Genomic DNA, 72,089 nt, shown 5'->3' on the forward strand with positions numbered 1-72,089 from the left:
TATAAAAACACACAAAAACATATAAAATCATGATAAGACTAATAAATTCAAAATTACTTAAAAACTTAATAAATCAATTAAAAACTCAAGAATTAAGCAACAATTAGCACATAAAAACTGGTAAAATAACTCTATGTTGTAGAGTTATCAGTGGTCTTTGGTAATCCCATCACGAAGTCCATTGCTATATCTTCTCATCTCCATTCGGGAATCTCTAACGGTTGTAATGTTGCAGTGGGTCTCTAATGTTCGGCCTTAACTTGTTGACATGTAAGGCATTTTGCTACAAATTTCGCTATGTCCTTCTTCATTCTTGGCCACCACTACATTGTCTTGAAATCGTTGTACATCTTGGTCGACCTCGGGTGAAGTGAATATAGAGTGGTGTGTGCTTCTTGCATAATACTATCTCTTAATTCACCTTTGTTTGGCATACACACTCAGTTTCTATATCGTAGAATGCCTTCCTTTGTCATTGAAAAGTCATAATTTTCTGAGCTTTGTAGTGATGCCCTCTTCTTAAGAAAAAACTCATCCTCTTGTTGTTTCTCCTTAATTTCCTCCATAAGTGTTGACTTGATTGTGAGGTCAGCTAGTCATCCAGTTATTAACTCAATTCCATACTTCTTTATATCATTTTGTAAGAGTTGTGCTATCCCCCTATGTGTCGATATGCTTCCGTAACTCCATCTACTAAGTGCATCTTCCACGACATTAGCTTTTCCTAGATTATACAAAATCTCACAATCATAGTCCTTCACTAGCTCCAACCACCTCCGTTGCCTCATATTGAGTTCCTTTTTGCGTAAAGAAGTACTTGAAACTCTTGTGGTCCGTATAGATTTAACATTTTTTTCTCCATACAGATAGTGCCTCCAAATATTTAGAGAGAAAACCATCGTTGTTAATTCCAAGTCATGGGTCGGGTACCACTTCTCGTATTCCTTTAGTTGTCTCGAGGCACATGCGACTACTTTCCCGTCTTGCATCAAAATGCATCTAAGTCCTTGCTTTGACATGTCGCATTATACTACAAATTTACCTTTACCATTAGGGACACATAGAACTGGGGTTGATATGAGCTTGTCTTTTAATGTTTTACAACTTTCTTCACACTTCTCTGTCCATGTGAACTTCTACTCCTTCCTTGTTAAATTTGTTAAGGGTGTAGCTATTTCGGAGAACCCTTCAACAAATCGTCTACACTACCCTACTAAGCCCAGAAAACTCCTCACTTCAGTGGCGCTCTTGGGCTTGGGCCAGTCCTTCACTGCTTCAATCTTGGCTGGATCTACTTCTATGCCATGTTTAGACACAATGTGTCCTAGAAATGCCACCTTCTCTAGCTAGAATTCGCATTTCTTAAACTTAGCGTATAGTTGATGATTTTTGAGTCGTTCCAACGTCAATCGTAAGTGATCTTCGTGCTCAGATTTCATCTTTGAGTAGATCAATATGTCTTCTATGAATACCACTACAAATTTATCAAAGTAGTCCTTAAATACTCGGTTCATAAGATCCATGAACGTGGCTGGTGCGTTCGTTAATCCAAAAGACATCACTAAGAACTCGTAGTGTTCATATCTGGTCCAAAAAGTCATCTTTGGGATATCTTCTTCTCATATGCTTAGCTGATGATATCCTGAACGCAAATCTATCTTTGAGGAAACCGTAGATCCTTGTAGTTGGTAAAAAAAAAAAGATCGTCTATTCGGGGCAAAGGATATTTCTTCTTGATCGTCACTTTGTTTAGCTCTCGATATACAATGCACATCCTCATGCTCCCGTCGTTCTTCTTGACAAAAAGCACCGGTGCAGCCCAAGGCGAATAGCTCGATCAGATGAAACCCTTGTCTAATATCTCCTGTAGTTGTATCTTTAACTCCTTTAACTCAGTAGGCGTCATTCTATAGGGAGATTTCGAGATTGGTGTCGTCTTTGGTGCCAACTCTACTTCGAACTCGATCTCCTTACTCAAAGGTAATCCTGGTAGATCTTTTGGAAACACCTCAAGAAATTTTCATACTATATGTACATCCTTTAGTTCAAGCTACATCTCTCGTGACTTGTCTACCATGCTGGCTAGAAATTCTTGGCAACCGCTACTAATTAACCGTTGAGCTTTGAGAGCTAAGACTATTGGTGTGCGAGTTCGGGAATAAAATTTAGATTTGTCATGCTTAGACCAATGAGATGGTATTTCTTTAGTGACCAAATAATTAACAATATCAGCATACCAAGGCAAAGAAGAGACATGCATCAATTGTTCATCAAGAAATGTTTCACTAATAGGAGTGGAGTCATGTATAGTTTCAACAACAAGTCTAGATAAATGATCAGCAACAACATTTTCAGATCCCTTTTTATCACGTATTTCTAAGTCAAATTCTTGTAAAAGTAGGATCCAACGAATCAAACGAGACTTAGCATCTTTTTTCGATAAGAGATATTTTAATGCAGCATGATCAAAATAGACAGTAATTTTAGACCCTAACAAATAACATCTAAATTTCTCCAATGAAAAAACAACAGCACGGAATTCTTTCTCGGTTGTGGAATAATTTAATTGAGCATCATTTAAAGTTTTGCTAGCATAGTAAATTACATGAGGTATTTTTTCAAGTCTTTGTCCTAAGATAACACCTATAGCATAATCAGAAGCATCACACATTATTTCAAAATGTATTTTCCAATTAGGGGGTCGAATAATGGGTGCAGTAGTTAATAAATTTTTCAATTTTTCAAAGGCAACATGGCAATTATTATCAAAGATAAAAGCATTTTCTTTTCCAAGTAAATAGCATAAAGGCTGAGAAATTTTGCTAAAGTCTTTTATAAATCTTTTATAGAAACCGACATGACCTAGGAATGATCTAATTTCTTTCACAGTTTTAGGTGGGGGAAGTTTTGAAATAAGATCAACTTTAGTTTTATCAACTTCTATTCCCTTAGATGAGATTACATGACCTAAAACAATTCCTTTTTTAACCCTAAAATGACATTTTTCCCTTAGTTTTCTCTTTGCAACGAATTAAAACAAATGAAAGATGGTGCAAACATTCATCGAAAGATGAACCAAACACAGAAAAGTCATCCATAAACACTTCAAGAAATCTTTCAACCATGTCAGAAAAAATTGAAATCATACACCTTTGAAAAGTCGCAGGTGCATTGCATAATCCAAAGGGCATGCAACAATAGGCAAAAGTTCCGAAAGGGCATGTAAATGTAGTCTTTTCTTGATCTTCTGGGGGAATGGAGATTTAGTTATATCCCGAATACCCATCAAGAAATCAATAATATGCATAGCCAACTAAATGTTCAAGCATTTGATCAATAAAGGGTAATGGAAAATAGTCTTTTCTAGTAACATTATTTAGCTTTCTATAGTCTATGCACACTCTCCACCCCGTTTGTACTCAGTAGGGATTAATTCATTTTTCTCGTTTTCAACAACTGTGATCCCAGACTTCTTAGGCACAACTTGAACTTGACTTAACTCATTGACTATCATAAATAGGGTAAATGATACCTACGTCTAATAATTTTATGACTTCTTCTCTAACTACTTCTTTCATATTTGGATTTAACCTTCTTTGACATTCCCGAGAGGTTTTAGCATTCTCTTCTAGATGGATTCTATGCATACATATGGATGGGCTAATACCTTTAATGTCTCCAATGGTCCAACCTATGGCTTCTTTATGTTTTATAAGGACATTTAACAATTTATCTTCTTGTTCTTTATCTAAGGCAGATGATATGATAACAGGTAAGGTTTCAGACTCTCCTAGAAAAGCATATTTTGAATTTTCTAGCAAAGGTTTAAGGTCTAACTTTGGAGACTCAAAAATTGATTAAACATGATCGAAGGGTGAAAAAGGTTCAACATTGGTTTCATTCGAAGGTATAGACTCTAGCAAAGAATTCACATCATCATTAGAATCATCAACATGCAAGTTCATACCAAAGTATTTTTCACAAAAATCAAGTCATTTCCATCATCTTCACATATACTATCTATCATGTTAATTTCATGCACTTCCTCACACTCAACAGATTTAGCAACATTAAAAACATTCAATTCAACAGTCATATTTCCAAAAGATAATTTCAAAATACCATTATGACAATTAATGATTGCATTAGATGTTGCTAAGAATGGTCTACTGTAGAGTCCAAGAACTTTACTTAGCTAATTGTTCAGTAGTATTATAGTATGTTTAGTATTATCTTTGTTACTGTGGATTTTTGGTTCAGACCGGGAATTATTTGGACACTCATAGTAGTACTTATAGATTTTCTAAGTTTAACCTATAGTTTAAGAATATTTAGTATAACCTAAGGTTTGATTAATGTGAATGATATTAAGGATTATATTTATTATATTATAAGGTTTAGACATCAACCAATAGGATTTTAAGCACATGTTATGAATGGTGATTAAGGATTAAGTATTTTTGAGGATTAAATTTAATAAGGAGTAAAGTTTGAATGTTATAGGGTCAGTCAGCAGCTTTGAATACGTTGAAGGCTTAGTCAAGGCTGTTTACTCCATTCAAACTTAGCTAAAAATGTGTAATTTCGTGTTTAAATATTCAGCGTATGCCGATATATCGCAGCTATAGGGGGCGATATATCGCAACACGTAGATACGGAAAACACGAGACGATGCACGGTCGCCTCGGGCATACTGGCCCAGGCGACATATCGCCTACAGGGGGCGATATATCGCCTCCTCCAGCATGAATTCAAACTCTTTTGAATTCTTTTCCTTTCAGCCATTCAAACTTCTTCAAAAGTCCAGCATCTTTTGAACGAGTCTTCAGCCTCTGCTGAACGATTATTCAAATGATTTTCACCTAAAAAGCCATTATTTTTATTCAAGTAAAATCAAGATACTTTCATTCCCAAACTCTATAAATAGGACCTAGTACCCAGCCATTTCTTCACCTTTTACTCTAAGTTCAGAAGCTGCTAGTGTTAAGTGAGTGTGAGAGTTTAAACTCCTGGTTTGGGAAAATCATAAGCTTAAACATCATAAGCTTATCAAACACTTTGGGAAGTGAGGTTCGTTAGTATTTCGGTTGTGGTTAGATTGATCTTGCAAGTCTTTGAGGTAACCAAAACTCTAGTTCATTTCTGTATTATGTTATTTTCTTTCTCATAGTCTTCTACTCAATCTCTAACCTTAATCTCTATTTTGGTTAGGGAATCTAAGTTCTTGAGCACATAAGTTTCGGTAAGCATGTCTCTCAAATGGTTTAGTCTTCTCATTTCCTTTTCATCTCTTTCCTTCTTTCAACTCACTCTTGTTCATTATGGTTTTAGGAGTGTTCCAAAAGTCCCAACTCAATCCATTATATCCCGGTAACTTTGGTAAGGAAAATAGGCTAGAATCTATATGTTTATGTTTATGTTATCTTATGTGTTATGTTATGATATGTTATGAATATGTTATAAATGTGTTTGTTTGTAGGCTTGGGCTTATGCCCTATTTGACTAACAAGACCCCAAAAAAATTGTGGGCATATGCCTATTTAGCCGGTAGGACCCCACTAATCTCATGGGCATAAGCTTGTTTAGTCTATGGGACCCCATGTAATAATGGCCATTATAATAAGTGTATTATGTGTTATGATATGTCTTTACGTTATTATGAAATTGATTTGTATGACTATGTGTTAGATTTTTCCTTGCTGGGCATTAGGCTCATTCTTTTCTGTTTATGTGTAGGAAATAAGCTTTAGAGGCGGAAAGATTCGTGACGCTTAGAGGATGGGTATCGATGGTGAATGGAGTCAAGGGGCCGAGCGTTATTCGATTCGAGGATGTAGTTTCTGTTTTATGTCTTTTTACATGTATTTTCCGCACCATTTATGTAATGTCTTTTATTTTAAATCATGTTTTGTTTTTAAAGACAATGGGATCCCATATCCTTCTTAGTATTCTATTTATTTGTAAAGTAACTCTTATTTTACAAGTTACTCAATAAAATTATGGTATTTTCATAAAAATGTAAGTTTTATGTATAGTTTCGTTAATGGTCCAAATAGTCTAGATTAGTGGGTCATTACACCTGCCTAAAATGATAGGAATTTGAGCATGCACATTTTCCACAGGTTGTGTATCAAGAACAATGAAGTCAACAGGAAAATAAAATTTATCAACTTTTATCAAACACATCCTCTATAATGCCTCTGGGAATTTTCACAGAACGATCGGCTAATTGAAGAGTTATAGAAGTAGGTTTTAGTTCACCAAGACCAAGTTGCTTATAAATAGAATAAGGCAATAAATTCACACTAGCACCAAAATCAAGTAAAGCCTTGTTAATAAAATGATCACCAATAATGCATGAAATTGTGGGACACCCAGGATCTTTATATTTGACAAGACTCTTATATTGAATAATGGAGCTAGCTTGTTCAGTTAAAAATGTCTTTTTAGGAACATTAGTGTTTCTTTTAACAATACAAAGATCCTTTAAAACTTTAGAGTAGGCAGGGTTTTGTTTAATGTCATCTAAAAAAGGGATATTGATACTAACTTGTTTAAAAACTTCTAAGATGTCATTATATTGGCCGCCTTTTTTAATTTGAAGTAATATTTGTGGGAATGGGGCTTTTGGAATGAAATGATGGATTGGAGTTTCCTTGTTTGAAGAGTCATTGGCATTAGAACTAGAAGGCTGGCTCTTTTCTTTTTCAACCTCGTGTATGTAATCAGGTTTGACAATGTTTTTTCCGGACCTAAGAGTTAAAATTGATTTGACTTCTCCTTTATGACTAGACTTTCCTATCTCATATTGACCTTTTGGATTTGGGATAGGTTGACTAGGGAATGTTCCTTTTTCTCTATCAGCTAAAGTAGTAGCGAGTTGTCCTACTTGTGTCTCGAGTTTGGTAATTGATTGAGACTGATTTTGTAGGATTTGTTGAGTGGATTGCATAAATTGTTGTAAAGTATCTTCTAAGGAAGGTTTCCTTTGTTGAGGATATGGTAGATTTTGTGGGGGCATGAGTTTTGTTTTGCGTGTTATATTGGTGCCCTTGATCCATTGGAGGTTGGTTTTTTCTCCAAGAAAAGTTTGGATGGTTTCTCCAATTTGGATTATAAGTGGATGAAAATGGGCTATCATTTGGTTTCCCATAAGCATGAAGAGCATTGGCCTCCTCAGAAAAAACTTCTAGGTAGGAAGGACATGATTGTGCATTATGGCAAGGACTAGAACATATCGAACAAACATCTTTCCTTGGTTGTATTGGAGAATTTATAGTTTGGCTTATGGCTAAAGCTCCTACTTTTTTCGCTAATTTGTTTAAGGATGTTCTTAAGTCTAATTCATCTTTTACTTCATACCTTCCTTCTCTTTTTGGTGAATTAGTTGACCTATACCTAGGATCAAAATAATTCCATTGTTGTGAATTGATAGACAAATCTTTAAGGGCGTCCCAAGCCTCTTGTCCTTAAAATTTTAAAAAAATTCCGGTATGCATAGATTAAATCATTTGACGATTAGAGGGAGTCAAACTATCATAAAAATATTTTACAAGTCTCCATTTTTCAAAACCATGATGAGGACATTTTAATAATAAATCTTTAAATCTTTCCCAACATTCATAAAACTCTTCATTATCTTTTTTAAAAAACTCGGAGATTTCTCTACTTAGACTATCAATTTTAGACATAGGAAAAAATTTCAGCAAGAATTTATTATAAAGTTGATCCCATGTAGTTATAGACCCCGTGGGAAGGGATTTAACCAAGCTTTTGATTTGTCTTTTAATGAAAAAGGGAGCAATCTTAGTTTGACCGCTCATTAGAAATTTTTTGAAATTTAAATGTTGAGCAAATTTCTAAGAAATCTTTGACATGCATGTAAGGATCCTCTCTATCAAACTCATAAAAAGATGGAAACAATTCAATGATTGATGGTTTAAGCTCAAAATGGGTAGCAAAAGTGGTAGGAAAAACAATACATGAAGGAACATTAGATGAAATAGGTGCAAAATATTCAAGCAAATTTTTTTCAGGCACAACATTTTCATCAACATGATTTCTATTAGTATTAGCAATTGGTTCCATGATGCTCAATTTTTTACTAACACTTTCAATTTCAAACAAAGATAAGCGTCTTTTTACTAATTAATCGATTTTTAGAGTTACGTTCCCAATGATGCATACAATTTTCACAAACAAGGCAACAAAGATAATCTCAAACAAACAATTTTCTGATGTGGAAGATCAGTTAAAACCGCAGCCACAGAGCATACTTAGAATTTTTTTAGAGATTTCACAACAATATAATTTTTATGGTTTACTTGTCCCCAAGCGTATTTGATCCCACTTACTTGCACAATACTAACAACTCCCCGAGGTTAATTAGTAGAGGCGAATTGAGAATTTTGTTCAAATTTCCTTTAAGCAAAAATTGCTTATGGTGAAAGGACAAGATTTATGTTTCTTTTTTTCAAGTATTTTTTCACAATTACACAATAATATGATAAAAGACAAAGAAAAATAAGGTAAAATTAAATAAGACTATCAAAAATTAGGCAAGAGTAGGGAGGCATAGCATGCCATCAACCATAACAAAAATAAGGTAAAAATTAGGAGGCACAAGTGCCATCAACTAAAACATAAGATAAAAGACTAGGAGGCAAAATTGTCATCAACTAGCTAGGAGGCAAAATTTCCATCAACTAGAAACTTGCAAAAAAAAAATAAAAACAACAAGATAAATAAAGAAAATTACAATAAATGTTAGGAGGCACAAGTGTCGTCAACTAACAAAGATATACAAGGAACAAAAAGTTACAACAAAATTAGGAGGCACAAGTGACATCAACTATAAAAATTAAAAAGATAGATTGATAGGAGGCACAAGTGCCGTCAACTAAAAAAAACAATAAATATAACTATATAAGTAAGTTTTTTTATGGGTGGTAGAACCGTCCCAAATTTTATTTTTTATCTTTTTTTTGTTTTATATATATATATATATTTTCTAAGTGAAAAAATTAAATAACTAGTAGAAGAATTCACTAACCTTGAGATAAATTTCGTTTCATTTCTTGCGACTCCCCGGCAACGGTGCCAAAAACTTGGTGGACCCAAAACGAGTATGTTTTAAATATTTATAACTTGCAAGCGCACGAATCGTATATGAAGTATAGTGTTCGTCTAAGCACGAGATCAAACCCAAAGGAGTTGTCTAACATAAAAAAGAAAACTATTTTAAACCAAAATTAATAAATTCTAACCTAGCTCCAAAGATTGATGAGATTTAATGTCATAAACATAAAATAAAAGATTTAAAATAAAGCTATTTAAGAGAATAAAAATAAACCAATAATGATTTGAAAATAAATGTTAAAATGAAAGATTATTAAGAGACTAGAATCCATAAAATATAAGTTTAATAATACTTATTAGTATATTGATTCCCAAGTTTTAGTGATAGTTAAAATAAGTCAAACTATCATTTTCCAAATAGATTTATTCTTTTAAGAACAAATTATTTCTAAAAGGACAGGATTTTTCTTCACTTTTAAAAAAAATATAATTTCAAAGTATTTAATGTGAATCAACTTAATGAAACAAAAAAAAAATCAAATAACATTATTTATAAGGCCAAACATAATATTTTTGTTCTAAGCATTGAATGTGTATAATTTAATGACATATCTTACACAAAAATTATTATGTTTTGCAAAATGAAGAACAAAATGCAATATTATCTAACAATTGAAATATGAGATATTAAACATGAAAGACATATATGAAGAAGAAAAATCCATAAACCTTGTTGCATTACAAGGGAAATCAACATACAATATAAATATTATCTAGTTACAAGTTGTTTCATCATGATCTTAAAAATCTTATGAAAAAGATTAGAAGTACATAACTAGAATAGAAATTACTAAATAAATAAAATACATACTTGAAAATGATCTTGAAAAACACCAAAATGGAATAGAGAAAATGGTAGAAAAGATGATGGTTACCCCAAAAATTAAGCACCCTAAATGGTCTTGAAATTCCATATTTATAGCCAAAATAAGAGCATTAAAATAATCAACTTAAATTAATTAAACAAAGTAGATACGGCATGTAGAAGTAAATTATATGGTGTAATGATGATTCTGTGGTGAAAATGTGTAGAAAAGTTGGGTAAAAATGTGGTCTTTTTGGACAAAAAGGACAAGGGGACAAATTAGGCTCAAGGGGAAGGGGAATGTGGCTGGTTGGGTGGTTGGGCCAGGTGGTTCAGGCGGCTGGTGCAGGGAGGTTAGGCTGGGCTCAGTTGGGCCTGGGCTGGCACGAGGCAGCTGGCTTGGATTGGGCCGGTTTGTGCAGGCGGGCCAAAAGGCTGGAGGCAGGATGCTCGGGTGGCTGGCTGGGTGAGCCCGTGGGGAGCAGCTGGGCGTGGGCCTTCAGGTGGTGGGCCTGGGGGCGTGTTGGGCGCATATGAGAATCAGCTTCACATTTTTCTTTACTTCATGTTGTTTATGGCTCACTTTCAATCAGCATGATTATGCTTCGGAGGAAGATCAATATGATGAAAAACTGAAGAAAGAGACTTTGTCATTTTTTATGGTGGCCACGTGAGATAAACAATTATATTTTTTATATTTCGATAAATAAGATTAATATGGATTTTTGGATAGCATAATATTTACTCTACATTTGGGCCTGACATTGTAGTTATGGAGATGGAGAACCAACAGATAATGCAGCTAGATTTTACAAATGGTTTACTGAGGTTGGTTGCTTGTTTCAAGTCACTATGATTCCATATTCTAAGTTTAATATTTTGGCATTTGCATATTTTCTCTCTCTCTCTCTCTCTCTCTCTCTCTCTCTCTCTCTCTCTCTCTCTCTCTCTCAGTTGGATATATTTCAGTCCAGGGAAAGGGCAGGGGTGCTTTTGCTTTCTAAGCTATATTGTAAGTTTAAATTTTGCTTTCTTGTCCAGGGAACAGACGGGTGCTTGGCTTCAACAACTCAGATAATTTACGAGGTCAATAAAAATTTTCATGTTGAATTTTTTTTCTGTTTTCATTGATGAAAATTTTATTCATTGGGTTTCTTTACCTTTTTGCCAATTTATAACTTTCTCTTAGTCTATCAACTTTTGTTTTTTAATTTTATGTCTAATTTGGTACAAGTTTATTTACTGCATTATTGCTAATTCGCTGAATGTTACTCATGAATTATTCTGCAAATATACTATAGACTTGGAGTGGAATCTTATCAAATAAAAAATATTGCTTACTGTTTTACAAGTTACCTAAAGGTATGTCAAATCCAAGTGAAAATTAGTTAATGGAAACCATATTTTAACTGAATAATGAGATTTGTTTGGTAAGTCTTAGTTTTTATTTGCTATGTTTATAATAGCTATTATCACTTTCATATCAAGTTAGTATATATATGTCTGAAGGACAAAATAATGAATGATTAGCAAATTCCTTGTGGCATACTTTTTGCATATCAGCATGTCCAAGCTTTCCTTGTGGCATACTTTTTGTTGCGGAGAAGTTGATGCAATGACAACTTTATAGTGAACCTTTTTGGCAGTGATTAGTTTTGATTAATATAGCAAACTTAATTCAAATTCTTAGATTTGTTCGTTTATTTGTCATATACTGTATATGATTGTTATTTATTTTCTTAGTAACAATTGAATTTGCTGGTATTTATTCAAATTTGCTCTCTGGTTTTACACAGGAGCAAAGCGTCTCATTCCTGTCGGCCTTGGTGATGATGATCAATGTATCGAGGATGACTTTTTTGCTTGGTATGTGCGTTATTCCTACGATGATAGTTTCTTCTGTTTTTCCTTAGTTGTACTAAATCTAGGAAGATTGAGCTTTGCATCATGATTTGTATGTTTGCTATTATGTAGGAAAGAATCATTGTGGCCTGAATTGGATCTACTTCGAGACAATGATATTGTATTTGAGGTATATATTCATGTCTTTTATAATTTAAAATTTAAATTATATACATGCCTTTTATAATTAAATATGATTAATTTCTATGTTGTTGGATGATATACTACATACCAATGGGTTGGATCATTTGTACGCATTTCAGCATCCAGGTAAAGTTAGTGTAGGTCATGAGAATAAGCGTGCCCAAGCACTTAAAGATCAATTCATTCAAATGGGCGACAAGCAGATCCTTATTTGTCCCTGGAATAACAAGTAAATTTATATTGAGTTTTGAAATGTTAAGTTCATATAGTCATCTTCTAAATATTTGATTTTTTGTTTTCTAGTGAACATTGAATGTTATTGCTATTTCAATCTCACTCAAATTCAGTGGCGTTCTTGGATCTCATAAACCTTGAATTCCGCACTGAGATTAAAAATATAGTTAGGCAGCAAGTTTATATAAGTTTCATTCCTTAAAGTATATTATCTTTTTAATAATACTTGTTTGCTAATTAAAATACTTTTATTATGTATAGTGCTTTCACGATATATGACAAGGAAAAAGAAAAAAGAGTTGTAAGTCTAAATTATTATAGCCAAAAGTAAGTAACATTCAACTTTATAGAACATAACATTTAAATTATAAGTATACTAACAAGTATATGTAATATACTTTTATATTTGTCTTTGTTAACAGTTTCGACAACAACCAAAAAGTACAGAGTGAGGTATCTACTGCATGAAGTATGCTAGGGATTTCATTTCACAACAAATAACCAGAGCATATCTATCGAATAATGTAATAATTAAATGTGTTTACCTTTTAACTTTAATAAAGTTATATTTTAATTACATATATATTTGACATGTAACTTATAATTTCAATTATTTGCAGTTCAATTTAGATTTACCATATACTGACGCTGAACTAAATGAAGTTCAAGAAAACTGGGCAAAATATATTCTGCCGCATCTTGTTGAATGATGGCATGCATGTTTAGTACCTATGTGAGGGGATTTAGTCATTTTTGGAACTTTGTGTTTCTTTTATTAAAAATTGTTAGAACTAATCAAATACATAATCAATCTAACAAAATTTAGGTTGAGTTAATTTAACTCTTTGAGGTGCATATTGTGCTAAATATTCATTTTATGACAAACTAGTTTTTTTGGAACTTTGCTATATATCTATTTTACGACAAACTTTTTTGGAACTATGTATTTATGTTATTTAGAAAGTGTTAGAACTAATCAAATATAAAGTTAATGTTACCAATGTTAATTTAATTTTTGATGTGCATTCTTTTACTGCAATTGTTGCATTGATTTTGAAACCAGGGGGCATTGACAACATATTTGCAGTGTCATCTGGTGTGGAAACTTTGCCACAATTAAAAACTGTCACTATAGACAGCCAATCACGACACCTAATAACTGTCGGTGTTGCCAGCAACAGTGACACCTAACTTTCGGCGTTGCCAGCAACGGCGACACCTAATAACTATCTGCGTAGCTACTCCTACGCCAGCATAGGCAAATACGACAGTTAGTCGACTGTTGTCGTTGCTCAATAGCGACAGTTAAAAACTGTCGGGAAATCCCATTTTTGTAGTTGTGAAGGCCAACCTGTAGGTCACCTGACCAATCCTCTCCAGGATCTCAAATGGACCCATAAATCTAGGGCTCAGCTTGCCCTTCTTCCCAAACCTTTTCACCCCTTTCCATGGCGAGACTATAAGGAAAACATAGTCTCCCACTTGGACCTCCTCATCCCAACGTTTGTGATCTGCATAACTTTTCTGTCTACTGTGAGAAGTAAACATCCGAGCTCTAATCTTCTCAATGGCCTCATTGGTCTTCTGAACTGCCTCAGGACCCAAGTATCTCCTTTCTCCTGTCTCATCCCAAAGAATGGGAGATCTGCATTTCCTACCATACATCATCTCATAGGGTGCCACCCCAATGATCGACTAATAACTGTTGTTGTAGGAAAATTCTATCAAAGGTAGATACTTACTCCAGGACCCACCAAAGTCTAGCACACATGCTTGCAGCATGTCTTCTAATATCTGAATTGTCCTATCAGATTGTCCATCTGTCTAAGGATGATAAGCAATACTGAACTTCAACTGTGTTCCCATGACCCTTTGTAAACTTCCTCAAAACTTGGAAGTGAAAGTGGGATCCTGATCTGACACGATCGACTTCGGTGCTCCATAGAGGCGCATGATCTCTCTCACGTAGAGATCTGTGTACTGGTCAACTGTAAAAGTAGTTGTAACGCCCTACGTCACTATGGCTGCTTCCTAGAATGATGACTGGCCCTACAAACCAACACGAGTCTTGGCTGCTTCCTAGAATGACGACTGGCCCTACAAACCAACACGAGTCTTTCCAACGTGCTTTGTCCTCACTCGCACGCTTCTTGGGAAAACTTCCCAGGATGTTACCCATCATGAGACTACTCTAGGTCAAACATGCTTAACTTTGGAGTTCTCAAGTGATGGGCTACCGAAAAGAAGATGCATCTTTTTGGCAAAGGTAGTACCCATCAATCCATTTAAGCCATCTTCAATTGTGTAGTCCCATACCTACACAGTCTTAGAATCATCACACTTGACCTTCCCCAGGCGGTGTGGGATTGCACAGCTTTTTACCCGGTCTTTCCCCCTGCAGATCACAAGATTCTGGGTGGTGTCCACCACACTGGCTAAGAATCCTATGCAACCTCCTTGCAATAGATCTCTAGCCCTCAAAACAGATATCATAGGTATACGGGGTCCATGCACAGTGCCAACAAATACAAAAGGATCTTCACCTTCAGGCTCAAAGGTTACTATCATTCTTTTGCAATCCATGGTTGCTCCATACTGCACTAACCAATCCATACCCAGAATCATATCAAAGTCAGTCATAATTACCTCTATCAAATCCACTGACAATTCTTTGCCCTCTACTATCACTGGCAGTGATCTGACCCATTTCCTCGTTACCACCAACTCCCTAGTGGGTAATAAGGTCCTGAACCCCACAACATAATAATCACATGGTCTACATAGTCTATTAATAATTCGACTAGCAACAAAAGAATGTGTAGCACCAGAATCAATCAAAACAGTATAAGGGGTTCCAGCACTAAAAAGCTGACTTGTAACTACTGAGGGTGAAGCCTCAGCTTCTGCTTGAGTCAATGCAAACACTCGAGCTGGGGCTGAGTTGTTCGTCTTTCTGGGTTCTTCCTTTCATGCTTTTGGTCAATCTTTCTTGAGATGTCCCACTACCCCACATAAGAAGCAAGCCTTTGCCCTACACTCCCCCAAATGATGCGTCTTGCACCTAGGGCACTCTGGATAAATCCTCCAGGCCTTACTACCACCCTAGCGGCCCATTGGAATACCACGTGGTCGCCTATCAAGACCTGGATCTGGGAAGGTATTAGGAACCTTCCTCTACTGATCACTGGGGCCTCCGTCCCTACCTGAATCCACAAATGGAGGACCTGTCCTCCTTAACTCTCTTATGGCTGCATTGTCCTGCCAGATCTTATTCTCTGCGCTCTCAACTATGAGCGCCTTCTCCACCACCTGTGCATAAGTAGTAACTCCAGCCACAGTGGTGATACGAACATCCCGGGCTAATCTAGGTTGTAGCCCCTGGAGAAACCTCTCCCTCTTGGTCCCATCAGTGGGCACCAGCTCCATGAAATTTTTTGCCAATCTATCAAACTTCAGAGCATATTTAGTCACTGACAAACTCCCCTAAAGTAATCTGTTGAACTCTTCAGCCTTTGCAGCCCTGATGGCATTATTGTAATACTTTTCGTTGAACAGAGTCTGAAACTCTTCCCAACTCAGGGCATTGACATTTCTGGTTTGGGATATCACTTCCCACCAAATTCGGGCATCCTCTCGAAACATTGCTCAGCCTTAGCTGGATCTGCACTACCCTAAAAAACTAGAGGTTGTTGTTTTCTGAACCTTTCATAATGAGGTTCCCATTTTCTTCCAGCCTCTAGCAACTGCTCAACTGTTGGCACTGCTGCAAGTGGTGCCTCAGGTAAAACGTTCCCTGCAGGAACCTATTGTTGTCTCAGGAGGCGGATTTCTTCTTCCTGCCTCAATACTCTGGCCTGTAAATCAACCAGCAACCGATGCCAGTCTTCAGGAACTGACTGTGGAATCTGACTCTAGTAATTCTCTTGACCTTGTCTGTTATTCTAGCCCTGATCTTCCTAACCAGCTCATGAATCTGTCTGCCTTGGAATCATATTATCAACTTATACTGTGTTGAAATAATCAATGCGACCAGTTAGGCAGTAATAACTAAACCTCTTGCCGCCTCACGGTCCAAGATCAAACAAATATTCATTCATGTTCCATAATCATACAGATAAACAAATTGATACATGATGATAACATTTAACATTTATCAGTTAATAATTCAACAATGAACAATACTAATAAGCATGTAACGACCCAGCTTTCCTAATAAGGTTTAAGACCTTGATTAGGAGGCTGGAAGGGCCATAATTGATTTATTACACCATTATACAATTATATGCATGTTTATGTAGATCATATTATTATATGATGATAAATGCATGCATATGGGTATATATTTTGGTAATTTAGGCTTGTTGAGGGCGTAATTGTATATTTGTATGCATATTGGTGAATTATTGTTGAGGCCACATTATAATGTGAATTTGTTCGAGCTGCTCGGCATGAGACGATCTTTGAGTATAAGTTAGCGGTTTGGTCATAACGGGATTAAATTCAGGGCTTGGTGTGAGTCCCGGGGTAATTTGGTGATTAGGGCATTGCCGGGAGTTAAAGGGTAACAGGATATGAATTATTGGTATTCAAGAATATTGAGAATAATGAGAATTGGAGGGTGTTAATTATGGTTAACGAGATAGGTGTAAAAGGACAATTTTGCTCTTTGTGGCTATTAAGGATTTTAATTAGACTTGATGGCATTTAGGTCTTTTTACCCTAAAGGATATATATCCATACTTAAACTAGAAAACTATAGAAGACTGTAGAAAAACAGAACACCCTCTTCCTTCTTCAACCGTTCATCATTTATTCTCTTTTTCTTCTTCAATTTTGAAGCTTCTTTTGAGGAATTAAGCTAGGGAATCAAGTGTTGAGGATCTAGGGTATTGCTCCACCATTGAAGAGGAGTTCATACTGAGCTTGAGGTAAGATTCTAACCATTAGAACTCTGGTATTCTGCTCTGTTTTATTATTGAGTTCAGTTGAGATTTTGGGTTTGAAAGTTGAGTATTCATTGGGGTTTTTGGCAAAGCTTGGTTAGGTTATGGTGCCTAGGACTTGTATATATGGTATTTGAGTTAAATTGGGGGTTTAAATGGTGTTTGGAAGCTTTTGAATCAGGTTAGAAATAGAGGATTCGAAGGAGGAAGAACCAAGGCCATGTCTACCTGGTCCTAGCGCTATAGTGCCCAAAGGGTAGCGCTACGGTGCTAGCCAGGGCAAAATGCCCTTGGTTTTAGCGCTGGGGTGCTATGGGGGTAACGTTGTACCCTGTTTTCTCATATGCATATTTTTGGTGTTTTTAAGGGTTTTTGGCTCGGGGTTTCAATCCTTAAGGCTCGGGATCAAATCTACTCACCGTTTAGGTACAATTCGGGGTCTCGGGAGTGAGGTTTAGGTTAAGATCCTTTTATTGATGTTTTCATTAATTGGATTCCATATTTGGTTATGACTAGGTGACCGCTAAGGGATCAAAGGATCGATCGTTCTCAAGGGTCGTTCGTAACGTATTTCTCGCTCGAACAAGAGGTAAGAAAACTGCACCCGATTATGTGGTTAGGTTGGGACTAAGTGTTCCCTATGTTTGTATGCATTGTTATATGATTGTGATAAACCATATGAATATAATGGGACTAAGAGCTCCCTATACTTGTATATGATGGCATGAGAAGGTATTATGCCATGGGGACATATGATAAACGACCTAAGAGTGTCAGAATCAATATTTGTGCACAGGGCGCAGCTCAGCCCACTACACCAAATACCCATTTCCATAACACATGAATATAATACTAATAAAAAAGTATTATGCTAGAGTATTATATTGGGCATGAAAAAAGGGCGGTAATATATTACACCATCCCGCCACTTAGCCTTTTTTTTCATTTCTGAGACCTGAAAATTTGTGAGACCCGAGAGACCCATTTCCTCTCCTTCAACATTTCCTAAATTCCAGTAGAGAGACCCGAGAGACCTGAAAATTCCTTTCATTCAATTCCTTCAACATTTCTGAGACCCGAGACCCATTTCCTCTCCTTCAACATATCTCAGGGGGCTATCGACTTACTCCTGACCATCTACAAAATGGAATTTGCAACAATGGTTGGTTACCTGACTAATTCCTTTGAGGTGAGTATCTTTAGTTTATGGCGTATTTATAGTTTTTGCTGTCATTGTGTTACATCATACCTTATGGGTATATGATTTAAACTTTTCTTCTATATCTTCTAGTCTGATAGGAATTTGTGTACTTCATGAGAAATGCATGATCTTATGATTTTGTTGATATATGTAAAGCCTGTATTTTTAACAGTTTTTGTATGAGTTCAGCCACTGCATCACCACCACAAAAAGCAGCCATGGCGCTGACCTCTCTCCGCCGAACTATCAGCAACACCATCTCCACACTCGATTGCTCTCTCGCCACCAATTTTGTAATTTCGGCACCGTCTTCCTCATCACCTCCACCCCAGGGCTTCATTTCGGTAGATTTCCCTACTTTGGTAGAGCATTCATGGCCTCTGCTCCGTCAATCTCGCCAGTTCAGATCGTTGTCTCTCTTGCTCTTGTCTGCCCGATTAGCATACGGCAATAGCAACAACCAGAATGACAAAATTGGGCCCGACACGATACTGTTCGAGGGATGTGACTACAACCACTGGCTCATCATCATGGATTTCTCCAAGGACCACAAACCTTCCCCTGAAGAAATGGTTCGTGCCTATGAGGAAACCTGTGCTAGGGGCTTAAACATCAGGTCTAATCTCACCCTTTCTCTGTCTATATACATATATATATATATATATTTATATGTTATATGTTCCCTTTTTTTTTCATTTTTCTTCTATTATTGTATTTTATAAGATTAGAAATGAGTAAAATTTTCATGAATTCTATGTCTTTGGGTAATGCCTTTTATTGGTTTCTTTCTGTTCATTATGTACCAGGGTAAATGATTATCAAATGGGCTTTTCTTTTTTCTTTTCTTATTCATTTATATATTTATGTTTTGAATTATTTGGATGTATGTGTTTTAACTTTTTCTTCCTGGGGTTGGGGTGGCCTGAATGGGATTGCATTTTTTTTAAATGTTTTCATCTTTGTTTCTTTACTACATCACTACATGTCATGAATATTTTCGTTTTAAACATGTTTTTGTTTTGTACTGAAAGAGCTAGTTAGCAGAATGATTCATATAAATTTTTGGTTTTCAGCGGCCTGGCACCGATTTTTGGAAAAAGATTTTATGTTGCCCTGTTGATGGAGAGAAAATTTGAATAGTTGGATAATAAATTGATTATGATACTGGGTTTGTCTTTTGTTTCTTCATTTTTTTTATATAAAAATAATAATAATTTGCTTTCATTTACGTTAGTTTGAAGGGCCTATGCAAATTCTTTTATGTCTCAAGACATGTAACATGTTATTAGTTTTGTACTCCAGATTAGATTTGTATTCAAAATAATTTAGCCTTGTAATAATTGCTTTCTTGGATACAGTATGGAAGAGGCAAAAAATAAAATTTATGCTTGTAGCACAACAACTTACACAAGCTTTCAAGCTGTAATGACCGAAGAAGAGTCAGAGAAGTTTAATGGTAGTTTAATGTGACACAAAATTTTACTATCGAAAGTTTATGGAAGTTCAATAGTCATGATCTTAACTTTTTGCCTTGAACAGGTCTACCTGGAGTTATCTTTGTACTCCCTGATTCTTACATCGATCCACAAAACAAGGAGTATGGAGGTATTTAACATGAAATTTTGTTTGTTTGTTACAATATCTATTTATTGTGTACTCAGTTGCATTTATATCCAATGATTTTTAGAGAACTAGATTATATCATAGACTATAGTTGGACCTATGTAGCACTTATTTATTTATTCAAGTGCTGTAGGATTAAAAAAATAATAAAATGAAAATAGAAAAACCTGAGACTTTCTCTTCAATTATCAGGGGATAAATACATTGATGGAACAATCATTCCAAGGCCACCACCAATTCAGTATGGTAGGCAGACTGGAAGATATGGTGATCATATGCCAATCAATGCTCCTGGTGGGAGGAATCCATACGACCAGGGAAGTGGAGGTTCAACCCCTTCATATCAGGGAAACTACAACCAGGGAAGTGGGGATTCAGGAAATTTTTATCCTCAACAACAGAGGGAATTCCAATAGGGAGATCAGAGGAACTATGTACCTCCTAGGCCACAGGGTGGTACGAGGGAAGACTATAATAACTATGGCCCAACGCAAGGTGCACCTTCTGGACAAGGAGTTGGTGGATATCAAGTTTACATTTTATTTATTTATTATATTTCATAAAAATTCATAGGTAAATTTTGAAAGGATGAATCACTTTTTAGAAGTCATGGGATCTCATGAAGGTTTAATCTTGAGAAAACGTGTCCAGGTACTGATCATTGTCAACAGCCTTTGTATTACTTCTTGTTTATTTGCACTTTTTTTTAATCAATGACAAGTATCTCTAAATTGGTGGGTACTAGATAATTAGTTTGCGTTTGAGTTGAAGTTACCTTTGTTTGGCTTGTAAATTGTTGATTGAAAGTTTCTGTTTTGGATTTATTTTCTGTAGATGGTGTTGCGCCTCGAGCTAAGATGAACTAGCAAAGGTCACGGTGTTTCAAGACTGCTAAGGATGCAGCTGAGGAGGTGAGTTTTGTTGTCTTTGAGCTCTGAAAATTGCCTCTATTATCTGTTATGATTGGGGTAGTGTTTTAAGATCCAACACTCGTTAAGAACACAATCAAGGATGTATTACAAAAACAATGAGAGTAGTGTAAACTAGCAAGATGTAAATGGCAATATATGCACAAGTATATATGTGGTTCAGCTCTTTGAAGAGCTTACTTCCACGGAGGAACTGCCAATGTGGCTTTCTTGTTTTATTGATCAATACTTAAACAATTACACCCCGTACAATATTTAAAGACACAAACCTCTGTACCAAAACAACTTTAGTAGAAGAACATAACACTCTAAAGGGAGCACTAATTATGTTGAACTCACAAAACTCTCATCATGAAACCAAGCTGAACTAAGACTCCTTAAATAGCGAGCATCTGAAAGGAGAGAAAGACTTCAACTAACATAACGGTTTCTTGAGTTCTTTCAAAAAGATTTTTCCATGTGCACTTACTTCAAGGGAGCATATGTTTCGGTTGCCTTTTCTTTTTAATTTCCTGTAATGAAGTAACTCTTTTTGATTATTTTTCAGGCTGCTTAGAAAGTGAAGCTTGAGGATGATTTAAGGGAAAATTCAGGTAAACTTGATTCAAATGTCATCACACCCGGGTCTGAATTCATGGCATTACTGTCTTCAGCACTTCACTTTTACATATACTTGAGAATGAATGGGGATCCAAAGTGGCAGGGAATCAAGGTAACTGTCATGATCTTACCCATTTATTTAATTCTCTTGTTCTTTAGTGCATATCGATTCTCACTTATTAACATGAGGATTCTGCTGGTCATTCTTTCGGAGGCCAGCGTACCTGGCGAGGGGGAGCATAAGATAATGTCATACATTCGTTTGCAAAGAAACCTGCCTGGATTTGATCCAAATACAAGGCATTGTCTATATGGATTGGTAATTTGATGATTCCTTTCATTTAGACTAGAACCGATTTACTCAATACAGGATATTGAAAGATGTCCACATTTGAATTTGATTTAGGATGCAGATCTTATCATGCTTGCACTAGCATCCCACGAAGTCCATTTTTCTGTCTTGAGAGAGGTTTGTGATGAGCAAGTTATTTTTTTTTGTTCTTTTATATATATAAGAAGATTCCTGTAGTTTTCTCATCATCATCATCCTTTATTGTTATTTATTTATTTAATTTTTGTATATGTAGGGTGTCATGAAGAATAAATATGTAAAATCCAAGGAGAGGAATGGGAAAAACGTGAAGGGCTTTTCAAAAGAGAATCTAAATGACCATATCTTGAACCAGAGATTTCAGGTAAATTTTCTGCCCCTGCCAATATTTCTAATTTGATACTCCCAAATTTCACATCTTAATTTTTTTTAGATAATTTGATTACCACTTTGAAACTTCTAGTGTTAGTCTAAAGCATTATTGTAATCTGATACTTCATATTTGGGTTTACATGCTTAGATTTGTGTGTTTTGGCCATAAGAATATCGTATTATTTCTAATATATATTTCCATCTTCTGTACAGTTTCTCCATATTTGGATCCTTAGGGAGTATTTAGCATATGCTATGGGAATCCCAGATGTTAAAGGAGATTTGGAGCGCCTAATTGATGATTTTGTTTTGATGTGTTTGTTTGTGGGGAATGACTTTCTACCTCACATTCCCTCGTTGGAAATATCTGAGGGTTATCACTATATAAACTTGTGAGTAAAATATGGCAAATTTTTTACTTGTTATGTTTTTATTTCGGTTTAAACTATTCTGCTTTGTAAGTGTTGATTTGAAATAGATTTAATAAATAAATGATAACATACTGTAGCTCTTATTTGTTTAGACATTTATTGAGTAATTTTTTATTCCTTCCATATTCTTCTTAGAAATTTATCTTCATTGCAGTGGAAAATTGCCATGGGAACAAGTTTTGAGGTATGCAAGATTGCGCAAAAATATATCTCTCTTTATGCTTCCCAGCTTAAATCTGAGCCTAGTCGAGTAACTGTTGATGACAATAAAGACCTTGAGGATTTAGATCATGAACTAGATATTGAGGTCATACTGCAATGGAGGTATTTCTTTTGATTTATGAAATTAATCTTGTTAATTTGTGAGTTGTGACCAGGTAGGTCATGTTTTATTACTTTCTTTTTTACCCATTCTGGGTATTAGAAGTTGTGGGTATTTTGCCTAGTCTTCGATGTTGTGAATGTTTTTTACTCACTCTTGTATTTGCTTGCTAATGGAATTAGCTTCATAGTGGGATTAGATGAGTTGACTTTTGTTTGTGATAAGAGTAATATATCAAGATTATTTATTTCCAGATGGTGGATAAACTTGTGCATCTTTGATTTTCAATTTTATTTTTTTGTACTCTTTTTATATCATGGTCATTGGGAGCCCCTTCAAAATGTACCTAAGGGAAGATGCTTTTAGTTTAAATTTATAAAGTATATCTTACAATTATTACTTTAGGCTGGCAACAGAAGCCATCTAGACTAGCTTTAGGCACAAACTTCTGTATCAGAAATAATGGTTCTCAGCCATTGGAATTGTAGGTCATATGTGGTTTAGAATTAATTACACCAAGAGCTTAGAGGCCATCTTACATTTTACAGCATGGTCCCCTATTTTTGAGTGAGAATCTTATATGCAGCCTTGAAAGTATAGAATGCTTTATCCAAGTGATAGTATGTGAGTATGTGCTAATCATCTATATCTATCTATATTCTAGACGATTAACTTACACAGAAAGTAATTAAATTTAATTTGCTGTTATTTAGATATTTTGTTATTATTATTTTTAAATAATTTACCAATTAATACCGCTCTCTTTTAGTTAATACTAAAGCACTACCATGTTGCCCAGTTCTTAGGTTTCTAGTATATATAATATACATGGATAACTGTGTATAACTCTGTTTTCTTTTGATTGAATTTTAGTCATTTCATTTCAGCTCCGTTTTTTTACCTTGCTTTAAAGTTATTTTTGTTCTTCTAGAGAGTATATCACTTTTCTTTTTTCAGACTGATGATTGGAAGGTTATGGTTTATTGAGAAAAGAACAATGACAAGAAGCAGTGAGATTGAGTCATGTTATGGTCTGTGCATCATGATCTAAACTATAAGTTATTAAGTCATGTCTTTGTTTCTGCATATTTTTTATTGTTTGTAACAATGTCCTAAGTAAAGATATACATTCATGCATAAACTATGGTTTCTATATCTGAATTACTTTTAATTTCTTATATTGAAAAATGATTGCAGATTGAATCAAAAGAGTGTACTGAGTATTTTGTGTCTTGGAAAGGAGCTATATATAGATACGACAAGTCATGTTTTTGTTGTCTTTCCTTCAACTGCTAATCAGGTATGTACTTTGGCACTCTTTGTAACATACCACTTTGTTTTATTTATTCTTTTACTTGATTTTTTATTTTTGTTCTATTATTTCAATTAGTTACTTATTATTCTATATTAAAAATATCCCCTTTCCATTTATTATTTGTTTTGTGTACATTATTCTATATTAAAAATATCCCCTTTCCATTTTCTTTATTGTGATTTTAAAATAAATTGTAGAAGTTATGGAACGATTGGTGCCAATTACCATTTAGCTTTCATTCATATTTGGGCTTGCAGCAATATTGAAATAACAACCACATGGAACTAATGATTTGATCTGACCCAATGATTTTGATCCCTTATTGGGGTGCTTTTGGTGCATTTTTCATCAACTAAAAATTGTTATGGATTCACTTATATGAGTATTTTGGCTAACAGTAAGCAATATTGAAGAAACTGGGCTAAAACCTTTAACTGATTAAAATGCTAAAGAAATTTTTCAGGTGCATTTTTTTTATTATTATTTTTCTATATGATTATGTTGGATAATAAGCAAGTGTAGATAATTCTCTTATCTTGTTGGTACATATTGACAGAGTTTCAAGTTCTGCAATCAATTCTTCTAAACATGAATTTTGACCATTGAGCATACAAACACATTTCACAACCTATTTTAAGTGGCATATTTTGGTTCTTTAGCAGTTGGTTTATATGGTAGTACATCATGTACCCCACTTTTTCTCTGTGTGTTTCTCAAAATCTCATCTATGGTTTTTAGTTTTCAGTTTCATATTAATAAATATATATATATATTTGTTGAAATACATGTGTTTATTGTTTGTACTATATACATTTACATATAAATATATATTATACTATTGTTCGAAAGGAAGGGAAGATGGCAGATTTTTATGATTTTCCCTCTTAAATGTATTAAATTTAGGTATATGCAATTCATAGATTGAATATTACTTTAAATTAACGTCGTGGCTTATGCATGCATGATGAATAATTAGAATAGGTCTTATCCCCTTATTCTTGTGTGCAGGGTATTGACTCAAAGCATCAGACCTCTCTCTTATACATTCTTGAGAAAAGCAAACTATGACTGAATAGTTGTACCTATGGTAGTTGTACATAATCATTATCTTATTCTTTTCTAATCATTTGCTTGTTCCTTTTTTAACACACGCATACTGATTTTATTTCTAACTTTTACTTGCACGATACTAATTTCTTCACTGTGAACTTTTGAATCTTGATTCATCAAATTGTCAATGATTTGAACAAAGTTCATCTTGATACATTCCGTAGTCTCATTAAGAGGCATGCTTGCTATTAATCATCTTGTGTCTATAAATACTAAGAAATAATCATGGATTGATGCGGGCCATTTTTCATGTTTTAGAGAATTAGGAAATTCCACCTAGTCATGGGAAAAATGTGACAGATCCCTTCATTATACGAGGTTGTTAGGGTAAGATGCACTACTATAAAACTGATTTGCAATGTTATTTAAGTTATTTTGATTCGGATATGGCTTTGTACCACTGTTTTTTTTTTGTATCAATTGTTCTATAACCTTTGATTATGTTTATATGATCAGCTTCAGTGGTAAAACTGCTAAAAAGTATCATGTAGTATATATAAATTTTGTTGTCTAATTTATTTAATTTTCCTGCTTTGTTAGGCTCTGATCTGATATGTGTGCTAATTATTGCTATTCATATATGGACTAAACAAGTCTCTTTTAGAAATGTGGTGTAAATCCTACACCCTTAAAGAACAGCAAAACAAGAAAGAGTAATCAGCAAAGCAAGAAAGAGTAATCAGCAAACATAGAATAAAAAATGATAAGACTTTAAAACAAAAAATACACCAAACACATTACTTGGTTCAACTCAATTAAAAGCCTGTATCAAAGGTAGAGTAGCCCCAAATAATGGCTGATTAGACTTTATTATTTCTTGAGTATCAAGTACAAAATTACACAAAGGGAGACTTGCTCCATGTACAAACACTCTTAAAAAAAATGCTTTAAAAAACAGAACAAAAAAATGCTGAAAAAATTCTCTACTGATTCTCTTAACCCCGAATGAGAGTATTGAAGACAATATATATAGGCTTCTATGGTAGCTAATGTACCAACTGTATTACCAAAATTTTGAACTTCTTGGAATAAAAGAATTGTCACATTAGCTGTCACTGGCATATCAAGTCATACAATGTAGAGAAGTGAGCTAGTTTGATTTGATTTCAAGTTTAATGGGTTCGATTTAATCTTCCCAGCATTATAATAAATCATGTTGTTGTGGATTTCATTTATAATCAATCATGTTGTTGTATATGATTTTGCGTTTATACCTCAGATATTAGTGTAAAAGAACATATATTCACTTTATGCAGCAGTCTTAGAGCTGATGTGGTTGGGCAACTCATTGTCTAACATATTTTTCAATTTGATTGATTGACAAGCAGTTGAAACAGAGAGACATCGCGCCAAGCTTGCAAAAGTTGGTGTTGAATTGGAACCTTGGGAAAAACAACTTATTGAGCACAAGGGAAAACTTGAAGTTGCATCTACCGAGAATAAGCTTTTGAGTGAAAAGGTGAGGTTAATAATTTATATTAGGACTTTCAACATCAGTATATTGACACTCTAATAGATAACCATTTGCCTTATAATTTATACTACCAGGAAGCTGCTCGTGCAGCTTTTGAAGATGCGGAAAAGCAGATGGAAGACATATTGGGAGCTATTGAAACAAAATCTGAGAGTATCACAAAAATTCAAAGTGATCTTGAAAGGAGCAAACTCGAAGCATTGGAAGCTCATAAAGTGGAACAAGTTTGTGTTTTAATGATGTACAGGGAGGGGCTCGACAGGGACAGTGGTTGGGCGCGGGGCTAGCTGGTGGGGTTCTCAACTTCACGGCGGCAGCAGGTATATCTTTCTGTGGTGTTGAACTTTAGTTTTGTGATGTTATGGTCTTAGATTTTCTTGATAGCTCTCTTATTTTATTGTTCATCTGAAAATTCCCTAGCTCTTTCTTGATAGCTCTCTTATTTTATTAAACTAAAACAGATAAGTATTTATCTTAGTTTTCCATTTTCTTCTTTTGAAGTTTTCAACGTATCAATTAAGAAAAGACTGTAAGTTTGTTGTTGTGGTGGCAAGAACTTTTACTCTGTTCTGGGATAGCTCTCTCAACTTAGTATGCTTGGGCTTTTGTTGGCTTATCAGTCACAGAAGTGATCACTGCAAGCATAACAGTTGTTATAGGTCCTTTCTTTCATTCTCTCTCTCTCTCTGACCATTTCTAAATGTTGATGTTTGTCTGTGTTGCTCTTATAGATACTGAATTTTTTGCTTCTGTTGCGATCTTTAATGGTGACAGGAGATTACTTTTTAGACAATAGAATTAATAGAGCTGAGATCCTTTTCCCTGGTGTGGCTGCTTCTTGGTTGCAGTTTGCCTTGCTTCTACTGTCCACTCATCTAATGCAACTGATAATAAAGAAAAGCTTGAAGGTTTTTAATCTAAAGAGGGGTATGTTTCATTCATTAAATGTTAAGGTTATCAAAGAATTATCTTGTTTCCAGGTGACATTCTTCTTTCTTTTTATTAGAAAGAGTTCTTTTTTCTAACTTTATTTTTAGTTTTATTGCAGAAATTGGGCTAAACCTTATATTAAAGATGCTAAAGAAGTTTCCAGGTGCATTTTTATTTTATTGTTTTTCTTTATGATTTTGTTGTATAAGAAGTCAAAGTGTGATTATGTTTTTATTCTTTAATTTTTTTGGGGATATATTGACAGAATTTAGAGTTCTGGAATCAATTCTTCTTCACATACTTTTTGATCATTGAGAATGATATATTTTTTATCTTGATACATTTCACAAGCCTTGTTTTAAGTTGCATGTTTTGTTGCTTTAGTTGTTGTTTTGCATGGTAGTACAGCTTGCTATACCCTGATGTTTCGTCAAGTTTTGGAGTTATTACAAATTTAATTTAAACTTTATATGCTTACAAGTGGAAACTAACTTAAGTCTTATGTTCTTAATAACAAAAGGACTTTTTTTTTTTACAATGTGCAGGTATATTGAGATGATTTATTTGGAGCAATTCTTGACAACATTTGTAGTTGAGGCCTTTAGAATGGAAGAATGTATTTCACTAATTTTTATATGCATTTCTTGTTTTGTATTTAGTGATAAAGGAATCTGAATTAGGCATAAATTATGTTGTAATATGATTTCTTAAGCCTAGACTAGTAGACTAAATATTGTAATTACATTTGAGTAATTAATAAAAATCTATTTATGTTACCTTATTTGGCTTCAACTTTCATATTTGTTTTCCTAGTTTTGTGTAAGTAAAAAAAGATTATGTTTCTCTAAGCTAATATAACACATGTGTTATACTAAAGTGTAGTATAACACAAAAAATGTGTTATACTAAAGTGTAGTATAACACAAATTTATAAGTATTGAAATGTGTTATATAATCGACTATAAATAACATAATTAAACATTTATCTATTTATTAAAATAACACAGAAATTGTGTTATCGTTGACAGTATAATAACACATCTGCATAACAATGATAAAGTGTTATGTAAAGTACCCTGACCTACGATAACATAGTCGGTCTTAACACATCAAAAAGTGTTATGGTATGTTTTGATAACACATTTTCGGTGTTATTAAAAGCATTTTTTCTTGTAGTGGCCACTGGTAGCTGAGGACAGCTTATTAATCACTAAGCTCGGTTAAGCTGGCCGAAGTCAATGGATATAACACTGGGGGCGACATAAGTGAGCCGAAGACAGTGGGTTAAACAGAGAGTGCGGCTTAAGGGCGCCGACTCTGAATATTGTGTAATGGTTGTGATAGATTGTTGATTATGAATGTGATTATTGTTGTTAATTTGATGAATATGAAATGTTGATTATCTGGATGACAAATTGTGATTTTTCGATTGTTATCACTGAATAGGCAAATGTTATGAATTGATGAATGCTTGGTTACGTTTTATGGAATATCTAGTTATTTATATTGATCATGCTATGATATCATGTTTTCTTGCTAGACCTCAACTCAAGGGTGCTACGTGGTGCAGGTAAAGGCAAGGGTATGTTGGATCAACCATGAGTTGGAGAGCTCTAGGGGTGAGGTGTACATTGTCAGCTGCTCGGCCGCCACGGTCGAGGGTTTGTACAGGGACAGAAACCTAAAATGTGTATTTTGTCATTAGAATGGCCTAGGTTATTTATAACTTCTAGAATTTTTGTAAATATGTCATCTAAACCCTGTTTTGAGATTTCATGTATTAAACTTTCATTTTTAACGAAAATAACCTGTTTATGACCAAAATCTTTTACTCCTAATTCGTTGATGACGTTAGATTCACATTTTATTTAAATGACTTGATTAGCAAGTCTTGCATTATTATAAACACACAGTGTAATGGTCTTGGTTACCCAGGATGTTATAAAGCATGTTCAAGAAATATAAGTACTAATAAGCACGTTCTTGCTTATGATGCAGTAATCAAGGCCCAGCCTTATCAATGTATCTCATGTAAGAAGGTAAGACATTTATATTCTATTTAAGCAATTAAACACATAACCACATAAATAATTACCAAACCATGAGTCAAGCTTGTCTTCAGTGGTGAGTGTACATGCCCAGCCAGTCTACAGGAACCCTAAACCTTGGCATATTTTGATACCAAGTTGTAACACCCTAGTTACTCCAAGACCGTTACTATGAATTTTAAACAGTGCTTAACTCGCTAAACAAGTCATTTGGTTATAAACGTGCATCTAGGTGTTATTAATAGGCTAAGGTCAAAAATCTTGATCAAAAGGAAATGATAAATTTTATTTAAAACATAAAACTGTACATGGGCCCATAAAAGTGTTTACAAAGTCATTTACAATCCAAAATGGTCATTACATTGTAAAAATTACAACCCGCTGACCTAAGCGGAAAAATATAGGGTTAACCCTTAGTTCCCCTGAGAACACCTTGGTCGTGGTGGTCAAGCGGCCACATATGTACACATCGCCACCTAAGCTTTCCACTCAAGGCTGGGTGAGATTTTCTTTCCTTTTACCTGCACCACATAGCAGCCGTGAGTCAAGGCTCAGCAAGAAAATTTATTACTGCATGTATGTAATATTAATAAATGATTATGGTAATCATTCTGGGGCTTGCAGCCCAATCAGATAAGTGACTATTGAGTCACACATTGTGCAGGTGACTAATAAGTCAACCTCTAAGGATTTGTTCCCTATATAGATGACTAATAAGTCCATCTCTAGGGCTCTGTTCCTTAAATAGATGGCTAATAAGTCAATTTCTGGGGATCCGCTCCCTAAGCCATGTGATGTATCAGTCACCTTAGCCTTTTGGCTCTGGCTCTGGCTCTAAGTAACTCGCCTTTAGACTAGACAAGCGCTTTTGTTTTCATCGAACTTAAGGTCGGTCAAGCATTTCATGCTTATGTTGATAATGCTTATGTCGATTAGATCTAATCTTTTCGGTTTACGTTAAACACGCTAATATAGTTCTTGACTCATAAGCCATTACCATACGACCAGTGCTCAATACTACTATCAAACTTGACTAATAAGTCACTGCTTCACAATCATTACTGACACCATTGCCGTTTCCTGACTCATAGGTCAATACCATACACAGATAAGCAAAACTGCTAAGCATTTAATATGCATTCCATATATATACAAATGGAGCACTGAACATGCCTCATCAATAATCATGCATGTCACTTACTGGGTGAAATTTTCTTATCTCTGGTTCGAGCGTGAAATAATAAAAGAACGACCTTTGAGAACGATGAGTCCTTAAGTCCCTTAGCAGTCACCTAATCATAACCAAAACTGAAATCCTATCAATAAAATAAGTAATAAAAGGTTACCAGACCAAGACCTAGCCTCCGAGATGTCAAATCCTACTAAACCATGTAGTAGGAACGATCCCAAGGCCTAAGGTTTGAGTTCCCGTGATTAAAACAAAACTTTGGCCCAACCTGCCCTTAAGCGCCACGACCCCACACAACTGAGTCGCGACCCGCCTCCCAAATAGAGACGCCAGCCACATTCAGCCTGCATCTCACACCGCAGCTCGCCTCCCAGGCGCCGCGGCCCCAATGCTCAACAGCCTCTCCTATCTTCTTCACTAAGCTTGGGTCGCGCCCCCACCTAAAACTCAGCCAAAAACCTTCGTTTTCCCCTTTTAAATCACTCCAAAAACCTATCCAAACCTATCCAAACATATCCAAATCCCAAAATTAAAGTTCCCAAACATCCCAATGATCTAAAATCATCAAAACTCGAGGCTCAAACAACTCAAAAACTCATCAACACATAAAATCCAATTCAAAGCTTAGAAACTCAAAACTCAAAACTTAAAGCTTGGATTACCTTTGATTGAGTCACTTCTCACTAAATCCTTCGGTTAATAAGCTTCTAATCTTCCCTAAAATTGTTATAACTTGATCCTTGCTTGAATCCGAGTACTAAAACTCAAGTTTCCTTCGAAAATGCAACGAACAGTAAAAAGGGATAACGGGAAAAAGAGAAAAAGTGTTTGAATGTATTTTCCTTCTGACAGGTTACTTCAAGCTTAAGTAACCTCAAGTAAATCCTAATGCTCGGGGTCCCAAAAACGCCCCTAGGGGGTCAAATAGTCAAAATTCTCAGAATTTCCTCATGATCTCACTAACTCTCAATATATCATCAAATAATCATTCTCATTACCCAATATCCCAATAATTGACCTTGTTATGACCAAACCGCTAACTTGCATTCTAAGATTGTCTCATGCCGAATAGCTCGATCATATCCACACAATAATGTGACCTCATCCATAAATCACAAACATGCACATAAATATACCATTATGCTCACAAAGGCCAAAATTACAAAAATGCCCTTCTAATAAGAAGTGGACCCACATGCATGCAATTATCATCATATAATAATACAACTCACATAATCATGAATATAATCATTTAATTGATGAATAAATCAGTTATGGCCCTCCTAGCCTCCTAATCCAGGTTTTAAACCACATTAGGGATTTTGAGACATTACAGCTTTAAACATAGCCACAGGAGAAATCCAGTATATTCCACTCCTTCCTTTTGAGTGAACTTTTTGGCAACAACTCTTGCTTCGTACTTGGCTAGTTTCTCACTTGAAATACCTTTTTTAATTTTGAAAATTCATTTGCATGAGACAACCTTATTCTCTTCTGGCCTTTCCACTTAATCTCATGTTTTGTTATTCCTTAGGTAATCCATTTCCTCTTGCATGGCTCCTTTCTATTTATCTATCTTTTCTCATTAATGTTTCTTTAACAGTATCTGGGTCTTGAGCATTTTCTGTCACAATAGTTTTGTTCAATGCAAATGCAACCATATCCACTTCATCTCCAAATCTAGTCACCAGTTTGATCTCTTGGCTCTGTCTTTAATCAATTAGTAATCAGATAGAGGATGCTTGTGATATGACCTTGTAGTATTCTCAGTTCCAGCACTGGAACTCAAACCACTGGTTTCATCTTTCAAAACACTAGTTTCATCTTGTTCATTCTCAGTTGCAACAATTTTGGGAAGTTGAACTTCAAATTCAGTCATCTCACCATCACTGTCATTACTGTCATTTATACATGCATGATGAACGAAATCTCCCTTCACTTTATTTAAGTGTGGAAAGTTAGTCTTATCAAATACCACATTCCTACTTATAATGAACTTAAAGTGATTTCCTTCTAGTAAGCACAACCTATATCCCTTAGTTCCTTCATGATATCCTAAGTACAAGCATTAAACTTACCTAGACTAATTTATCACCACACTTGTGTGCACAAGCAACACAACCGCGAAAGCTCTAAGGTGTGACAAACTTGGTTTCTTGTTGGTCCATAATTCTTCAGGGTCTATTAGAACTTCTATTTACTAAATAGCATGTCGTGTTAAGAGCTTCTCCCCAAAATCTTTTTTTACAAACCAGCCACTAATAAAGTATGCATCTAACTTTGTTTAATAAAGTCATATTCAATTTCTCAGCTACACCATTTTATTGAGGGGTGTGTATACCTATTCTATGTCTTTCTAAACCTATTTCTTTGCATGACAAGTTAAATCTATGGTTTATAAACTCTAGGCCATAATTTTTTCTTAGAATTTTAAGTCTTAGTATAGTTTGATTTTCAACAAGTAATTCCACTCTTTAAATTTGTTTATGAACTCAGATTTTTCGTTTAACAGATACACCCAAATCTTACGGCTATAGTCATCTAAAATAGAAAAAAATATCTCTTTCCAACATGAGTTGAGACACGACTTGCACCGCATAGATCTGCATGGACACAATCGAGAATTTGTTTTGATTTGTGCTTGCTGAGTTTAAACTTCAATCTATGTTGTTTTCCTCTTATGCATGTCTCACAAAATTTTAGACTCCCCAGTTTAAGCTTTTCTAATAAAATTTGTTTTATAGCTCTTCCAATCCTTGTTCACTATTATGGCCCATTCTCACATGCCACAATTCAGTAAGTTCATCAACTTGCTTTGCCAAAGTAGCTTCTCCTTTCAATATTGTTTTTCCTGCCAAAAAATACAAACTATTTCTCTTAGTTGCTTTCATAATAATAAGGGAGATTTTACTAACTCTGAGAACTACATGTTTGGATTTTTACTCAAGCCCATCATCATCAAATGTTCCAAGTGAGATCAAATTTTTCCACAAATCTGGAACATGTCTAACATTCTCGAGTATTCTTACTATTCCATTGAATGGCTCTATTGCTATCGAGCCAATTCCTTCAACTAAGCATGAATGCTTGTTTCCCATTAAAAATATGCATTTATGAGCTTTATATTCAAAGAATCACTCTCTAATCAGACACATGTGGTAAGTGTTGGGAATTGTGCCCTTAAAACAATTGTAGTTGACAATACTTTTAATGAAATAAATGATTGAATTGAATTATTATATGTATGTAGCTAATGTACTATATTATTGTTAATAATATTAAGTAAATATCATAAAATTCTCAAGTTTATCTATGTGGTCTCAATCTCATATTGGTATGAGAGGATCGAGATTGAGATAATTAACTTAAATAGTGTGCAGTAAAATAAAGTTATGGAATCTTTAGATTAATTACTGCTAGTACGGTCCACTAGTATTATGAATATATGCGACCTAGATCCGGTTACTAGTGTAGTAGGACACTTTAGTGGAGGTACTTTACATGCTGAGAGTATGTAGAACTGGACCCAATGTGATTTAATAATACTTGTTTAAATACTATTTCATAGTATTATAAAACACATATGATGGACCCAAAACGGGTATGTTTTAAATATTTATACTCGCAAGCGCATGAATCGTATTTATAGAATAGTGTTCGTGTAAGCACGAGGTCGAACCCAAAGGAGTTGTCTAAAATAAAAAGAAAACTATTTTAAATCAAAATTAATAAATTCTAACCTAGCTCCAAAGATTGATGAAATTTAATGTCATGAACTTAAGATAAAAGACTTAAAATAAAGCTATTTTAAAGAATAAAAGTAAATCAATTATGATTTGAAAATAAGTTATAAAAGAAAGATTATTAAGATACTAGAATCCACAAAATGTAAGTTTAATAATATTTATTAGTATATTGATTCCCAAGTTTTAGTGATAGTTAAAATAAATCAAACTATCATTTTTCAAATAGATTTTTAATTTTAAGCACAAATTACTTCAAAAAAAAAAAGGATTTTTCTTCACTTTGAAAAATATATAATTTCAAAGCATTTAATGTGAATCAACCTAATGAAACAACAAAAAATCAAATAACATTATTTATAAGGCAAAACATAATATTTTTGCTCTAAGTATTGGATGTGTAAAATTTAATGACACATCTTACACAAAGAATATTATGTTTTGCAAAATGAAGAACAAAGTGCATATTATCTAACAATCCAAAATATGGGATATTGAAGATGAAAGACATATATGAAGAAGAAAAATCCATAAACTTTGTTGCATTACAAGGGAAATCAACATACAACATAAATATTATCTAGTTACAAGTTGCTTCATCATGATCTTAATAATCTTATGAAAAAGATTAGAAGCACATAACTAGAGTAGAAATTACAAAATAAATGACATACATACTTGAAAATGCTCTTGAAAAACCCAAAATGGAAGAGAGAATGGTAGAGAGAAAATGGTAACCCAAAAATTAAGCACCCCCAAATGGTCTTGAAATACCATATTTATAGCCAAAATGAGATTGTTAAAATAATCAATTTAAATTAATTAAATTGATTAGATTAATTAAATAAAATAAATATGGTATGTAGAGGTAAATTATAGGGTGTAATGATGATGTTGTGGTGAAAATGTGTAGAAAAATGGGTAAAAAGTTGGCATTTTGGACATAGGGGACAAAGGGTACACTTAGGCAATTTATGGGCTCAAGAAGTGGTGGCTTGGTGGGTGTGGCAGTTGGCTGGCCAGGTGATGTTGGCATTGGGCCTGGCTGGGCTGAACTGGGATGAGGTCCATGGGGGCTGGCTGGCAGGCGAAGAGCTGGGCAGGAGTTGCATGGGTCTGCTGACTTGTTGGTGTGGGAGCTGAAGGAAGGAAGGAGCTGGGACAGGTGGCGGTAGCTGGGAAGAGGCAGGCTGGAGGTGCACGGCTGGCACGAGGACACGGCTGAGGAGGTGATTGTGCCTGGGCCTGGGCAGGAGGGCCGTGGGCCTGGTGGCTGGGTAAGGAAAAATGCCAACTTCCCTATTCTTTCCCTTGAAAATGTCATTCATTTTTTCTTCATTTTACTTGCTTTTTAAGAGAGAAAAAATACAACAAATTCTCTACAAAAAATAAACATAAATTAAGTTAAAACTAAATATTTTCAATAATAAAATATACAACAAAAGTTCCATGAAAATATAAATTAAAACTTAATTTACTTTAACATTTAAGCTCAAAATTGCATCTTTTTACTCCTAACTTAACATTATTAATTTTAAATAATTAAACTACATCATATTATAATAAAATATCTACAAAAACATATAAAATCCTAAAAATTACAATAAGACTAATAAATTAAAAATTACTTAAAATCTTAATAAGTTACTTAAAATCTTAAAGACTACGCAACAATTAGCATAAAAAATGTGGTAAAATAACTCTATTTTGTAGAGTTATCAACATCAACTGATGATCATATATAAACTGATCTTAATCCTGAAGTTACTATGAACTCCTATATATGTCATTTGATTCTTTGATTCATGCGTGACAGTTTGTTAGAATGATCAGGCTAAGAACTATTGTTTTGGGGACTCAATGATGTATATGGCTAGGGACATAGCTTAACAGATATGGAGTCTATACTTTCTTATAGATTGAATGATGATTCCCTATTGGGTTGGCTTTTGGAACTGAAAAGGTATTAACGTCAAATTCATAATTAGGTTATGAATTAACCTTCACTAGTAAAGTCAATGGTACATTAGGAATCAAGATATAATTAAAAGGGTAAAACGATAATTTTATTCCCACTTAATTATGTGTTGACCCTAATTTTGGTCAACTGACACGGAGTCAAAATACGCTTGACGTGGATGAATGCGTTGAAAAGAACGTGATGACGAAAATAATAAGAACACGATATTTTATAGTGGTTCAGCCCCAGATTCTGGTAATAATTTACGTCCACTTAGATTGTTATTGATGTGAGAGTCAAAGGAGTGATCAAAGAACTAGGGTTCAATGAGTTTCACTAACCTCTGAAGAACAATACAATATCTCAGATAGAATTACTCTAGTCTCAAATAATTCGAAAGCCAAAAAATCCCTTCCTTGAACTATCTTTCTCTATTTATAGGCTCAAGGGGGATTACATGAGTTTGTTACAGAAATTCTCTCCTAAATAATCGGATACTCAGGAGATTGTGGAAGTCAATTTCGGGATTTACAAAGATCTTTATGGAAACATCATGTTGCATGTGGAACCATCGACCAGACTGGTCGCAGGTAAGACTAGGCCGCCTACTGCTTATAATGTGTCTTCTAGTCGATATCCTAGCAGAGTTCCTCCAAGTGTCAGCCACGTGTCTAGGAATCACCTGCCACGTCATCTATGCCAGTTTTTTGGATAACATTATGAATCATCAATAGATGATTAATTTGCATGTAATGATTATATCAATGGACACTTTATGGTTACAATAAAGTACTAAGTAAATATATGTCTTTAATTCTCAAGAGTGTAGTCTCATATTTATAGTGAAATAATCATGAGAATAATAATATGATTATTGAATCAAAGAGTTTTTGTTAATAATCTTTTATTTATTGGAGATTGGAATTATTGGTCCATAGGTTCCCGGGGCAGCACTATCAACACTAATCAAGGTAAGAGTTGATACAAGGGTCAAACTGTGAATGGGCTATTTGAGATAATATTTATTCTTCGGGATAAATGTGTAATTATGTAATAATTGAAGTTGCACAATTTATTATTACATTTGTTCAATTTCGAAATTGTGTAGAAATAAAAGAAATTGATTTTAATAAATTATTTTATTTAAGTGTGAAATGATAAATATGGGTAGTCAAAATTGATTTTGATTATTATATTTATTTAATTAATAATAAAATGATAATGGAAGTTCAAATTTTGAAATTTGAAATTTAAGTTGTTATTTCTTTCCTTAAAAAGATGATACCTTATTTGAATTTTTAATTCTTAATTAAAATAAAAATGTATGAAAAAGTCAAATCCCATTTTTCAGGGAGAGTGCCACACACATAGGGCTTCTTGAACTGCCCTATGCGTATAACATTACTGATGGTGATCAGTTATTATTTTTTATTTTATTTATTTAATTAATTAAACATTTTAAAAAGGGTTTTAAAATCGAATGTAAGACTTTGTCTTTTATTATTATTATTATTATTATTATTATTATATTCTATATGATAGAAAATAGAAGAAGAGAACATCAAGTTTTTTACACAGAGAAGAAAAACTGTCATCTTTTTCACACAAAAGAAAAATCTTTCTCTCTAGCCCATAGTCAAGAGTCTCATGTGTTGAGAATACTTTTGATTTACAAGTATTGATTCTTGTTCTCTATGTGTTCACTCACATCTTGAGCTTTAAAGAACGTCTTGGAAAATCTAGGTGTGAGTACTCTTGCGAAGATAGGAAGATCGAAATATATACGAAACGATTCAATGATTCTTAATAAGCTACAAGAGGTACATCATTTCGTATTATTTTTACATATACATATTATATTGATTAACATATTGTATATTAAAAGATCCTCGTATAAAGTTGTTTATATAATTTTTTTTTGTTGTATACATTACTACCATTACTGTAATTTTCGTTGCGCGCTAGGAACTATTCCTAACAATAAGTACATTTGGAATCCATTATCTAATCATCTAAGTTCCCTTCATTTGAGATTGAATACAATTTTCCATCATACAAAAACATTGCAAAATATGCATAATAACATTTTACTGCATAGATGAAAATTTTCGAAAATAGTTACACTCTTATAACCTGATTTTGGTATGGCATATTAATTCAGTTATAACCAATTAATCTAGTTGTAAATACACTATTTTAATTCACCAATTTGTTATTTAGACACACAAAACATATTAATACACTACAATAAACTCATATATAGAGATTACATAAAAAAACTGTAATTTGTAATACAAAAATTGATTTATGGTTTGTTTTCTATTATTTTTATTTTTTCAACAAAGATGTAAGTTTTAGTGATGCTTCATCATATGGAGGAATGTGAACAAATTTGAATGAATATGTGGACTACATTTGTTGGTTTGTTGCTTCCTAACAATTGTTCATTTTGAACTGAAATAACGACCAATATTGTTGAATGCCTAAAATTTGAGGTAACAATTGAACTCAAGAAAAAAAAAGAAAAAAAAATTCTTATCTTTTGTTATAAAATTTGCTGAAACCAGTTAATAACAAAAATTAAGCAAAGTTAGACTAAATCTTATCTTTTAATTTTTTTTTGTCTATTTTTCTTTTTCTCGGACATGTTTTTAGTCATTATTATCTCACATCACTTTTTCTCACATCACTTTATCTCTCATCACTTTATCTCTCATCACTTTCTTTTTCCTCTTTTTTTTTCTCTCATCACTCTCTCTCTTCACTCTCTCACTCTTCACTTTCTTTCTGATCACTTTCTCTCATTTTTTCTCGCATCACTTATTATCTTCTCATTTTCTCTTTCACCACTTTTTCTTTCCTCAATTTTCTCTCCTTACTTTCTTACTCCTTATTTTTCATCACTTTTTATTTCACATTACTTCATTATTTATTACAAAGTTTTACAACATTTTTCTTTTTATTAATTTTTTATTTAATGTATTTTTAAAATAAAAGAAGAACTAAAAAATTGTTTTTAGAAAATGTTGACCAATTTTTCTCTTTCATTTTTTCTTTCATTACTTTCTTTTTGCCTCAAATTTTCTCTTCTTACTTTTTCACTTCTTATTTTTCATCAATTTTTCTTTCACATTATTTTATTTAATTATTTATTATAAACTTTTAAAAGAATTTTCTCTTTGTAAATATGTTTAATAATTTTTTCTTTAAGATTTTTTAAAAAAAAAATAAAAACTAAGAAATTATTTTTAGAAAATATTTACCAAACACCACTTGTTTTTTGAAAATTACAAAAATTATTTTATGTTCCTATTTCTGAAAAACACAACTTTAAAAACAAAAAACAAAAAATAATAACAAACAGACCCTAAACTTGCTAAACAAACAAACAAGTAAACCAATCACATGATGAGATAATATATTAAAATTAAGCACGTCATTTAAGCATGTTTTATTTCTCTCTTTTCACATTTTAATATGTTACTAGTTTGACATAAAATTAATTAAAAACACATTAATTTTGACTTATTAACATTTCAATGGCCAATATTTTTTTTTTTTTACATTTATAAAACAATCTCTTTGTTAAAGATCCAACTAAACTTGGCTCTAAGTGGTTCCATCTTACGAGATTTCTCATCAACTCGCTCTTGCAGCTTCCTAATTCTGGGTGCCAAACCACAAACAAAGTCTTGCGCACACTGAGCCTCAGCCGTCAATCCCACTATCTTCTCCAGCCTCCACCGTCCGATCAAGAACTCTAAGATATCAGCATAGTCATTAACTGTATACACACCAAGCCGCTGAGCCAGAGATGAGAAGTGCTGGAAGAGCTTGGGATCGCGTCCATCATACATAAGGTGCGCCGGCATTGTGATCTTCTTTTTAATCATATCAGCAATTCCAATCATGGCGTCGTTGGGGTCCACTTCTAGTAATTTCTCGACTATCTTCACATACGCATTCTCATGGCGCTTCTCATCAGCTGCAATAGTCCCGCATATGCGTGCCAGCACTGGATCCCCATCCTTCTTCGCCATGTATGCTGTGTTGCCGTGAGACACAAACGTTGCTCTCTCTTGAAATGATGTGTACACAAATCCCATGTACGGGTTGTTCTCCATTTTCGGGTTCTGTCCAAACTCATATTTATCAGTTACTAACATGATATTTTATTAACTAATATTTCAAAATAATTTTGTATTGCATTTTTAAAACTTAAATTTGTCTATATGTCAAAATTTTGGAATCACATCATTTTAATTTCCAAAAACAATTTTAGAATCATAAAAATTTCAAACTAATATTAATTTCAAATTTATTATTACAAAATAGAAACCCATTAAAAGTTTTATTTTTGATAATAATACGTAATAAATATTTTTTATTTTATAAAAATATGATATTATTTTCTAAAATGAAACAGGAGTTTATTCATATTTTCGTAGAATAATTTTTAAAACTAATTTACATTAAAAAATGAGAGCAAATAAAAGTTATTTGAATATTTTGTAAAATAAAAAATAATGAGAAAAATATTTTATTTTACAAAATTTTCGTAGAAATAACTTATTTCTCAGAATATTTTGTAAAATAAAAAATATATATCCCTCACATCACTTTTATGTGAATATTCTTTTTTCTCATTATTTTTTCAATCATTTTTTTTATTTCTCGTCATCTTTCTACACGACTATTTATTGAATTTGTCTCCCATTATTTATTGTTTCCACTTTATCTTATTAAATTTATTTACTGTTCCATTATCAAACTTTTAACATAAAAACTATTTAAAGAAATCATAAGTCAAATATTTTTTTTGCATTTTGGGAAGAAAACAAAAAACAACTATTCACTTTTTTTTAATGTCAAACACACTCTTAGTTATCATTATTAATGCACAAAACTTTTCGGTAATTTACATTTATATTTTTTGATAGGGTAGGTAATCATTTGGTACCCTGTGTTTTTGCAAAGTATCATTTTAGTATTCTCTGTTTTCAATAATGCTCATATGGTATCATGTATTTTAAAATCGTACATATTTGATACCCTAAACTCAAATTTAATTAATAAAATTTTACCAATTTAATCAAACTGTTGTCAATAATGTAAGTTCCAAATTTAAATTTAATTACTTAATTATATATAACTGATGACAGTTTGATCATATCGACAAAATTTTATCAATCAAATCTGAGTTTAGGATATCAAATATGTATAATTTTAAAATACAATGTACCATGTAAGCATTATTGAAAACAGAGGGTACCAAAATGATACTTTGCAAAAACATAGGGTACCAAATGAGTAAATTCTCTTTTTTATATAAAAAATGTTTAGATAACAAAAATTCTTAATTTTAATAGTTTTTTATTAATTTTAACAGAATATTCCAAATATTTAATAAATTGTACATTTAAAACTAATTAAAAATATATATTTATTAATTATATTAAAATAAATTAAATATTATAAAATATTATTATAATAATATTTAATATAAGACTATTTAACGGAATATAATTTCAAAACTAATTAAAAATAGATATTTATTAATTATATTAATATAAATTCAAATATTATAATATTATTTAATATAAAACTACATATTTAGTAATTATATTAATATAAATTCAAATATTATAAAATATTATTATGATAATAATATATAATTATAATATTTTACTAATTATATTAATATGAATTAAAATATTATAATAATATTTAATATAAAACTACACATTTAATAATAATATTAATATAAATTTGAATGTTATAAAATATTATTATCATAATAATATTTATTCCTAATATTTTATTGATTATATTAATATTATAAAATATTAAAGTTATAATAATATATAATACAAAATTATATATTTTATACTTATATTAATATAAATTTAAATATTATAAAATATCACCATAACAATAATATATAATACATAATCTTAATTTTTATAAAAAAAATATTATTTATATGAAAAAAATAGTTAATATGTTTATGTCTTTTCTTTATATATAATATTATTAATTTATTTAAAATTTATATAAGAATTATATAAATTTAATAAAAATAATTAATAAATTTTATAAATAAAACTAAACACTGTATAATATCCGGATCGATCTTCGAATATTACCAAACCCAAATCTATAAAACGACATTTAAATATTAAAAACGATAACAAAACGTGCATAAAAAAGTAAAAACACAGCCAAAGCACACGCAAGTACTCACCATGCCAGCTCCAATAAGGTATTGGATGGTCCGTTCAACCATGACCATGTCGACCTTACCGGACAAGTACAGATACGTTCGAAGCAAATCCCCGTGGCGGTTCTCTTCGGCGGTCCAGGCACGGGTCCACTGAGCCCACGGGCTCGAGCCAACTCCAGTCTCGTCTCTGACAGCGTCGAGGGTGTTTATCATGGTCTGGTACGTAGGCAAAGCTTCCTCCGTGATCATATCCCCAACCAGCACAACCAAGTACTCATCTGGAAGCTCAGCCGTCCGATCACGTAACGCACGGATCTGATCGAAGAATTCTTCGTCGGGCTTTGTTGAGTCGGGTAGGAAATCTTGTGGCTGCCAGGATTGGTCCACCGGCTTTAGAAGCGGGAGAATCGATTTGGTGGCCCAGTCCTCTAGCGACTTAAAGATTTCAGCTTTCTCAGGCGGCATTGAGTGGGTTCCGTGGAGCTTTAGTGGTGGAGGTGGGGCGGCCCCGGCGGAGACTCGGAGTGAGTTTTGGGTCCATGGAAGATTTATGGAAGAAGAAGAATATCCCAGCAGCTGCATGGCTTTGGTTTTGAGTTTGTGATTGGTGAATAATAATGGTTTTGGTTTTGGTTTTGGTTTTGGTTTTGGTTGTTTATATATAAATAAACAAGTAGGTGGGTCTCGTTTCGATTGGATTGATATGGTTAACACATATGAACCCATGGAGAATTTAAAAGAGAATTACTTCTGATAAGAAGAGAAGAGTAGTATATAAGGAAACGACACGTGATCAAATTAATGGACAGAATTCCTATCTCACCATTCTAGCCCTCCCTCTTCCTGTCCCACGGATCAAATTATATACGGCCTCAATTATCGCCATAATTTCATAAATAAAAAGATATTTTATAACTTTTTTTTTATGTCTTAGACTATAGATATTATAAGTTTAAAGTGATATTTTATGTCTAATTTTATAATACATAAAGTAAAACCTAAAAAAAAAAGAGATATTAAAGTAAGGATTGAAAAATTTAGACTTATTATGTACATCTCCTATGAGAAGAAGACGTGAAAGGCTTCTCACGACAGCTCTACTAGAGATAAAGAAAAAAAAAACAAGATAAGTGTGATATATCATTACTATATACTTAGTATATACCCATTGCGTAAAAATCGTCTAACCTTTCAATAAATTTCCAACTGTGTCTTTTTTTCTTCTTCTTTTTTGTCTTTAGTTAAAAGAGATTGCACTTTGCATAATTTGTTGGCTGAAGAAGTGGCTACTTCAATTTCAGTATATATATACCACTTTAATTACTATGTTTATAATAATATTCATTTGGTATCTAATATTTTGAAATCGTACATATTTGGTGCCCTGTATTTTAAAATCGTATATATTTTGTATCTTAAACTCAAATTTTATTAATAAAATTTTACCAATTTAATCAAACTGATGTCAATTATATACGTTCTAAATTTAAATTTAATTACTTAATTACATATAACTGCTGACAGTTTGATTATATTGACAAAATTTTATCTAACAAATCTTAGTCTAGGGTATCAAATACATATAATTTTAAAATATAGGGTACAATATGAGCATTATTGAAAATAAAGAGTACCAAAATGATACTTTATAAAAACATAAAGTACTAAATGAGTAAATTCTCTATTTTTTATTGTTATTTTATTATACTTTATATTAACATAAAAATTAGTTTTCTATATATACACATATATTATAATAATAATATTCTTTTTTTTTTGTCGCTCAGCTTTTTTTACTTGGTAGAATTTTCTTATTTAAAATGTTAAATCATTAACTAAATATTATGTTTTTATATCATATGTAACTTTTTAGTAATTTTACAATGTTTTGAGAAAAATATATTTTTGCCAAATAATTTCATAAGTTTCGACTTTTTCAATATTTTGATTATTCAAATTCATAAGTAATTTTCTTGAAAATAAATAAATAAATATTTAATGAAAATAAACATGCACACTGTATACTATGTGTAAACTACAAAATAAAAATAGATTTTAGATTATTATGGGCTTCTAAACATAAAACAAATAAACAACATCATACAATTTATTTTAAACCTATGCACAAGGTAATTAAATTATAATTTAACAAAATACATACAAGTATTATAAAATTATATGCTATGAATTTTTTTTTTTTTTGCATATATTACATTAATAAAATTATTAATTATATAATATAGATATGAAATTTATTTTATTTTATTGATGTAAAATTTATAACTATAATTGTTGACGCCGTTTTTCATCAACTGAGCACGTAAACAATAAAATTATGGAAAAGATGAATAATACAATAGAACAATGAGGATTTTTTACGTGGTTCAGCAGTTAACTCTGCCTAGTCCACGAGTCTTTTTTATTAGGACTTTAGAGTTTTCTAGAAATCCTTCAGGGATGAATTCTCCAGAATTTCTCTCCAGATTCCAAAAATTCGGGTCCCTTACAAAGGTACATGACATCTCTATTTATAGAGGAGATCTCAGAATCCAATCTCACACGTTTCAGGAAGTTATTCTGTAAATTAATAACTTTAATTACTTTAAAGTTTGTAACTCTCATATACAATGAAACGTCCCCTGAAGACCAGGGGGCGTATAACCGACTAGTTAATATCTCTTTATTGTAGGGAAGTTACAACAATAAATATCTCTTGAATGCATGGACTGCGTCTCCTCAGATGACTCACTAAGCCGTTCGAGGTCAGCAATCAACATCATGTCAGTCTAGCTCTCTGAGTAAATTATGAGCTGGCCACCTTACCCCAAGACCACCTCGGAGCAGGTGAATACCACTGAGGCCATTATATTCCGAGATTATACCCTTGCCGAGCTCGGGCTACTTGATCCGAAGACACCCGACAACGGATATACTCTGACGCTACGTCTTTCGAGCTTAGATATCATTTCGAGGTTACATATCTTCGAGGTTGCAACCTTGCTTCGAGAGTTTGGTACCTAGATCACGAACATGCACTTTAGATATCACGAGCTCACACCTGACGAATCCAACTTTCGAGGTCACAATCTCAGATTTCGAAATCTGAGTGTAACAATAATAATAAAAATAAATTATGCAAATTGATAGTATGTATGGAAATGTTTTAACTTCAAAGGTAATTTTTATTTTCACGTTGTTATTCTTAATTAGACCATCGCCACACCTATATTGCGGAATATACATAAACAAATACTTATTAATTTATATAATAATATTAATGCATCTCTCGGCACATTTTCAAAACTCTAAATAAGTTTTGTATAAATACACCTATATGTAATGTCATCTTAATAAATAATTATTGCAGTAAATAGTTAATTATTTGTCTTCAAATTAAAAAAAATAAAAATAAAAATTTATATTTTTTTAGGTTTTGGATTTTATTTATTTAACTTTAGATTTTGACAAGAAATTTTATAGTTTAATTTATAGATTTTTTTTTTTAATTTTATAAGTTTAGATTTTCAACATCTAAGTGAGGAATACAAGCTTGAGTAAAGAAAGAAAATATAATTTGTTGAAAATAAATTATATGAAAGAGCATGGTGAGAATGATAATATTTTATGAGTTTAAATTGTGTTGAATAAAAATAAATTTCTTTAATCATTTATACTAAATGAGGCTAACTTTTTTTGGCATGTAATTTATGATAATGTAATTATTAATAATAAAATAAATAACTTTTGACATCAAAACTATTTAATATATATATATATATATATATATATATGTTCAGCTCATGTCTTGTATATATGGAGACAGAAAGCGTGTAGAGAGGAAAATCAATTTGTGAACGTGGGAGAGAGATTTTTTTTAATACTTTATTTTTTTATTAAATTTATATAAAGTAGGATACATACACAATATGGACAGGGTGCATAGGAGAAATAGATGGTGAACGTCACAACGTGGGAGACAGGTTGTCTTTTTTTTTTTTTAATTATTTATTAGAAATATATAAAGTGTGATATGTATGTAGGGTAATTTTATGGTGGTGGAGCCACTTTTGTCATTATTGGTCGATATGTCTTTGTTTTTACTATTTGAAGAAATTATAACTTAAGTTTTTTATATGATGATGTATATTATTGTTATAACATGCATTTTACTAATTTTTGAGAAATTTTAAATAATATGTAGTGTCGAAATCAGGATTCAAACAGTTAGTTACACACATGTCTATTTTTTTTATACTAGCGCAACTCACTATTTTGAATATTGCATGCATGGTATAACTACAATGCACAATATCATATAAAAATATGATTTGAGTTATAATTTCTCTGCCTCCCGAAAACAGAAACAACCCTAACAAGAAGAGCAAAAATAGCAGCCCCACCATAGAATTCCCTAAGTATCATGGGATGATATGTGTAAAGCTAAGGCAAAAGAAGGATTGGGATTCAGAAGGATAAAGGAATGGAATATAGCAGCAATGAGAAAGTATGTGTGGGCAGTGGCAATAAATAAAGACTTTTTATGGGTTCGATGGATTCATGCAATATACATTAGGGATGCAGATTGGTGGGCTTATACAGCCCCAAATATAAGTAGTTGGTACAGGAAACAAATTGTTAAAGTCAAGGAAAAATTCAAGGCTCTAAAGCTGATTCCACTTTTCTCAAGAGGAGTCTATAAGATAGCCGAGGGGTACCAAGCACTTGTTTCTACAAATCAGACGGTACAGTGGCATAGGGAGGTCTGTAATAGAATCACAATATCGAAACATAGATTTATTCTCTGGCTTGTGGTTTCGGATAGGTTGCAAATGAAAGATCGATTATTCAGATTTCACATAACTTCGGATGATTATTGCCTTCTGTGTGGAACTAATAAGGAAAATAGAGAACATCTATACTTTGAGTGTTCATTGTCTACAACATATCAAAAATTGGTTGGGATGGCAAACAGCATCCAATACAATTCAGAAGTTACTGAGATGGATAGCTAAGGCAAGGATTTCTCGATTTAGGAAGTAAGTGTTTTCAGCTACTATTGCAGCTTTGGTTTATCAGCTTTGGTGGTGTAGAAATGAGGCCTTGTGGAGTCACAAAGTTTATAGAGTAGCCATAGTTGTAAAAAGAATTCAATATAATGTAAAGAGCAAAGTTAGAAATTTCATGCCTAACAAAATACAACAGCTAGATAGAGAATGGTTTGAACAATTGTAATAGAGATCATTGGCAGGCCAAATTATGGTGCTGCTTAGGTTGTAAATAGATAGTTTTGCAATACACAGATCTGATTTACCAAAAAGAAAAAAAAGAATTCCCCAAGTATATAATAATAATAATAATAGATATGCAATCTTCTTATTTTATTTTTTTACAAGGTTTCTAGCGATTTTCCCCCTCTTCCATGGCGAAGAAGAAGATGTCAGCTCGGAAACCAGTGACAAGATCGGTAGCTCAAGGCCTGCCTTCAATCCAAAATGAGAATATTAAGACAGAAATCGTTCTTGAAGATTTATTCGTCAAGGGCGATGTTCAGTATTTGGACGATACCCTAATTGAGGCTGAATTAGGAGAGATCGATGATGGTAAACTTCAGAAGGACGAGCCAAAAGCACCTGAGTTGGATACTTCTAGCTGGGCGGACAAAGTGGAAGCAGGAGAGTTTCAATCTTCGGCCCAAAAGCATTGGAATCAATTCACATCTGGTAAGCTCTCTTTTAGTGATCAGAAGCTAGAATATGCTGAACCACTAGTTAAGGATGGTAAGAGGATTGCTCTAATTGATGTGGATGAAGTGAGAAGCCAATCGGCTAACTGGAACTCTACAGTCATTTGTATGGTTCTTGGTGCTAATCCTCCAATGGCAGTGCTTGAAGGATTTATCAAGAGGGTTTGGGGTCGTCTAAGGATTGGTCAAATTTCTAGGATGACAATGGGTCTGATAATGGTTAAGTTTAATGATGAGGCTACTGGAGACCATGTTTTGGAGAATGGTAGCCTTCATTTTGACAGAAAGCCAGTGATTGTTCGCCCATGGACAACTGATTTAAGTGCTATTCGTATGATCCGCTCAGTACCTCTATGGATTAGATTACATGATCTAGGCCTTCAATATTGGGGAAGCAAATGCCTTAGTGCTTTAGTTAGTACTATAGGCAAACCGATAATGGTAGATAAGTTTACTTAAGAGAGATCTAGAGTTCAGTTTGCTAGGATCTTGGTGGAGGTTGAACTCTCAGACAACCCTCCTAGGATTATTCATTATTGGAATGAGCAAGGTCAGCTAGTGGAGCAAGGGGTGGACTATATGAATGGTTTCCAGTCAAATGCAAAAAGTGTGATGGTTATGGCCATACTATGACTGATTGTCGCAAGGAGATGAAGTATCTACTGATTCAGAAAGATAATTTCCCTAAAACATCTCCTGAGATTGGACGGGATAAGGAAGAACAATTGCTGAATGTAACACCAGAGTTGTCTCAGGAGCTGAATGAAGGTGCTGCTGCCGTAGAGGGACAGTGTTCTGGAACTAAGGAGGTGGCTGAAGGGCCTACTGATGCAGAGGGACAGAGATCAAAAAATAAGTGGCAATCACCTAAGAAACTAGGTCATATGAATAAACAAGGCCAAACAGGGAGTAGTAATAAGAATACAAACAAATATGAGGACAAAGGGCAGAAGCTGACAAACCATTTTGGGGTGCTTCAGGAGCAGTTAGAGGGGAAGGAAGGAGGCAGAGGTAAAACTCAATCTTTAGATGGATAACTGTAATATTCTAAGCTGGAATATTAGGGGATTGAATAGCCTGAAAAAACATAGTGCTGTTTTAGATATTTGTAGTAAGAATAAAGTAGGGGTTAGAGCTATTTTGGAGACAAAAATGAAGGGAATAAGAGTGTAGGAACTGATGACTAATAAATTTAGGAATTGGGACTTTTACACTAGTCCTGTTACGGAGGGAAGAATCTTGATTATATGGAGGAAAGCATTTGTCAAGGTTAGTGTTCTAGAGGAGAATAATCAATTTGTTCATTGTCTTATTAAAATGACAGGTCAAAAACACTCTTTTAGTGTTACTTTTGTTTATGGCCGAAATACAATGGAGGAAAGGAAGGTCTTATGGCAAGGATTATCTCAGATTGTTTGTCCAGTTTCTTCTTGGATTATTTTAGGAGACTTTAATGCTATTTTTACAGCAAGGGATAGAAGTGGAGGAAAGCCTGTTTCTAAGATGGACCTCTTGGATTCGTCTCAGCGGCTTGCTGCGAATCATTTGGAAGCTCTTAAAAGCACTGGTTCTTTTTTTACTTGGACTAATAATCAAGATGGATCTGCTCGCATTTACTCCAAGATAGACCATGTTTTTATAAATGAGGAATGGATGGATATTTTTCCTAACACATCAGCCATGTATAATTGGGAAACAATCTCAGACCATTGCTCGTGTACTATTTCTGTAATGACAATGGAGAATTAGGGTGTAAAGTTGTTTCATTTTTACAACTTCTGGGCTGATCATGTTAACTTTAAGCAGATGGTATTAGATAGTTGGAGGAAGCCGCTGAAGGGGAAAGGTTTGAAGTCCATTTATTTGAAGACAATGAGGCTAAAACATAAACTGAAGAGCTTTAATATGGACTGTATTGGAGACATAGGAGTCCATTTTCAAAAAGCCAAGGACCAATATCAGGAAGCATTGTTTCTTGCTCAACACCATCCTAGTAATCTTGCTCTTTAAGACAAAGTTAAGGTTACTGCTGAAAATTTCAGAATTCAAGAGCAAATGTATCACAGTTTTTTGACTCAAAGAAGTAAGATAACATGGCTAAGAAAAGGTGACATGAATAAAACTTTTTTTCATGCTTGTTTGAAGAAGCGTAAGGAGACAAATAAAATAGCAACTTACATAAATGAACAAGGGAGGGTGGTGGATAATTACTTTGAAGTTATTTCTCATTTTCTAAATCACTTTAGAGGTATAATGGGAAGGCCTAGTTCAACTTCTAAGCAGTTAAATAAGCAGTGTGTTGAGATGGGTTCAAAGCTTTCTTTAGATCAGTAGCTGCTATTGTTGAAGCCTTTCACTCATAAGGAAATTCGAGATGCCATGTTCAATATTTCTAGTATTAAATCTCCGGGCCCAGATGGCTATGGTTCAACTTTCTTTAAGGTGCTGTGGCAGGACATTGGTGATGAAGTTTGTAGAGCAATAGGTCAATTTTTTGAGACATGTATCATACCAGAAGAGCTGCTGAATACTACGTTGTCCTTGGTCCCTAAAGTTGACAATCCTAATAGGGCAGTGGATTACAGGCCCATTGCATGTTTTTCTACAATCTATAAATGCATATCAAAATTACTATGTTCTAGATTAGCCAAAGTCCTCCCTGTTTTAGTTCATTCTAACCAGGGAACTTTTATCCAAGGAAGATCTATAGCCCACAATGTCTTAATCTGTCAAGATATTATCAAGAATTATAGAAGATCTTCCATCTCACCTAGGTGTGCAATTAAAATTGATATAAGCAAGGCCTATGATACTATAGATTGGAGGTTTATTGAGGAGCTACTAAAGGCCTTATATTTCCCAACTAGATTCATTGGCTGGATTTATGACTTGCTTGAGTAATACATCATATTTATTACTCTTGAATGGAAGGGTTCAAGGCAGGTTTAAGGGTGAGAAGGGTCTTCGTCAAGGGGATCCAATTTCCCCGCTGTTATTTGTTCTAGTCATGGAATATCTTACTCAAAGCCTCCAACTAGCAGCTCAAGGTTCAGCCTTCAGGTATCATCCTATGTGCAAGAGTCTCAAACTCATTAGCTTATGTTTTGCAGATGACTTGCTGCTATTTTGTAAAGGTTCCCTGTCAACAGTTAAAGTTCTTAAGAATGTGATTGGGGAGTTTAGTTCTGTTACAGGGCTTCAAATCAATGAGAGTAAATCTCAGGTTTACTTTGGGGGAGTTTCAGCTGCTGAAAAACTCCAGAAATCTACTGAGTTGAATCTGTCAGAGGGATCATTTCCTCTTAAATACCTTGGTGTCCCTATGAGACCTACCAAATGGAAGCATGAAGACTGTGATATCATAATTCAAAAAATCAAAATGAGATTGCACACTTGGGCAAGTAGGCACCTATCTTTTGCTGGTAGAATGTAACTAATCCATTCAGTTCTGTTTGGGCTGAGGAACTATTGGATGAGTATTTTTGTCCTTCCCCAAAGCATAATTAAGGAAGTTGAGCGTCTTTGTCATGGTTTTCTATGGGGAGTTAATGGCAATAGGAGCAAGATACATATGGCTTCTTGGGCGAAGGTCTGTCTTCCTAAAGCATATGGGGGTCTTGGATTCAGAAATGGACAAGTTTGGAACCATGCTATCTTAGCTAAGTATATGTGGGAGATCTCTGAGAAGCATGATTTGCTGTGGGTAAAATGGATAAACACAATCTATCTGAAAGGCTCAAACTTCTGGTCCTATAGGTTGCCTCTGGATACTAGCTGGTATTGGAGGAAATTATGCAAATTGAGAGGCAAATTCAGTTATGAAGATATCAAGGCTGCTGGTTTATCTGGGAAATTCCAATCATCTATCCTATACAATAGTGCTCTGAGCCAACAACAGGTTGGTTACTATCAAGCAGTATGGTGTAGATTATCTTTGCCTAAGCACAGGTTCTTGTTATGGCAAGTAGTTAATGCTCAGTTGCTTACTTGTGATAACATGCTTCGATTCAGAGTGCCTCTTGAATCTCTTCTGTGCCCGGTCTGTGGTAGTTTTGTTGAAAGTCACTCCCATCTGTTCTTTGACTGTACTCTGTCAAAGCAGGTGTTGGATCATATATTCAACTGGATGGCATTCAGAGCTTGGCCTTATGAGTTTGATAGCTGGAGGACCTGGCTCTCTAGCAGAAATCATGGCTTCCTTTTTCATATAAATAACATGATTTTAGCAGCTGTGGTATATAGCATCTGGAGGAATCGCAATGGTTGTATTTTTGACAATTTTTCTAGGACTGCTACTAGTATAGCTTCTGAAGTTAAATCCATAATACAACATCGACTCTACATTGTAAGTAAGAAGAAGCTATCTTCCCAGGAGCAAAGAGTTTTAACAAAAATTACAATGTAATTATTGGTTGAACTGTTTTGTAGTTTCCTGAGTTTTCTTGTGATTGAATTGTACTGTTAGTTTTGGTGAGGCTTGCTGTACTAAGCCTCAGGTTGTTTAGTCTGGATATTGTGTACGTTTGCTTGTTTGATTAATGAAGTACATTTCTTCTTCTTGATAAAAAAATATATATTTTAATGTATTAAAACCATCACAACTCTTTTTACCTCAAACCCTACTCCATTATTCATTATCTTCCCTTCTCTCATTCTCTCATCAAACCCAGCCCCTACCCCATTTATCAAACTCCCTCTCACCTCTATGAAACTCCTTCCCTCTCAATAACTCCTCTATTTCCTTCAAACTCTTTCTCTCCAAAATAATAGATTCAGTTGGTGGTTCTCTTAAGTTTTTTTTTTTTTTTGGCTCTCTCTCCCCATCTGGGTTTGAAGATCCACCACCATCACCAAACTGCATACTCCACCTGGATCAAAGAACCACTACCATTACGAGTCGTGAATCTAGGTCGAAGATCCACCACACCCACGATTTTCTTCTTCTTTAGAGTTGTTGTAATTCTTTTCTTTTTCCTCTGAGTTATTGAAAATCAATTTTCTTGAAATCCATTTTCTAATGTGTTGCCTCTGGTGCGGGATTAAGGCTTTGAACGGGCTAGGTAGTGGAATGACTGTGTTTTTATTAGATATATTGTTCATCTATTTTTTTCAAAAAAATATTATAGTTATTTTATTAATTTATGTATTTTCTTTTCTCATAAATTTGTGTATTTGGTTCTCATTTGGGTGTTGTATTTGTATTTTTGTTGTGGATATGCATATGACTTTATGTGTATTTAACTATGATTATGATTATGATTTTGGAGTGTTTTGATTTAGATTTTAATGAGTTTCTCATTTTGACACATTAAATAATTATTATAAAATAAAAAAATATATAAAAATAAATAAAATAAATTTGGGTATTAGCAATTAATGAAATATGGTATTATTATATAATACATGTATTATTTAGTCAATTATAAAAATTGATAATTAGAAAAAAAAAAAAAGATATTATGTCTCCCATATGGAGACATAATATATAAACCTTTTGGGACTGTATATCACGTTGCCCATGGGGAGACGTTAAAACCTTTCTATGACTCTTGCCACAACACTTTCCTTAGGGGTGATGTTGAAGACTTTCTATGATTCTTATGGTGAGTTATAAAACCCCCTATTTTCTTGTAGTGAATATTTGTTATGGAGTACATTAAAGTATTGCTAAGGAGCACCTAACGCCACATGAAGTGGTATACTACTCACTACAAGAAAATTATCCTAATGCTTATTGATTTGGAGTATGTTATGTAAATTTGGAATATGATAAATATGATGTTTATATTGTATATTTATCATTAAGAATCATGTTAGGGTATGATGATAAGCTACGTGGAAATTATGATTCATGGAGTTGTTATGGTATATAGGGTTTCGGCTATGGCATATTAGGTTTAGGATTCCTTGGTTTTATTTAATTATGAGTGTTAACGCAGTTTTTCATCAACAGTGAATTATGTGAATAAATAGGATGGATTAGTGCTTAATGGTAAACCATAATAAGAAAATGATAATATTCAAGAATGTTGGCAATGAATTATCAAGAGAATATGGAAACTAATTGCAAAGAAAGATGGTCACTCCTTTTTTACGTGGTTCAGAGGTTAAAATCCCCCTAGTCCATGAGTCAATATTATTGAGTCATCCTTGCTATTTCTTACAAAGTATTTTCATTACCAGAAGAATCCAACCCTTTGCACTACCCATGCTCTTGGTATTTATAGGAGAATGATCTTTGAGTAGGCATTGGGGTCATCCTGTGATCTCTTTATCCCTCATGTCATCTCTGTGACACTGATGATTAATATCTAAACCTTACACTGAAGTGTGGTCTAATCAGTGGGTAAAAATGGATAATGGGCCGCCTGGCCTAAATCATGTGTGGGATGTCTGATCACGCACATTTATATTGCGTATCAAGGAATTCGGGAATAAATCAGACACGTGATGTCTGTTATACGCACGTTTATATTGCGTGGTTGACTTTATAAAGATTATGGGATATGTCAGGCCTCTGATGTATCACGAGCTTAATGTAGTGCTAGCTCGTGTCTTTTGATGCCATGTTGACAATGGTTCCAAGTGATAAACAGCTAAACGATCCGCCAGCTCGAGCTATTTGTTTAGGAGATCCTATCAAATTTCTCTGGATGAACGGTGAACATGTGGCATCTCGGTTATGGCCCTTTATTAGTTCGCTTCTCCCGAGCTGCCTCAAAAAGGTACGTGCTGATACTCAGGGCGTACAATGAGCATGAGAGATTCGTTGTAATATTATTGTAATATGGAGCATGTTAGACTTTCCATGGATTTCATAATTCTAATTATTTATGCAAGAATATGCAAAGATGATGATAGAATGCATATTAGGGTTGTATTGGTGTTTGTGTATTATTTATTCTTTCTTTTAAACTATTGATTACGAGTATGTCAAGTTTCTAGTCTTTTATGTATTATGCTATATAGAAATTCGGCATTGGGTGTTTTGTGTGGTAAAGAATAGCTTAATTTCGGTGTTGTTAAATCCATGAAGGTATACAAGCATACTAGATTAATTTGTTAAAATGGTTTAATAGAAAGTTTGTGAGTTATGAATATGTATTGCTTGCTGAAATTTTGTTTAGTATTATGGAAGATTGTTTATTTTTAAAAGGGATACTAAAATTATGTTTTGAAAACTCATGCCTTAAAATTAATGTGATGACATGCTTGTTGATTTTTATTTAGATTCATAGAAAAATCTCTTTAAATTAAAAGATATCAAATATATGTCTTAGAAATTTACGTCTTAATATTTACATATGATAAATGTGATTTTTCTATACTTTAATGAGTATTTATCTCGTATATATATTTATGCAGTTTTTTATTTATAAATAATTAAGTAAAATTAATTTTTTAAAAAGGTGACCAAAAAATTTATTTAATAAATAGGAATGTAGTTTGACTTTTCCAGCTTTTATATATTTATGACATAAATATAAAATTTTGTGATCTAGAAGTGTTATTTTTTTAAAATTAATATGTCACGTTTTATTATTGATTTGATTTGCCAAGATAAAAAGAATTTTTGTGAAATAAATTAATCATGCCAAATTAACTATTCTATAAGTAACTACAAATTTCTTTGTCATATTCTTCTAATTCTTATTAAATAATAAATGAGAATTTTATTTTATACAATTAAAGTTAAAGAATTATTTTAGTAAATTTAATTTTTGAAATAAAATTTGTGAACAGCAAATGTCTGACTTAAAGGAATAAAGTAATAATAATCAAATTGACAATTATTTTATACATGCTGAATTTTTAAGAAAATGACTATAGAATGAACAAGTAGAATTATCAACTTGGACGTTAATTTTAAGAACACTCTCACGTATACATGTTACATGCAAGTGTATTTTTACTTTCAAATGCATGTCTATTATTCAATCGTATGATTGTTGTTTTGTAACCATGAAGGATTAATTATTAGAATTGACATTATTGTCTATAATTTTATGTGGTGTTATTGTGTGAATAGAGCTATAGTGCAACTTGTGCCACGTGTGCATGACCTATGCACACGTGGGATATGTATGTTGGGCACGTGTATTCTTACGTAATTTTAAAAATGAACGTTTGCTTATGATTATCGAATCGTTTCACGTACTCACACTTTATTTTTTCTTGGACCTGAGGTATGGAAGTTAGTTAGAAATTTTCTATGAATTATGTTATGAAAGGTATGAATTGTTATGTTGCAAAATTTAAAGTGTTATGAAAAGCATATGTTATGATAATCCAAGTGTTATGAAAAGCATATGCTATGATAAGCCAAGTGTTAGGAAATACAGGCCTAGAATGATAATCAGGGTCAGATCCCTCTGCCAGCTCATGAGAACTGGCAGCAAGTGCTTGCAAATATGCAAGCTATATTAGAGAGGGAGGAAGAAGAGATCCGCCTACTTAGACAACAACAAGTTCTAGCAGGGAACGTTCAGCCAGTGGTGCCACCTGCATTGGTACCGATAGTAGCATAGCCGCCAGAGGCTGGGAACAGATGGGTATCCCTTTATGAAAGGTTCAGAAAGCAACACCCTCCAGTTTTTTTAGGATAATGTAGATCGGCAAAGGTCGAGAAATGGATTAACATGATTACCACTATCCTATACTTTATGAGGGTAGTTGGTAATGAGAGAGTGTCATGTGCCATGGATATGTTTTGGGAGGATGTCCAAATTTGGTGGGAAGTGATATCCCAGACCAGGTATGTGAAAAGTACTACACTGATGCAATTAGGGCTGCAAAGGCAGAGGAATTCAGTAAGCTGCTACAGTGAAATATGTCAATGACAGAGTATGCAATGAGGTTTGACAGACTGGCCAAGTTTGTTGTAGACTTGGTGCCCACTAATGGGACAAGGAAGGGAAGGTGTCTTCAGGTGCTACAGCCGATGATAGCCCGAGATGTCTGAATTACCACCATGCCTTTGGTGACGACATATGCCCAGGTGGTAAAGAAAGCCCTTACTGCAAAGGGTGCAGAGAACAAAATCTGGTGTGACAACGCGGCCAGGAAAGACACCAGAAGGATGGGACCTCCATTTATGGGTTCTAGTAGGGGCGGAGGCCTTAATGACCAGAAAAGGAAGGCTCCAGATACTTTTTTAGCTTCACACCTCGACCAGAGGCGTGGTATACAGATAGGACGCCAGGGTAGAAATGTGTTCTGGAGGGCTTACCTAAGTGCACTAGATGTAGAAGGCACCATGTGGAAAAGTTTCGGGCAAAGGCCTGCCTTCTATGCAAGATAGTGGGACACTTGAGCACTATTACAAAAAAGGCTTTTTAGGGCTGAGCGCCGGGTGAAAGGCTGGACTTATAAGTCAAGGGCGGCAATAGCGTGCTAAGCACTGGCCGTTATGGTTAGGTCTATCTAGGAGCATGGTATATGCTTGACTGACCCTATGGTCGCTTGGAAAATAAAGCACTAGATACGCGTGGCTAACCCTAAGGCTGGTTATACAGAAAATAGGGCAACGAGCCTCGAGGTGACTCGAAAGTCACTTATTTTGGGAAACGGGCACCGATCTGAATCTATAGTCACTTATATGGATTGAATGCATGCACAAATAGGGTTATTACTGCTAGGCATGCTATTTATGATTCTATAACATGTTATTAACTACTTATGAGCATGCTTAAGTTTTCTTGTTGAGCCTTGGGTCACAGGTGCTATGTGGTGTAGGTAAGGGAAAAAGGAAGCTGGACCAACCATGAGTTGGAGAGATTCGGTGGTAGCGTGTACATATGCAGCTTGCTCGACCACCATGGCTGGGGATTCACAGAGGAACAAGGGTCAAACCCTAATTTTTTGGCTTAGGTCGGCTTGTGTTGTAATCTCCCTTTTGAATTGTAAATGATTATTTAAATGTTTATTTTGGGATCTCATGTACGAACTTAACCCTTTTAAGGAAATTAAATAGTCGCTTGGCCGAAATTTTTAACCCTAATTTGTTAATTACCTTTAGTTACACGTTTATGACCAAATGAATTAATTAGCGAGTTTAGCACTATTTAGAATACACGGTGTAACAATCTTGGCTATCCAGGGCGTTACAGTTCTGTTTTTTGAATGTATGATTGAATGATGGATCATTAATTATATAGCACTATTGGGTTATGAATTGATTTTATTTTTCTTAGATCTTGTGTAAGAAATATGGGGCATAGGAATTTTTGTAATCTTATTTTAGAATTTTTTTTATAAAAATTATGGTCACAAAGATGAGAAGAAAAAGAATAGGGACCCAAGCCATGCACCAAGGGCACATGACCCAAGCCCCATGGTCCTAGCACCCATGCACACACGCGTGACTATCACACATGCCCTAGCACTTGGCGTGCCTCCTGCACGCGCCCTAACTACTGGCGTGCCCCTCAGCGCGCGCAACAGCGCCTGCCCACCCCTAAAGGCATGCCCTTGCGCCCATGGCCTAGTCGTGCATTATAAATACTATTTCTTATTAATAAAATAATAGCTTTATTTTTTAGTGTTGGGACCCACTTTAAGTCAAAAGTAATAATTTCTCTTTTTCCCTCTCTCTCCCCAACTCCATCCTCTTCTTCCTCTTTATTTTCTTTTTCTTTCTTTTCTTTCTTTTTCTTCTTCTCTGTTCAGCAAGTCATGGCAACCACCATACCCAACCACCACTGACCACCATTTTTGACATGCACTGCCACTGTAGCTTCGTTGACCAGCAACAACAACAACCCCAAAATTTGGTGACCATCGAAGCAAGGAAGCGACCGTACGATCACTCGGAAGTTTCGCTGTCGAAACTTTGAGTTGAATTTCCAGTGAACTCTGACCACCTTTAGCGAGTGGGTGGCACCATTGGAATCAGCATCGCGAGAAGAACGTCATCCATTAAGTCATTCCGGTCAACTCACCAATTTTCTCCATCGAGATTTTGGGCATCTCTGCCCCTTTGGAAGCATTTTCCAAAGACACTGGGGTCATTTGGGTGAATGGGATGTACTTCCATGATGTAATCATCGAGAGGATCATTTCTATATATAGAAAGTCAATTTCCATCACTGTTGCCAGAGCACCGCCATCGGCCACCATGAACTGCCACAGTGCTCGACTGAGGTGAGATTTTTTACTGTCTTTAAATGGTATCATTCCATATGTCATTTGACTTGGTTTGAAGAGTACATTATGATAATGATAATTATTTGTTCAATTGAGGACTGTAGGACAAAGTGACTTGGAAGCGGGGCTAAAATACTTGGAACCTAGGAATATGGGGCTTACGAGCATCTCTTCGGCAAAGGATAGCGATCTTAAAAAGTTAGGGACTTAACTTGGTTTTTGGTCTTGTTTTATATGTATGGAATATAATTAGACGTATTCCAAATCTTTGAATTATAAAATGTTTGAAAAATTAAAAACTTAATCTACATGTGTCTGGGCATTGAGTGCTAAATATATTTTTTGTATACTTATCTATCCAGGTTATGACTTTGGGTCATATTCATATACAACCATTATGTTGCCCAATTTTCTATAATCAAAGGAATATATTCTTTTGTTATTCTAGTTACCTGCATTTTGTTATACTGATGAGAGCCATAGCAATCATGATTTGTGCATATTATTGTTTCACAACCTAGTCTCTGTATCATCATAGGTAGATCAGGTGTTTACTCACCTGTAGGTGTAAAGACCTAGCATCTGTATACATGAAGTGTTCTGAGCCTCCTCCTTGTGGTGGTTATTAGGTCAGGCTACCCGATTTAGGATGTTGGTTTTCTATGGTGGGTAACAGGATATAGGGATCTAGTGGACGGTGTGATGTGCATGTGTAGCTATGCTCTTGTAATTATGTGTGGTTTCTCTTTTTTTTTTTGGTTTATACATGATGATGTATGTTCTGTTTTCAAAGCTAACCATGCAGGGGCTTTATTAAACTTTTGGTTCTATGATATTAGTTGCTTTCCTACTAGGCTTTATAAGCTCACCCCTATTTCTCTCCCATTACAGGAACCCACTGATGCAAATTTAGCAGGTGAATTATTGGTGGATCCAATGTGTTTTAGCCTAGTTCTATTTATTGCAATAGTCCTATCTTTTGAACATGATCCATGTATTTAATTTAGAACCTAATGGTTTGTATTTCTCAATTAGCTATGTAAAAGTTAGGAATGAGGAATGATGGGTGCTAATTATTATTTTGGTGTTTCATCACATATTAAATTTAAATGTTTGGTGACTACATAACTGTGGGGATATTATTGTTAAATGTATAATGATTTTTTATCCTGCTTTATCATAAATATTTTTATATATAATTATAGGAGTTATTCCATTATTTTTTACTTATAGTTTTGGTAGTATTAAGTATAAAGTAAAGGATCATTTATAAGGATTATTCTCCAACAATGACCAAAGTTTGACCTCTGACCACCCAAGTTATGGATATTACAAATCTGTCGCAGCCTAGGGCTCGGGTCGTGACACTTGTAGCCACCACCCGAGCCCTTAGGACAAGTATATTTTGAATTAACTGATATTAATTTTTGAAATAATATTAATATTATTTTTTGGAATAAATATATTATCTTAAAGTTAATTAAACAAACAAATGAGAAAAATAAGGGACACAGTTAAGTGGCGCCACTTATAGTGCCACGTGTCCCTAGCATTTGAATTTGAATTTCAAATATTATTGTTTTAATTTGATGAAAATAAATAATTAAAATAAAGATATAACAAATCAGTTTTAAATTAATTAAATTTAAAAAAATTATTTTATTATCTTTTATAAGTCTAAAAAGAAGTGATTCTTTTGAAGTCAGTTGATTCACACTATCAAAAGTATCGATAGAAATTTTTCTAAGACTGAAAAAATTCTAGAGCTCTCTACAACATTCTCTCTTGTCCAAACTCTCTAGATCTCATGTGTTGAAACATCTAGAGAGCCTAAATAATCAAACTAGTGAATCTTACGTGCCCACACACGTCCTTGTGTGTTTAAGGAATGACTTGGAAGACTAAGGTGTGAGTCTTCATCCAATAGGAAGATTGTTTGATTATACAAAACGACTCAAGGAGTCTTGATAGGCTAAGAGATAATCTCCTTCTCTTTTTGTGTGTTGATTTAATGTATAAATATATGTATTGATCCTAGTTTGGTATTAATAATTTTTAAAATACCACAACCCCACATTCACTTGCGTCCTTGATTTTATTCAAATTAATACCAACATGAAGTAGGGATCCTACTAGGATTCGGCGGAGGATCACCGATACCACTTCCACCGTGCGCTCGCGCCACATCTAGGGACATTTTCATACTAAGTATAACAAATTTGTTGGTTAGTTTAAAACATGGTACATTATATTGAAATTATTGGAAGCATTGTACTTGAAAACATATTTATTTTTTCTGAATATAAAGTTTAATTTACAAAGATACAAAACTAAGTAGAATAATCACTATCATCACCAATTAAGTTGACATCTTTTGGGGACACATGTTCGACATTATCATCACTAAGGTCGATAAGCAATGCATCCTCATCATCTGCTTCTTCTACATCTTCCATTATATCATCTTCATCGTCATTAATAAAATTGTCATTATCCTGCACAACTGAAGAAGGTCGCATGTGAGTTTCAACATATGTTGTTGGTTGATCAGATTATTACACAATCAACTCTTCGAGATCCGCAATCAATACAAAATTAGATGAACTAGTGTCATGTACAACATCAATGTTGCTGACCATTTCTGTATCATCTGGAATGTTCCAAACTTGTCAATGATTGACTTCTTGAACAACTTTCCAATCTCGTCCTCTACATCGAGATAGAGAACCTACTTCGCTTGGCTAGCAAGTATGTACGGTTTATCTCTATACCATTCACTGCTGACGTTGATACTAGTGATATTATTTTCAATAAATGTTTTCTTATTTTTTGGATCCGTGTTGAACCATTTACATCGAAACAATATCACCGAATAGGCACCAATAAAAGACAGCTTGTATATTCTTTCAAGTTGCCCATAATAGGTCAAACCTTCCATCCCAGCAACAGACACTCCACTATTTTGTATAGTACTATTTCGATTTTGATTGTATGTGAGAAATCAAATCCCTTTCACTATACATGCTTCATAGGAGTACGCCAATATATCTGACCCAGACGTTAAAGCTAGCCATTCATCGTCACAATCTAATGACACAAGCTGGTGCAAGTCATATATCTAAATAGAGGAAAATATATTAATAATTAGTAATAGTTTTATTTATTATTCAATTTAGTAATTAATTAATTGGACTATTCATTTTGGTAATGTCCTTTAGTACACATTTATTTCATTTTCTAGTTCAATTTTTTAAATAATTATTAAATTAATCATTTTTACTAAATGTGTTACTTTTTCTAAATCTAACGAAATTTTGGTAGCATAACAACTATAATTTAACCTACCCAAAAAACTTAAACCGTGTTTCCAACACATAAAAATACCAAGAACATCCAAAATATAAAAAACAATATACATGAAAAAAAATTAATGTTACATTACTTTTTTTCTAGTAAAAAAATCTAACAGCCACCATTTTTTAAAAAGTTGATTTCATTTTTTCTTAAAAATTTAATTTTAATCAACATACATAAATATTACACATATAATAAATTTACATATATCATATATTATATATATAAAAAGAAAGACATATATACCTTAGGGTAGTTTGGCAGAGAGGGAAGGGGTTGGGGAAGGCTCGAACGCTACTTGGGAGGCTGGGAACTTCGCCAAAGCGGCTGCCTAACAACAAAACAAAGAAAGGGAGATAAAATGTGACATAGAAAGAGGGAAAAAAAAACACACACACACATATATATATATATATATATATAAATACATATACCTTTGAAAAGAGAGTGTGACAAATCACTAATCACCCAAAAATAGAGAGACAGGGTCGGAATTAAGGTTTTTGGAGATGAAATTTGGGGTTAGTTCAAGGTGAGACTGGGGAGAGATGTGAATTTTAGGTGAGATTAAGGTGAGTTTTGGGATTTTTTGAGATTAGGGAGAGATTTGAAGTTTGGGTGGGATTAAGGTGAGTTTTGGGAGAGAGTTTGTGAGATTTGGGGGCAAAAAGGTGGAGAGGGACGCAGAGATGCAAAGAGGCTCTTGAATATGTAATGCCTTGGATAGCCAAGATCGTTACACTATGTATTTTAAATAGTGATAGACTCACTAAATGAGTCATTTGGCCATAGCCGTGTAACTAAACGTGATTAATGGTTTAGGGTTAAAAAATTTAGTCAAAAGGAATAATTATTTCGTTAAAACTTTAAGTGTGTACATGGGATCCCATAATAAACGTTTACAAAGTTGTTTACAGTTTCAAAAGGATAATTACAACTCAAAAGTTACAACTAGCCGGCCTAAGTGGAAAAAATAGGGTTTTTCCCTAGTTCCTCTGAGAAACCCCAGTTGCGGTGGTCGAGCAGCCGCACATGTACACGTCACCACCGACTGCAACATCACACTGGGGTCCGTTGCCCTAAAAATATGATTAATGAATCATATCAGGGCCCGTTTCCCAAAATACATGATTAATGAATCATCCTAGGGCCCAGCCCTAAGATATGGGACTATTAAGTTACCCCGGGGCCAGTTTCCCTGTCCTTTGTATAACCAGCATTGGAGCTGGCCCAGCGTACTTGACACTAAATTTTTCCATGACCATTAGGTTGGACAAGCATATGATGCACTCCTAATTAGGCCTAACCATATCAACCAATGCTTGGTGCGCTATTGCCTCCCTTGACATATAAGTCAATGCTTTCGACCAGCGCTCAACACACTATTGTCGTTCTTGACTCATAAGTTAAGTCTTTTCAATTAGAAAATGTAGACAAGCATATATCATATAGCAAATATCCAGACACAAGGCATTTGACATGCTTATCAAACAATCTCAGGCATGATCATAATCATGCTCATTTACATGGGCCCAAGCCCTAATCAAGTTTATATTCAACAACCGGGCCAAGCCCGAATCACGTACATCACGTATTGGGTACAACTTTCTTACCTTTGGTCCAAGCACGAGTTAAGTATAAATGAACCTTGAGCACGATCCTGTTCCAAGCACTAGCGTCGGGGCGCCCAGCCCAAAACAGAGAGCCCGAAGGCCCTCACCAGCACAGCGCAGGGGCACCCCACCACATGGGCAGGGATGCTCCCTTGAGAACCCAGAATTCTTGGGTTTTCTCTGAATTCAAGCCACCAAAATATTTTTAGGAAAATATAATTTGCCTCAATGGAAATTGGCAAGAAAAATACAACTCTAGACAAAATATTACAAATAAATAATTATTGATTAAAAAGTGTTACAACTCTATGAAAAAAAAATACATGTAAATATAGAGAAAGAGGTAGAAGATGATAGAAGTAAAAAATACAACTCTAAGACAAAAAGATACAAATAAACTAGAAGTGATAGAATGAAAGATATAGATGAGATTACAACTCTAAAATAAAAGATACATATAAAAGAGTGAATAGAGAATAATATAAGAAATGAGAAGCAATAGAATAAAATAATAAGAACAAGAACAATGAACAAGAACTCTCACTCACACAACCAAAGTGAAGAGTGTTGGGGATCACCAACTTGAACAAGGTTGGAAAACTTTGTCCAAAAGCTTATTTCCCCCTAACTCAAGCACTAAGGGATCTCTCAGAGATTTTGGAAATGCTTTCTGGAATAATCAAGCCTCTAGGTGTTTTCTAGCCAAGTACTCTAATTGATAGAAAAGTTGTATCTTTCAAGTGAGCAATAGGCTCCTATTTATAAAGTTTTGAGACACCTCTTTGAATTTCAAGTTGTATCTTTCAAAAGTTGTATCTTTCAAATGATTAATTGGATGTTTATGGTATTAAAATAGAGATTTGGGAGTTACTTGGCTGTTGGAAACGTTCAAACTTGGATAAAACCGAAGTTTGGAAAATGCTGTCAGCTGCTCTGGCCGTGGCCTGAAAAACACTGGCTGCGGCCCACGATGTTTTTCTGCCTCTTGGGTCGCGGCCTAAAAAACACTGGTCGTGGCCCAAGATGTTTTTTCAACAACCAATTTTCCAAATTTTCCAAAACGTTCCAAATTCATTCTCACTTGATTTTGTAACTTCCATACACATTATGGGAGTTAAAATCACATCTCTAACAACCATTTCATATTTGGCAATAAGAAATTCATATCAATATTGCATAACAACAAATCTACACAATAATGGATAATATTTAGAAGTTACAAATTTGTGATTGAATTTGTAACACTAAATATGTTACATATTTGGATATTTCACATATATCTAAATAATGTAACTCTCTATTATATGTTACAATATGTGACACTCTTTGTCACATTTATTTAATCTAAAACATTATATTATAAAATAATATAACAAATATCACCTAAACACAACCCAAACTCACAATTCAACCTCAGAACCTAATCAATACATTAACATCAACAAAACCCAAGCTTACACTTGATCAAAAACCCACCAAAACTCAAAATCCATACTTGAGATTCAAAGCTTCAGAACACCTCAAAAGCATGAAGAAAATACAGGAAAATAAGGAGAGTTCTTACCTCAAACTAATGGTCTGCAAGCCTAAGAGTCCCTTAGCCACCTTCTTGGACCAGGTCCACCGGAGGTTGAGCTTGCACTTGGGGCAGCTGGTTATTGTTTGTGAAAACTCCAGCTCCCTACCCTAGTACAAGGTTATACTGATTCCTGTGTACTGGTTGCATGTGCTCTATTCAGCTATTCAGATGTGTTCATAAATCCATGTTTGAAGGGTTATCCTGCCCCCGGTTTCGATTCAAGTGATCTCGATGATCTAGATAGTTGTTTCCATAATTCTCAGTATTCCTGGGTTCGGTGTTGTATACATTCACCTATCTGTTGAGGTCCAGACTTCCACTAAGGAAGCTATCATTCCACTCAAGTTTTTGTGGGGTTTCCACAAGCCCCCTCGCCCTAGTTGTTTATGACCTCAACATATGACTTCCCGCTGGTTGGGATGCCCAATGTCCTCGGGGAGCCTCTCGTTCACCCCCTTGTCTAGGTCGATCCCTGTTATTTCTATGTCGGCTCCCACTTCGAGAGGTTCTATGGGGTGCCTCTTGAGCTAGAGAGGGATGTCTTATTGGCGATAGAGGATGCCCTCACGGGAGTACAACCACCAGAATGGCTGAACAAAGGGCTCAATAGGCCTCCGGGTTGTTCCTGACAGGCTCGAGGTTATCACTTCCTGCTATGGGAGGAGCTCGGTTATTCCCCGTTCCAACAGTTACACTCACTGTATGCAACGCCCTAATTTTTCATAAATTATCGAGAACACAACATTGGATCATAAACATGAACATTGCTCTTTTATTGAATGACAATTTAAAACAAGTAAATGGATCCATGGTTTTACAAAAATAAAATAATTGTCTTTAACATACTAAAATGAGCAACATTAAATAAAACTTTAAAAGAAATATGCTTTAATTAAAATAGGCCCGCTTGATCTTCCTCGACTATATGGTCCCCACGAGTACATCACGAAGCTTCTAGGTCCACTCGCCACCGGCCTTTCTATCTTTAATTGCCTTAAATAACAACATCATAAGGGGTGAGCTTCTAAGGTCAGTAAGGAAAATACAAACAAGAGTTAGTCATATAATAATATAATCAAACATATCATAAATTTCACAAGCGTCATAACAAAACTTATTTATACTAATCATGCAACATCATAAAATCCTAGGTCATATCATAGCCTAAATCATAATCTAAGTCATAGTTCATAGTCATAAGTCATAATCATAGGTCATAATAACAAGACAAATATAATAAAAAGATAAGTGCTTATACAGGGGTGGCAATTACGCCCTGGACAATAGTCCGTCATACACTGAACATCAACTTAGGTCCATCATAAAATTTTGGCAACCGAGCCTACTAGACATAGGTCCGTCATATATTATTGGACACCTTAGGTCCAGCCACACTTATCCCTTTATTGTATCTAAAATGTTAGGTCAAACAAAACATAAAATAGGTCATAAACTAAACCACCTAATTTTCCTTACCTTGAGTGTGGAGAGAAAAAGAAAGAGAAGAGATTGCTTGCTATAGAAAATGTCAAATCAAACTTAAATACAACATAAGATCTTTATATTAGAGCCTTATAATAAAACTATACTTTCATAAATTTTCTAAACCTCATAAAGTCATACCTTCAACCTAGAACCAAAATTGATGAAATCACGAGTCTTCTCTCTAATGTCTATCTCCAACAACAACACAAAGAGTTTGGATACTTGGGTAGATTTTGGCTATATACTGGCTTGATGGAGGTCAATATTTCAGCTATAATAGGGTTTAGAAAGGCAATAGTGTTTAAGGCAAAATAAAGAAAATAGAAGAAAAAGATCACGAGTACTATAAGGACTAATGTTTCGGCTATTGCCATGTAGAGTGTTTATGGAAAAATGGTGAGAGTTTTTTGGACTATGAATTTCAAAATTATGAGAGGTTTTTGAGAGGTTTTGAGTGTGAGAAAAATGGTGAATGGTAAGTCTCTATTTATAGGCTTCAAACCCCAACTATCTTCCTTGATTTTCTCCACACTATTATTCAACTTATATTTTTAAAAATCAAACCTTCCCTCCAATATATGGTTTTGTCCAACCTAGTCTTACTCACTTCTTGTTGCTACATCATCTCCAAGTATGCCACATAGTCTCCATTTGGTTCAAACTTTAGTTAAAGTCCAAACTACTATCCTATATCTCGTAACTCTAGACCCTTCTGTAGTAAAATTAACCTAACTAGAGTTGTATGAGTCCAATTTAAACCATTTTTATACCGTTAGAAAGATAATTCAATCATCTAAAACTATATAGAAATCATAACATAACTGGGTCAAAACTCGATCCAAAGTTACAGCACCCTAAAGTTACGAAAACTTCATTTTCTTATCTAACTCTTAGTTCAACCATCACACTACTATCTCTACTTAGTTATTTGAATACTTAAATTGAATATTTTAAATCCCCATTTATCTAACTCTTCTTGACACATAGTGTATGCCCTGATATTAAACCCGGGTCTTTTATGTAGCTCGAGTACAACAGGCTAGCTAAGAACAATACTAAAGGACCCGTAAGTTGATATTTCCTCTGCGAAGGCAGTGTGACTCCCCAGGTAATAACACGAACTGGGGAATACGAAGCATTAAGGCATGACCTGGAGATGGATATAAAACACAGCATCCTAGGCATGAGCTGGCATTATGTTCAGGTTGTGGTACTCTGACAACATGCCAAGAGTCTTTATAAACCTGAATACGTTATTTAGGAACGTGCGTGGTCAGACATTACATGTCCGTTATCCCTGAATTCTTGGACATGTAACATAAACGTGCATGATCAAACATCACATGTTCGATTATGCCAGACGACCCATGATCAATTTTACCTAATGATTAGACCATACCTTAATATATATTGTAATATTCATCATTTGTGGAAGACAGGTCACATATAGGATGGGTATCCACATGATGACCCCTACACCTATCATGTAATGGTTCTTCTATAAATACCAAGACCTTGGATAGAGAAGGGGTTGTGTTTTCTCTGTATAATGACAATACTCTATCAAAATATAGAGAGATATACAGTAATAATATCGACTTGTGGACTAGGGGGATTTTAACCTCCGAACCACGTAAAAAGGAACGAGTGTTCTTACTATATCATTCTGTTGACCCTTGATTTGGTCAACTGACACGGATTCAAATGATTGATGTGAATAAAGGTGTTGAAATGGATATAATGGAAAAAACAGTAAAGGACACAACAAATTATAGTGGTTCAGCCCCACAAAATGGTAATGACCTACGTCCACTTAAGCTATTATTGATATTAGTTCTCAAAGGAGTGATCAAAGAACTAGGGTTCTCTGAGTTTCACAAGCCTAAGAGAGATGAATAATACAATCGTAAGATAATCACTCTAATTCTCCTGTAAGGTATAAACTTGAATCTGCCAAAAGTCCCTTCCTTGAGCTATTTCTCTCTATTTATAGGCTCAAGGAGGATTACACGAATTAGTTACAGATATTATTTCCTAAATAATCGGATCATCGTGGATCATGGGAGATAATCTCGGATATGATTACAATTGTACAAAATTATCTCTAAATATATGGAGTATACGACCAGGCTGGTCGTATATAAGCTTCAAATGTTACGTCAGGGGAATCTCACTGGTCGATGGTCGAATAGAACTTTTGCCAGGTGTCAGCCACGTGTTCAAAAAGTCTGCCACGTCACCCATGCCTGCTTTTTGGATAACATTTGCCCCCCAAGTTTATTTATTACGACCAGCAATAAATGATCTTTAAGGAAAACGACTCTTCGATTACCCCAACAAATTTTTCAGAGTAGTCCGTGCCTTCTTGGAAAAAGTGACCTACCCCTGTCTAATCATGGCTTTTCGGTTCCCAAGCAATCCATTGACGGTTATCACTCTTCCCCATGCTTTGAAAAGAGGAAACTGATGATTACCTCTTTTCTCATGCCACAGACAAAATAAATATAGCCTCCCCAGAGTTTCTTTTTCTTTTTACACAAGCTATTTCTCTATCAAGAAACCTTAAGTCAAAACCTCTATTTTCTCTGAAGATCATCTTTCGACGTTCCAAGAACTAGCCGTTCATTCATCTATGCTTTGGAATTTCTCCAAACCTCCATAATCTTCACTTCGGTAAGTTTCAGAACTTTTCTACTCTTTACTTTTGTTGTGCGTGCCGCTGTGAGTTTGCTTTTAGGTTCTGATATTGTCTGCGTTCTTGGGTTGAGATGCATGAAAATAGGGATTTATCAAGTGATGCTAGATAGGATGGTGTATTTTTTTCCATTTAGGAGTTGTGAATAAGTTTGATAGTCGAGATCATAAATTTAGGACGTAAAATCGAAGTAAAAATTTAATTTTTATGCTAGTTGAAAAACTGAGTTTTTCCCGCCCTAACCAGAGTTGAAAAAGCTTTTTCAGAAAAACTTTTTACTTTCACTTTTTGATCTGTTTTTCAAACTGTTGGCATGAAAAATTAGTTTTTTTGCTAGAATGTTGTTGTATAAAAGTTTAACTTTTATACACGACCATCGTTATTCTATCCAATCTTCTAGACTCTCTATCCTCACCTCCCCATTTTTCTGTCCGCAGATTTTAATGCCAGATTTGTGGGGAGATGAGAGGCCGATCGAAGACAATATTCTTGCGCAACTACTTGAAGGCAAAGAACAGTTTGCTCAGCGTGTTCACGAGATTCCTTTTTCCATACTCGCTTCTTCCAGGCCTCAACTATATCCAGCTAGAATGGCTCGTTCCAAATCCACTGGCCAAAAGAAACAAAAGCCTAACCACACTTCAAATTCTCCAGCTCAGCCTGATTCGCAGGCTAGGGTTCCCTCGACCAGTGGTCGAGAAAACACTGTCCTAAATCCCCTTATCCAGGTTAGGGCTCGCCCTCGGCATTTAACTCTTCCTGATGTCGAGTGGTATCTTTCTCCACTTAGCCAAGTAACCTCCAGGATGCTTGCCGATTACCTCAGGAAGTATCCCCTCAATGGGGTGACTCTCAAGATCCCCACCACAGATCAGAGGGCTAATTTTCCGGGAGGCGTTTACAGAGCATGGTCGAGGTATCACATAGAGGCGGGGGCTATCCTTCCTCTTCATCCATTCTTTCAGGGGGTGGCGAACTACTTTGGTGTCGCCCCTTTCCAAATCACACCCAACGGATATAGACTGCTCGCTGCACTCTATATCCTTTATAAACTGAAAAAATGGCCGGAGCCTACCCCTCATGAAGTCAATTATCTTTTTGACCTTAAGTCCAACCCCCAATAGTCCGAGACGGGGTTTTTTTCATTTTTGTCACCAAGAGACAAACCAAACATTTCTGAGTGACACCACCCATATCTCTAACGTGGGGAAATACAATCAGGAGTATTTCCTCACGCCTGACATGGTTGCAAATCATCTGGCCTTCGCTCGAGGAGGTAAATGCCTTTTTCCACTGGTCGTCGTTTTTACTCAGCCATTCTCCTTGTATTTTTCTGAAATATCTTGTGCCTTTCAGGACCATGCTTATGCCCAGACCCAACACCAGACATGGTGTCAAGATCTGCCATGTTGGCCAGAATGACGGATGCTGAGAAGAGCGTCAAGCCTCTAGTCACTGAGGATAACTTGAGGTTGTCTAGCCTCCTAGCCCCTCAACAGGATATGAGG

The 72,089-nt window shown here is 34.3% G+C and overlaps 2 protein-coding genes, 1 long non-coding RNA gene, 1 other non-coding gene and 1 pseudogene across 4 annotated transcripts; 4 read left to right on the top strand and 1 right to left on the bottom strand.

Moving 5' to 3' along the window:
- The first annotated feature begins 7,569 nt into the window (after window positions 1-7,569).
- LOC133807692 (small nucleolar RNA R71) lies at window positions 7,570-7,676 on the top strand. The gene has a single exon (XR_009879592.1). It is a non-coding gene; the product is annotated as a small nucleolar RNA R71 (small nucleolar RNA).
- A 10,909-nt stretch (window positions 7,677-18,585) lies between these two features.
- LOC133805596 (multiple organellar RNA editing factor 1, mitochondrial-like) lies at window positions 18,586-21,475 on the top strand (annotated as a pseudogene).
- Window positions 21,476-21,741: 266 nt separating this feature from the next.
- Window positions 21,742-22,607, top strand: LOC133805121 (uncharacterized). The gene is made up of 3 exons (XR_009878849.1): window positions 21,742-21,838; window positions 21,926-22,214; window positions 22,436-22,607. It is a non-coding gene; the product is annotated as an uncharacterized LOC133805121 (long non-coding RNA).
- A 17,558-nt stretch (window positions 22,608-40,165) lies between these two features.
- Window positions 40,166-43,798, bottom strand: LOC133803504 (stearoyl-[acyl-carrier-protein] 9-desaturase 6, chloroplastic-like). The gene is made up of 2 exons (XM_062241570.1): window positions 42,989-43,798; window positions 40,166-40,877 (listed from the first exon to the last, which is right to left on the bottom strand). Exons 1-2 carry the CDS (start codon window positions 43,691-43,693, stop codon window positions 40,311-40,313), a joined length of 1,272 nt encoding a protein of 423 aa, XP_062097554.1. The 5' UTR covers window positions 43,694-43,798; the 3' UTR covers window positions 40,166-40,310.
- A 7,291-nt stretch (window positions 43,799-51,089) lies between these two features.
- On the top strand, window positions 51,090-53,115 carry LOC133805597 (uncharacterized). Its single transcript, XM_062243776.1, has 3 exons — window positions 51,090-51,306; window positions 51,821-52,063; window positions 52,157-53,115. The coding sequence occupies exons 1-3, from the start codon at window positions 51,090-51,092 to the stop codon at window positions 53,113-53,115; spliced, it is 1,419 nt and encodes a 472-aa protein (XP_062099760.1).
- Window positions 53,116-72,089: the final 18,974 nt, after the last annotated feature.

The sequence above is a fragment of the Humulus lupulus genome, chromosome X, assembly GCF_963169125.1.
Source record: "Humulus lupulus chromosome X, drHumLupu1.1, whole genome shotgun sequence".
Classification (NCBI taxonomy): Eukaryota; Viridiplantae; Streptophyta; class Magnoliopsida; order Rosales; family Cannabaceae; genus Humulus; species Humulus lupulus.

Excerpts from the sequence above, each read along its gene's own strand:
- LOC133805597 (XM_062243776.1), top strand. The coding sequence starts at position 51,090 with ATGTTCAATATTTCTAGTATTAAATCTCCGGGCCCAGATGGCTATGGT. Across the intron at positions 51,307-51,820 it reads GGATTACAGGCCCATTGCAT|ATGACTTGCTGCTATTTTGT; the intron begins GTTTTTCTACAA and ends TATGTTTTGCAG. Across the intron at positions 52,064-52,156 it reads CAAATGGAAGCATGAAGACT|TTCTGTTTGGGCTGAGGAAC; the intron begins GTGATATCATAA and ends TAATCCATTCAG.
- LOC133803504 (XM_062241570.1), bottom strand. The coding sequence starts at position 43,693 with ATGGGTTCATATGTGTTAACCATATCAATCCAATCGAAACGAGACCCA. Across the intron at positions 40,878-42,988 it reads ACCTTATTGGAGCTGGCATG|AACCCGAAAATGGAGAACAA; the intron begins GTGAGTACTTGC and ends GAGTTTGGACAG.